Source organism: Rosa chinensis, chromosome 6, assembly GCF_002994745.2.
Source record: "Rosa chinensis cultivar Old Blush chromosome 6, RchiOBHm-V2, whole genome shotgun sequence".
Classification (NCBI taxonomy): Eukaryota; Viridiplantae; Streptophyta; class Magnoliopsida; order Rosales; family Rosaceae; genus Rosa; species Rosa chinensis.
Window position 1 is genome coordinate 46,556,773 of NC_037093.1, and position 70,529 is coordinate 46,627,301.

A 70,529-nucleotide genomic window follows, 5' to 3' on the forward strand; every position below is an offset into this window, starting at 1 on the left:
CGCGAGACTTTTGCCCCGATGGCCAAACTAACAACAGTTCGAATGTTACTCAGCCTTGCAGCTCTTCATGGTTGGCATCTTCATCAACTAGATGTCAACAATGCTTTCTTTAACGGTGACCTCTATGAAGATGTGTATATGAAGTTGCCTCCTGGTTTCGGACGAAAGGGGGAGAATAGAGTTTGCAAGTTACATAAATCATTGTTTGGCCTCAAGCAAGCATCGAGGCAGTAGTTTTTGAAACTTTCTGGTGCTCTCAAAGCTGCTGGATTCAATCAATCTTGGTCTGATTACTCACTCTTCGTTTTACACACTCAAGGTAGATTCACAGCCTTGCTAGTCTATGTTGACGATATTATACTGGCAGGAAATAACTGACAAGACATCATGGAGACAAAACACTTCCTTGCAAGTCATTTCAAGCTCAAAGATATGGGCAGTTAAGGTAATAGAGGTGGCAAGGCCCAAGAAAGGCATTGTTTTGTGCCAACGAAAGTATGCATTAGAGGTCCTTAAAGATGCAGGTTTCCTAGGTGCTAAACCATCTCGATTCCCAATTGATCAGAACTTGGTGCTAACGCAAGGTGATGGAGTTTTGTTAAAGGATGCCTCTCAGTATCGCAGATTAGTTGGAAGGCTCATATACCTCACAATCATGAGACCAGACCTCGTATATGTTGTACATATCCTAAGTCAATTTATGGATAACCCTAGACAACCTCATCTAGATGCAGCTTGCAAGGTGTTGAGATATGTTAAGCAGACACCAGGACAAGGAATACTTTTGCCTTCCACAAGAAAATTGGAGATCACGGCGTATTGTGATATAGACTGGGCACATTGCAAGGACACAAGAAGATCAACTACTAGCTACTGTATTTTCTTAGGCAACGCACCCATCTTATGGAAAACAAAGAATCAAGGAACAATATCTCGTTCCAGTGCGGAAGCAGAGTACAAATCTATGGCAACAACGTGCTGTGAGATTACGTGGCTTCAAAGTTTATTAAGAGATTTGAATGTTAAACATGCACATGCAGTTAAATTATTCTGTGATAATCAGGCTGCCATTCATATAGCATCAAATCTCGTCTTCCACGAATGCACAAAGCATATTGAGATTGATTGCCATGTTCTGCAGGAAAAAGTACAGAGGGGCTAGTCAAAACCATGCATATTCGAACAAAGGAACAACCAGCTGACTTGTTCATCAAGTCGCTAGGTTCGAAGCAATTTTCAACACTATTGAGCAAGTTGGGTGTAATTAACATACACTCCAAATTGAGGGGGAGTATTGAGGAAAGGAGTCCCATATGATTTGGAGTCTTCGTTATTGGGATCTTTTGTATCATCACAAGTTAATTAAGAGATTTGTATTAATATAGCTAGTCCTATAATTATGGATAGAATTAGCATCCTTGTTATATAAAACATTGTAAACCATTCTGAATGAATAACAGATATCACATATTATTCACACTATCAAATCTCTTTAACTATAGCTGATTAGAAGTCAATGTATTTAAAATCCTTTAAATCATATTCGGAGGTAGAAGTAGCAGTATCCTCCATTTCCCTTACGACTTCCAGGTGGATTAGTCCCATCAGTATCCTCCACAGGATCCTCATGAAATATAGCACCTTGCAGTATGTTTGCATCGGTCATCACATCGCTTCACGATATTCAATAACAAACCATCAATGAACTCATAAATATCAATGTAACCATGCTGAATGAACTTTCACAAACCAAATCTCACTTACTTGTACTGCTTAGTTCTAATGAAGGAAGCAAACAATGTATCACCTGCTTCCGCCAACAAGTAACTACAAATAGCAAAATACATAATCAACTGAACAATATGCCGCAAAACTCGAATTTTTTCAATTGAACAGAGCAAAAAAATCATCAAATATACCTGTGAGGAACGTGATCAGAAAAAGGCTGATCACGCTCCAGCGCAACAATCTGTCCTCCAAAGTCAGCCTTGAATCTGTTCACCGCGCGAACCAAGTCCGAAGCAGGTATCTATGAAACGAAGCACATTACAAGTTCAGTAAGAATCACATACAAATTGCAGACTTAGTTTGCTATTTGAATCCTCTAGCACATTAAGGGTTATTTGAAATCAATGCCAGAGCCTAGGTTAGGTTTCACCTTATAGACGCACTCTGAAAGCACCATGCAGCAGAATATGTCCTGCAAGTCGGAGATGGAGTCAGCCTTGACGGCGGCGCAGAGATCGTGGAGCTGCTTCCGGCGACGCTCGTACTCCTCGTGGATCCTCTTCCGCTGCTCCCTGTAGCCGTCGTTGAGAATCCGAGGCCACCTCATCCTCCACTGGAGTGGGCCCCCGGACACCTTCCAGAGCTTGGCTCGCTTCTCCCAACCCCTCAGCCATGACTCCACTCGGCTTTGTAGCGATTCCATTCGGGAGGGGAGGGGAGGGGACAAAGAAGATCACCAAGAGGCACGGTAATAGGGACTCTACATTTGTCTGGGCTTTTTTTTTTTTTTTTTCTGTTTTCAATTTTATTACCAAAAAAATAAAAAGGGATTGTGATACGGGATTGGGGTATATTAAGGGAATCAGGTTCGGTCTGTCGACGCATATGCCAGGAATCGGATAGACGATTTTTGGTGGCGTGACCCATGGGTTTTGTTTCCATTCCTAATTTTCGTCTAACTTTATTTTTTTGATGGAAGAAACAAATTATAAAAGCAAAAAAGTTTCGACACAACTCAATCTTTATTGGTACAAAGTGAAAGTGAAAGTTCTTGAATGATGTCGATGAAAATTTGAGTCACTTCCAAGTAGTTGTCTAATGTTTTTCCAAGAGTTACGATATTCATCGTTACGATATTCATATAGGATGAAGTAATATGATTTCATCTATAAATAAATTGATTTTCTAAGTTTTCAATTGAGAAAAACCCTCCACTAGGGTCAAAACTTTTCTCCACCTGACAAAATGATACGCAACTTTAAAAAATGATCAAAATGATACCTAAAGTTTTAAAAGTGATCAAAATGAGACCTAAATTTTTAAAAACAAATCAACTTGATACCCAACTTTCAAAAGTGATCAAAATGATACCTAAAGTTTTAAAAACAAATCAATTTGATACCTCGGTTTAATTTTTTGTAACTTTTATTAAAATTGATCACATGTGGTGCAGTATTTTATGGGGTTATAATAATATTTTACACAAAAAACTATTTTTCAATTATTTTTTATTTTACTTTGTTAATTCTCTTCTTCTTCTTCTATCTCTGCCTCTCTCTCTCTTCCAATTTTTTTTTGTTTCTTTAGAAGTTGGGAAACATCCTAACTTTATTTGTTTCTACGATTGGTAGAATTGAAATTGAATGGAAGATTTTTTTTTAATTCTGTAGAAGAAGAAGATTGGGTTATAGATGATTGATGGCCCTCTGACCACAAATCACTTCAATTTTTGAGCTTGATTTTGCATTTGATTTAACAAAGAAGTTAAAAAACAAGGCTAAATACTGACTACTACGTAGTTTGGGTCCAAAATTAATTCAGTCTCTAAACTTCTAATTTCATCAAAAATACCCCTGCACTTTCAATTTTTATCTAATATGTCTAATTTGTTAGTCTTCTGACAATTGAGTCATTTAACTTGATGACTTGGCTCATATATGACCTATGTTTTATGATGTGGTGTTGAGGTGACCTGCAAAGTCAATTTTGGAGTGAGTCCCACTATTAGAAATCCATCAAATAAATAGTTTTTCAACAAATAATCTAACTATAACTTGAACCCATAACAGAATATTAATGAATTGGACCTATTAGATCAAAATTGAAAGTACATGGGTGTTTTTGATGAAATTAGAAGTTCAGGGACTGAATTAATTTTGGACCTAAACCACAGAGTAGTAACCAGTATTTAGCTCTAAAAAAAATAAACTGAGGTATCAAATTGATTTGTTTTTAAAACTTTAGGTATCATTTTGATCACTTTTGAAAATTGGGTATCAAGTTGATTTGCTTTTAAAAATTTAGGTATCATTTTGATCACTTTTGAAAGTTGGGTATCATTTTGTCCGGTGGAGAAAAGTTTTGACCCTAGTAGTGGGTTTTACTCTTTTCAATTCGTCATTTATCTAGAAAATTTCAAATAAACTTAGCGGCTAGAAAAATGACTTTATAAAGTCTAGTATTTCAAGAATTCCAAATCATATTATGTCTTGTTTTAAATATCCTACTAAAGTTACTAAAGCTATTGGTAGAAAGAGTAAAATTTTTTTCTGGGGTAAGGATTGTCACTCCCTTTAATAAAGTCGATGATGAATTTGTTTAGGGTTATGTCTCAAATGGAAAAATATTTGTAAAGCAGACTGCTACTTGGATGCAATGCAGTGAGATAACACCTTGCACCAATGTAGATTTTATGAATACTATCTGGAAGCTTAATATTCCCCTGAAGCCAAAATCTTTGCTTGGCTTATGGTGAGGGGTTGATTGAAAACTAAAGCTAGAATGGCTCGTTTTACTAATAATTTTGATTCAACTTGCACTTTATGTAAATCTAGGGTTGAAAACTTAAATCATCTCTTTGTTTCTGCCCTTGCTCGATCCTCTAATGTTTGGAATTTGGCTAGCTAGAACATTTTCTTCAACCCCTTGTGCCTATAATTCCATCCAAGACTGGTTTCATCACATTTTTCTGGTGCGTAAGGACATTACTCTCATTGAGAACTACATTTTTATTTGTTGGAAGATTTGGGAGGCCAGAAATAACTTCATCTTCAGGCAAATCCCTCCCCTCCCAATTATGGTCGTCCACTCTACTGCTACTATTGGAACAACTAAGAAGTCTCAACTCCCATGACTCTGACAAGACTCCTCGCCAAATGTATGGTGTTATTAGGTGGTCTCCGCCACCAGAGGATGTTTTCAAGCTCAATTTCGATGGTTTAGTGAATCACTCTCAGTTAGCAGCAGCTGGGTTTATCATCAGATACCACTCTGGCACCCTCATCATTGCTAGTACCCGAAAAATTGGTCTCGCTTTAATTTCAGTTGCTGAATGCAGTGCTATGAAGGATGGTCTCCTTCAGGCTCTCAACTGCAACTGCTCTAGATTACATGTCGAGGGTGACTCTAAATTGGTCGTAGACTACATTAACAAAAAGTGTGATCCTCCACGGCGTCTACGGTCCTTAATCAGAGACATCCAAAGCATTTCAGCCAAGTTTGAAGAGATTGTTTTCAAGCACATTCCTACATAAGCCAACTTTGTTGTAAACGTGATCACAGCACTTGGTCATTCCTCCCATAATCCTATTATTTGGAGGAATAGACTTCCTCTATCGACATCTTCAGCTTTTAGTCTTAACTAATTTAGTTGTGGTATATCTAGAGGTTTTCGGTTGTAGTTTTGTAGTTTTGTATTTTTGTATTTTTCTTCTCAAAAAAAAAAAATATTGTCAGTTTTCTTTTATAATTAACCAAATGTTGGAGTGACGTAGGCTAGTGCACTAATATTATTTGATGTCCTTGAAAAATCGTAATAATCCCCTTATTGAAGGCTAAATGCTCGCACTCTAACAATGGGCATGTTTTTTTGGAATTTAGATTGCTTTCGGAGAACCTACTCACCTAAGGGACAATTTTTAAGGGACTATGAGCAATGTTCTAAAAAACGCCTAGGCACTAGTCGGGCAGTGACTCAGGGGCTAGCGCTTAGGGACCTAGGCCGGAATCTAGACAGAGACTAGGCGGTTTTTATTATTTTATTATTTTATGACATAAAATTAATTAATAATAATATTAAAGTCCTATAATTGATCATTAAAAATAATCAAAATAGGTAATAAAAAAAGAAGGTACATGAACTTATGAGACTGCTGATAGAAGAGGCACATGTTGTTGACGTGGCCAAATGAGTGTGATGAAGACTTTCCTACTATTTTAGCTATCTAAGAGGCCGAGACAAATTTCCAAGAAAAGAAAAAGGCCAAGAGCAATAAACCCATAGCTGTTGTCGTTGTCCTTCTTTCTCTAAAACACTATGTTGACACTCAAAATTCCACAAGTCCATTTTATGAGCGACACATGAAAACACGAGTCATACAATCTCGTTCGGCCTTCAAGCAAGCTCATTGCAGTCCAAAAGAAGCGCTCTAGTTAACTAGAAATAGTGCAATCCAGCCCAAATGCTCAAGCAATTAACACGCATCTTGAAGAATTCGTCACGCCGAATTACCATTCAATACATGTGGACCCAAGCCACGTCTATACACTTGGGGCTTATATAAAGGGATGTGGTGTGGAAGGTAACGGATCTCGTGAGGCCTACGTTAAGATAAAGTCCGTCAATAATTTTGGACTTGGGAACCAAAATTCATGCTTGATAGACCAAAGTCTTAATATGGGCTAGTGAGAGGAATAAAGAGTAAGCCTAGCAAAATCCAAAGCGCACTAAAGCCATTATCTCATCCAAAGTCCATCAGAATTAGCTTTGCATCCAAAGCCCAGTAGAGTCATCTCTATTCTCCCGAACGAGAAGCACCACCCTATCAAAACTACTGCTGGGATTGGTGTTCCACGTACCATTTTTGGCAAGAGCCCATAGTCCATGAAAACCCTCATAATCCAATCTCAGCTCAACATTCAATAATCTTAATAGTCTATCATCACAAGTTTCAATACCAGAAATTGAGGAACTAAAATCTTCAAAAGATCACAGCAGCGCAAATTTTGGGGATGATCACCATCATAAACCTGTGCCATGGCCCTTCAGCCTCATAGCCTAATGAAATTTCCATTACCCCTTTCACCAATTTAATTTCATAGACAAAACCAAATTTGAAAGTTTAAGAATCATCTTCCTGAAATTGAGAATGATCTCTAAAAACCCTTGGTCCTTGTCACTAACCTTCTCCTCCTATCTTCGCTATAAAAGGTTGGTTTGTTGCTGTTGGAAACCAAGCCAGAACGACCTAGAAATTTCAAGCAAGAGATCAAGCACTACTACAAAAAGGTCATCAGACGACGGTGATTTTCTGTTGTGTGATGACCAAACTAACCGTGGTCTAAACGAGTGTTGTGTGATTGAAAAATCAGACAACGGTGATTTCACCGTTGTGTGATAATACTTTGCTCAACAGAATATCTGTTTCCGTTGTGTGAATTCTGTGCAAGCATGTGCCTGGCATGGCATGCGCGGGGATGTGTCGGTACATTCAGACAACAGAAGAAAGAATATTCACTGTTGTGTGAGATTCATAACACACAACAGATATAACTCATTCTCTGTTGTCTGAGATATATAACACATAACAGATATAACTTATTCTCTGTTGTCTGAGATATATAAAGATATATAACACACAACAGATATTACTCATTCTTTGTTGTCTGAGATTAATAACACACAACTGAAGTGAAATTATCTCCCTTGTCTGTTGATTACTCAGACAACGGAAATGATTTCATTTCTGTTGTGTGTTATGAATCTCACACAACAAAACAACTGAAGTGAAATTATCTCCCTTGTCTGTTGATTACTCAGACAACGGAGATGATTTCATTTCTGTTGTGTGTTATAATCTCACACAACAGAACTTTGTTTTCTTTTGTTGTTGGTTGTTAGTTCACACAACTACTCTATTTGGTTGGCTGTGGTGTGAATGTTGTAATCAAATTGGGTAACAAACCAGTGACTGTTGTAGGAAAAGCCTTAATTTTGAACTCTTTTACAATCAGACAACACATTGATTTGCATTGTGTTGTAAGACTAAATATTGGACAGTAATTACCACATAAAAAGTACTCAAATCCATATCATTCCATTACCATTTTTCAAACATCCATACATTCAAGTGACTAGGTAATGTACCAAACAATAAAGCATTCCTAGCTAGCTACACATGAATCAAAAGCTGATATAATATCTTTTCGCTTCAACAAAACCTTCTTGTGCCATTTTATCAAGCAACCTGTGCACTATATATATTCTCATTTGCATCACCTCCAAGCTTATTGTGAAGCTTCACGAGTTAGCACATATTGCAGCAGAAGAGCATGATACAGTACCAAAGGGGTTGGTTTTCCAGAGGAATGAAGAACAAGAGCATGTAACCCAAGAACAAGAGCCGATAACAAGAGTGCGATTTCAAGAGCTTTGGCATCCTTGAACGTAACAAACGCAGTCTTTGATTGCGCAGGATCACTGCACATTGCACATTGCACATTGCACACACAACCAACCAATTCAATATCAATATCAACATCAAAATAAACCCAAGTCCAGATAAAAAGAACACAACATATATTAGTATGCAATGAGGACATTAACAACTGTATGAATGACAATCACAGCATATAGATGAATAACTAGAACCCCAAAGTCATCACGTTATGCAGTAAATCCATTGATACTAACACAAAAGAGGTGGTGAATTAGAGCAAAGGCTACATATTCTCTCCTTATTCATTTTATACATCCACAAAAGAGTCAGAATCCGAATGAAGAGTCAAAAAAAACTAAACACTGGAAACTATGTTGGGAACATCAGATGGTACTCTTTCAATTATTTTTCCAACCCCCTAATTTGTTCTACACCTATAGCAATCCCAACAATATGGGTTGTAAAAATTCCATGAAAAATGTAAGTCAGAAATCATTTCTCTCTCATTTGAACTATAATATCCAATTTCGTGAAAGTGACACATGCTCATACAATTGAAATAACAACTTGTCTCACAAGAAAATTATACCTTTCCAAAGGATTATCCATAACAAGAATAGTCATCCCTGCACAGCAAACCAAATCACATCCATAGCTCACAATACTTATAAATATGAACAAGGAAACTCAAACTGATATACTGAGCCAAAACACTTTAAAAAGTCACTAAACAAACTACCTTCCATCATAAACTAGCACAGAAATGACCTCAAACATATCTAAAACTTACCCATTATATTCAATGCACCAAGTAGAGTTACAAGAACTGCTGGAGCCTATACCTGCTTGATGAGTTCCAGAACAAAGAATGAGTAACTTCTAGATTAACTTCTCCAAGCCACTCCTAGATTAACTTCTCCACGAGCAGAAATGCACTGCGTCCAGATCTGCAAAATTGGATTCAACATTGAAACATATTACACAGATTACACATTTATCCTGATGCTCGGTCAAAACACATCTGATAGGACTGTACAGCAGTAGAATTGCAATTGCATACCTAATCAGCTTTTTTTTCTTGCTTTCATTCAGCTCCTGCTTAAGATTCTCACTAGAGTGAGAGACATATATGCTCACTTTCCTTCGGATGCTGAGGGATCCTGAACAAAAGGCGTTCATTTTGTTGCAATTCAAAATACTGATCCCTTGCACTAGTGGCCAATCAAAATTATATTTGCCTTGCGAAAAGCTTTCAAGATTGGGTAGATCTAAAAGAGACAAATAATATAGCTGAGGGAGCATGCTTTCATTCTCTGTTTCTTCACCCTCATCTGCTGCGACTATTGCTTCGATCTTCTTGCAAGATCTTATAGATAGACTGTTAATATAGAACTGTCTCCCAAAGAATTACTTGTTCGCGTACGTTGTCCGACCATTTGTTCTAACAGTTTACATGACAGTAACAACAATACATACATATATATATATATATATATATATATTTGGGAATTCCTTTTTTGGTCCTATAAAATACTAGCTGGTTGGTTTATTTTGCTATAAACAATTGAGAGGCTGGGTAGGGAATTTTGTGACCATTTATTTTAGCCTACTCTCCAGGTAATTTGTGCAAGTGTGAAACTTTAAAATAAGGTAAATTGACACTTATTCATTTTTATATCGATATTATTCTTTTTGGACTTCAATTAAGCCTTTATATATGCTTATTCAAATTCTCCTTTCATCCAAACTTAGTAAAAAAAAAAAACGATTACATAACCTTAGTAATAGATAGTTAAATTGTAATTAGTAATTTGAAAAAGTAAAAGATGAAAATTTACTTCCAAAGATGTGACAAAGTACAAAGAAAAGTATTGTGAAAAGGAAAAAAATACCTTGGGGTCAGAGAAAAGTGAATGTTCAACGGTCAAACTATTGCGATGGAGACTGCTGACTTCCAGTTGCCTTTCCATCCCCTTGCAAGTACTTTTGCTCATTCCAGTGAAGCTGGGTAGACCTTCAAGTTTCAACCGCCTCAAACTAAGGAAGTTGATCTCTTTGATGTGATGTCCCGATCCTTCCAAGGCAAAAATTGCTTCCAATGACTGGCAATTGCTTTCATCCTCTGTTTCTTCACCTTCATCTGCTGCGACTATTGCTTCGATCTTCTCGCAAGATATTATACATAGACTTTTGAGCTTGACAAGACCTCTGACAAATATAGAGGGTTTGAAACTTTGCATATAGTCCCTCATGCAAGTATGTCAACCTATAATGTTAGCGAATTTAGTACTGATAAACAACAACAAAATACAAATAATTGAAGGCCATTCGATTTAAGTCATACCCTTTCGCTGTCCCAAGTATTATATTCATGCGATTCTCCCATGTCAGAGGGCTGAGAGGCCCGACATCTCCATGAAGCCATTGTTCCAGGTTTCCGTTGTCAACATACTCATACACAAGCATCCTATAAAAAAAACTCTCCAGTATATTAGTGCAAAGACGATAAATAAGTAAGCCACAAACAGAATTCAATGAACTGAAAAAAAAAAAATTGATGAAAAGGAGACACAACATATCAGAACCGAAGACCAACATACCTGTGAGCACCTTCAGCACGGTAGCCAATCAACCTCACTAAATTCTTATGGCAAACACGACCAATTGCTTCCACTTCAACCTTGAACTCCTTCTCAGCTTGTCCCCTGCAGCAAAACCCAACTAAATCATCAAGCTTTCTCAACGTAGCAGCCATTTATAGCACACAAGGATATATACTGCCCAACAAAGCCTCAAATTTCTCAACTGGGTTCTCATAGTAAACATAATAAAGATCTCAACTTTACCTCAAATACATTACAATCTGACTAGAAAGCAATTACTTACTTGTTATTGAGCAAATTCTTGACTGCAACCATTGAGTTGTCCTCCAAAACACCTCTGTACACAATCCCATATCCACCTTCACCAATCACATTCTCATCAGCAAACCCGTTATATGATCCTTCAAAGTTTCAAACCCTCTATATGATCCTTCTCTTTTTCCAGAACAGCAGGGGAGACGAACAAAGGAAAGTAGCAATTTTTAATCTTCATTTTCTTTATTTCTGCATCGAAGAATGCCTACACATCAACATAACTGTGAGGTAAGCAGCTGTGCTGGAATTACATTACGATGGCAAATTGTCAAATGAATAGATAAATTAGCAAGCAAAAGCTATTAAAATACTCAATTAGAAGCTACTGGATAAAGTTCATAACTTTGAAACTGGGGATGGACATATCACAAGTTCGGCACCGATACTAAATTATACAAGTGCAATGTGTGGTAGTCCAAGATCAGGGGTTTACATAAGGATGCCACTAAAAAGTAGCAGTTGGTAAGACAGCTAGAAATAAAACTAGGGAAAAAGAGTCATCCGGCGACCCCCTAAACACTAGACAAACGCATATCACAATGCAGACACCAGATAGTTTTTTACTAGCTCTACAAGCGAAAGAAGAACACAATTAACAGATGAAACTGCATCACTAAACATCAAAAGTATACTTACTTGCATGGTCTCCCATATTGCCATTGTCCATGGCCTCAAAATATAACAACCAGATATGTCATAGTATTCAATCATCTCACCGAAAACAACAACCTGCACGGAACAAAAACAACACCCAAAAATCTCGCTTACACTTGTTCAAATAAATTGCCGAACACAACCTAGTTCAAAGAAACATCATACCTCCTAATACCACTCCCCAAAATTCTCATCCTTCTTCTTGGTCAAACCGAGGCCGGTTTCTTTCTTCACCTCCTTCTTCTTCCCCCCTAATAATCAGTAACAAATTCCGAGCTAAGCTCACAGCAAAACGAAATCAAAGTAAAAACCCGAAAACCGAGAAACGGAAAAGCAAGGCAAACTCACCACCACCACCACCACCTCCATGCTTGACTTTCACCTTGGCATTGGCATTAGGCTTCTTGTCACCGGTGTCAGCCATGTCCTGATTGTTCTAACCTAAAATTGGAGCATATCATACACACCACAATTAGGGCTCATTCAACAATTCTTAGCAGTTAAAATTCAGACCCAGAAGAACAAAAGCAGAGCAAGACTCAACATTCCAATAACGCCGGGTTGAAATCGGAAACCAAAAAAAAGAGATTTAACTTTGGTATTTCCAAGTTTCTGGCAATTTGAATTTTGGTTTAGTAGAAATGAAGCAAAAGAGTTTAGGGTTGAAGAAGCTTATGCATTACCTTAGTGAGCAGAGGGAAGTGAAGAACGAGGTGATTGAGCTGAGCTGCAATCAGAGGAGGAGAGCTCTCTGAAGACATGGCGTGCTTCGTTGCAGACCGAGAGAGCGGTGGTGGTTGTGGGTGGCGGGGCTTGAGTGACAGGTCGGTGAGGCGAGAGAGAGTGAAAGCCCGAGCTGCGGCCGCCATGGAATAACCACGAGAGACTTGTGGCCTCGTGTGGTGCCTCTCGAATCTTGGGGGCTCGATTCTTGAGCTTCGGCTTCCATAGTGTTCCTCTTCTTCTTCTTCTTCACTTTTTGATCGGATTCTTGAGCTTCGGCCATGGTTGCAGACTTGCAGATCGAGATTGAGAGAGCTTTCAGGAGAGATAGGGGTTTCGCACAGAGATAGAGAGAGAGGATGGTGAGAGAGATCCAAATAGACTTAGGGTTTGTTAGAGAGGATTGAGAGCGGACTGAGATTTAGGGTGTGTCTGAGAGGGGAGTTTCATTTCGTTTTGTCGAGAGAGTTTCAAGAGTGTGGGAGGTATAATTAAACTTCAAATAAATTCTAAAGTGACTCACACAACACAAACCTAACAAACTATTGTAAGAGTGCACTACAAAAATCAAAATGCCAAACACATGGAGGGAAATATACCGCGCCCATAGCATTTTGGCTTAAAATGTTGCTGCCTATATTCCAACTTCACACAACAGAAAAGTATAACTTCTGTTGTCTAATTTCTACAACTTGAACTAGGTTTACCTTGTGGAAGACATTCAAGCAAGCTTCCTCAAAATTTGGCATTCAGTTTTCAATCACACAACGGAAACCTCAAGCACCGTTGTATCAAGTAGCCCAAATTTCAGATTTCAAGAGGCAACCAAGACTCGAGAGTGGAGGGAAATCTGCCGCTCAATTTTTAAGGCTCAGACGACGGACCATGCTTAATTCCGTTGTGCAATGTAGTTCCGATAAAAAAGTTATCACTTTGTTGGCATTCACACAACAGAATATAATCAGCACCGTTGTATGATAAAACTGACTTCAACACACAACAGATGATTTGTGTTCCGTTGTGTGATTAGTGTTGTGTGATTAACTTTTTGTAGTAGTGAAGCTTCATCTTTAAAAAGAGTAGAAACTAAAAGATATGATGCCCAATTACCGAAACCGGATAGAAAATACATTGGAAGGGCTTCCAGATCAATTCGATAGTTTTGTCACTCACTCACTTGTGTTATTCGCAATATAAAATGAAGTTTCAGAGGATGGAGTAGAATTCCAACAATGGATCACCAGAGTAATGCTCAGAGATCATCACATATCAGTAACCATTAACGAAAGCCAGCCAGGAGCACAATGAACATTGTATTGCATGCGCGGCTAGGCTAGGGTTACAATCATCATGCATCTCCATACTCGGTGGTCCATTACTTACTGCTTACCCTATACTGGGTCGACATAAGTTATCAAGCTATTGTATATTTGCTTCTATATTAAGCACTAGTCTCTTATATGTACAATATTTTCGTCCAAGTTTGAATATTCTGCATGCATTTTGAAGTGGACAGCTAGCTACTAAACGAGATCACAGTGAATGAGATCTCAAAGGACGATGGAATTGAACACCTCTTTAGGTTTGGGAGTCTTTTCACATATAATATATCGATCATCATTGCATCACCATGACATGGCCCCTTATATCTGATATAAACAATTTGGGTTGACCACCTCCATAATTGCTGGTCGTCGTTCATGACGTCAGTCCAAATATATAATAGATGGTATTACGATCTAGTTTCATATGTTCTCTTACGCCACGTTTGGTTCGAGGAAATGAAGCATCATAAAAGAAAATTTGTTCATTTTTTGCGTTTGGGATGCAAAAGGAAATGAAATCGTGTCCTAAAGGAAGGGAAAATAAGTGGGAAAGTGGTTCCTTCCAAATCTCAAAAGAATCACTTTCCCCCATTCTTTCCTTGCATTTATTACTCACAACATATTATTTTATCACTTTTTTTTTTGGGTCAATTGTATTAGAAGATCCAAAGGATCAAGCAAAATACAAGAGGTACATAAGAGTGATAAGACCCCAACAAAAGAGGCACATAGGCCCAGATAAAGAGGCACATAGGCCCAGCAAACATAAAATAAAACCCACAATGGGTCAAACCCAGCTACCTGCCAAAAGCCCAAAGAAAAATTACAAACCCTAATCCTATCAAACAGCCACCGAATCTGCTGCCGCAAAGAAATACCACCGCTGCATTCATGCCGCTCCATGAACAGAAGCCACCATCGTAGAACCAAATCATGCCACCTCCTCCACCTGTTGGAACACACAAGGGCTCAAGACCAAGAGAAACAAAGTAACCATAGAGGGTGTGATTGTCGAAGCAATCTGAACAACCTCTTTAAAGTGGACAAAAATCCGCCAACGGGCGAAAGCTTGCCTAGATGTGGTGGAGAAGTCAGCAGATCTGGAAGCAACCATAGTCAATCCCGTCCAAAGAAAGCTTGAACAGATTTGGGGGTAGAACTCAGAGAGAAAAAATTGGTGACTCGAGAGGAGATTTGGTCTGTGGAGAATGAGAAAACGTGGGATGGAGAGGAGGTGAAGATGGTGGTGAATATGGAGTTTTCCATCACTGGAAATCTCAGATGAGGAAAGAGAGGAAGGTGGTAAATGATGAAGTGAGCAGATCTGGTCGAGAAAAGAGATTGGGTGAAGGTGGAGATGGAGGTGAAGGTGATGGGGGCAGTGGTGGAGGTGGTGGCGGGTGGGGTGGGAGTGGTGGTGGACTCTCAAAATAATTGCAGATCTAGAGAAGATTTCTAGAGAGAAGGAGAACCCTCTCTCTCTCTAAATTTTCTCTCACGATGGCTTTTTCCTCACATAATTAATTACATTATTTTTCCTATTTTATTACATTATTTACAAACTTTTTAACAACTTTCCTGATAATTTTCCTTAAGTTACCAAACATCGGAATGGAAAGTTGTTGGGAAGGGTAATGAAATTTCTCATCCCATGGGAAAGACAAATGAATTACTTTCCTTTCCGTGAACCAAACGAGCCCTTAATCTGGAAAATTATAGAAGGATCTCCTGAAGATGAGAGAAACAATTTTGATTTTGTTTTTAATAGTGATTTGTAAATAACAGCTCAATACATTATACACATGAGGTGAGCCGGGACAGGCGCCCTCCTCAAGCCCCAGTTTCCTTAAATTGAGGTAATTGACTGGTTGGTTTGCTTCGGACCTCAAAATCTCGAGTCTTACTCATCAGTGTTAAGTCTGAATTATGTCTCAACTGGTACTCAAATGCAGTTCAAAACTACAAATTAACTGATCAGTTTTTTCTTAAATTTAACTGGTAGTTCAATTTCAGGATGAGTGATTGTGCAGATTATAAGGTGGGTGGGTCACTGGTCCTCATCAAAGAAAGATGGCTTTATAAAAAGTATGATTGGTCTGAGCAAAGCACTTTAGGTTGCAGTTTATTTGTATACTCTAGCTTAACCAGTAGACACCGATCGAGTGACTGGGTGTCCCGCACCATATGCTTCAATTCATTAGGGAATATCCCACCTATTTCACCTTGCTTGTTATAGGTAATTAACTCACCAATCTAAAAGCACAACGCACGTGTTTTACTCCATTTTAACTCTCCTTCTGCATTTGTTTCTTGAAGCTCTCTAGGTCCTCACAATACTCTTAGAACAGTCCCACTTTAGTCAAAAATTACTAATTTCACCAACCGTTATGTCAAATTCAAGAGCAAAGAGTGTTTTAAATCACACGATTATCTTTAACCTACCAAAAAGGTACAAAAGAAGAAGACGGGTAGTTGGTTTGACTTCAGATGCTAATGAGGGCATCTGTAATTTGTAAAGTTTAGAAGAAACTGGAATCTGTAACAGTAACCAAAAAAAAAAAAAAAACGCAGTAACCCAAGAACCTTTCCCTAAACAGTTTTTTAAACTCTCTTTATGCCCTTTAATTTTAATTTCTGATAATAGTGTCTTGCTAGTGAGAACACAAGTGTCCCCTGCAAAAAGAGGCATCTGCTTCCAAGTAACAAGGGAGGAACTAAAAGCCATGGATCACATGGGGATCAATCAATCACAGAAACACAGCTATGGTACAACAGCAATCAAAAGCTAGCAGGAATAATCAAAATGATGAAAGCAGCTAGCAGTGGGGACCTAAAAGAAAGGTCAATATGATTCTCAAAGGCAATAGCTTTTGCTGTTGTAGGCAACAAATGAAATCTACCTACTCACCAAAAGACACATCTATTATCTATATTTCCCAATACCGTCAAGAAATTTCCTAGCAAGAAATTGACCAATTTGAATCATGTGTTTACTGTTGCAGTGCCCATCACAGATCAGATAAAATAGAATTATGAAGTGCTGGATTAGTCACCAAAACATATATAATGAGCTGTCGAATTGTCCGGGTCTTTATCGTGACAAAAGGCATCTAAGATGAGCTGCACTAATTCTCTTCTTACGAATGGGTTACAATTACAGTACTAATTAAGCTATTTTTACCCTGCCGATTGTATATAAAATATGTGTTTATCTTTCTCATTACACAGTATGTCAGTATTGATACGCAGTGAGAAAAAGTACGCGACCAATAGACTTGACATGACTTATTGAAATAGGATGAACAGAAATTAACGAGAAATCAATGTATTACATGATGATGTTGGAATATAACCCAGATTTCCAAATAATTCTGTAATAATTTTGATATTGGTTTCTATTTCAGAGGAAAGCTAAAAGGGTTAAAAAAAATTTTTAAAAAAATTAAGATTCTAACTGAAAATTAAATTACTCGCAGCAAAATTACACTAACCAAAGAGGCAATCGATAAGCATGTGGGAAATTGAACTTCACAATATAGGTGTATATAATAAATATGAATCCTAAATAAATAAATCTGTTATACAAGCAAGAGACGGAAGAAAATCCAAGGGATAATGAACAAAGCGAGGCCACAAGGATATTACAAGATCAGTATATCTGCAATGGGAGACCTCGATCACCCTTGTCGACTGTTGACTTTATCCATCGTATGGCTTGGTGGACTTACTTGACCTTCTGTTTAGTACAACAATCCAAGTCAATATTTCCAAGACTACGGCGATCCCACCCAACACACAGATGGCAATTATGTAAGCGGTTTTCCAATGGTTAGTAGGATTTAGAATGTCTAAGCCTTTGAAAATATTCACAATGCCAAGCACTAGAATCGCATATCCAACGCTGTGGTGGTAGATGTTCCAGTAGAGCCTGTACTTGTGATCCTTACCAGGTCTCAAGAACAATGCAAGCATCTGTAAAAAGTCCAAAGACGGCAATTCCATCATAAGAAAACAACCAAAAAACTAGGTAGCACAACAAACTAATCTGCCTCAACATGCCTAAACAAGATCACGGTACTGAACAAACAAATATAGCACCACACAACAAATATTCAGAGTTTCAAATTCTCAATGCTATCAAGTACCAAATCACTTTTATCCGTTACTATTGTGTGCACAAAATTGGGTAAGAATTTTACCTGCACAGTTGCAAAGGTGAAGAGGGTAATTCCGATGTTGCGGTGGGTGGTGTATTCACCCCTTCCAAGCTTCAGTCCGGTGGCCCAGCCGGCGACACCGATGGCATAAGCAGATATTTGGCAGGATATATGGAGATAAAACCATGCAGGATCCGCAGACGGAAAAGTCCTGATGTACCTTGCTATAATGATCCCCAGTGGAAACAAAAACCCCCAACTCACAGCATTCAGAATTCCATGAATCTGAAACACAAAACAGCCAAGGAATCCCCAACTTTAACAAATTGATCAAATTGCCAAAAAAAAAAAAAAAAACTGATTAAATTCATTCTCTCCCTTTACTCAAAGTTTCAGCTTTTAAGCAATTACAACTATTCTAAAAGTTATTAGCAGTTATGAAAAGAATTTGGAAATTAAACTCACATTCCTGTCCTTCAACTTGGGATCGGCTCCGGCCCCGGCGACACCGGCATTAGTTCCGGTCAAGGTGAGAGTCCCTTTAGCCTGAAGATTGGGTGCATCAAAAGCATGCTTCGCCGGAAACCCATCTACGACGGACGGCCCCACCTGCCAGACGTGGTTCACCTGCCCAGTCTTCACCTTCACCTTGGCAAACAACCGGAAGACCCCGCCGGAGGACTCAGCGGCCGTGTCCCAGACGTCGAAGGCGAGCTTTCCGGGTACGATGGAGCTGTAGGAGCTGATGTTGAAGGTCTTGACGGCCATGGCGCCGGAGGAGGTTTTGTAGGCGAGGAGCGTTTGGGCCCCGGCCATGCCGGTGCCGGTGGGGTTGATGGCCCAGGAGGTCCATCCGGCGGGCTTGGCCGGCGGCGCGATGAAGGCGATGGCGAGAGTGGAGTTGGCGGAGTCGTAGTACCAGTGGAGGGTAGAGCTGAGGGTTGGGAGGTCGGCGCATTGGGTGTAGAGCATTTTGTTGGCGAAGGACTGGGAGGAGCAGCTCTGGGAATACGCGGGTGAGATTAGCAGAATCACAGTCAGTGAGATTAGCATCGCCAAGTTCTGGTTAGCACAAGAAGAAGCCATTGTTGGGGATAACAAACGCTCTCTCACTAAAATTTTTGGCGGAATATATAGAGCAAGGAGAGACTGATTCCGTGTGCGCTAGTGTTCTGAGTCAATTGAGTCTCCTAATGAGAGAGTGACGCGTGTGAGATGCTTTGTTTTGGATTCCACGTGGACCGTTGGCAGCGCAAGTAATTTATGGAATGGAAATTGAATGAAGGAACCAAAAATCAGGAGGCAATAAATGGAAATTGAATGATAGCGAAGTAAGAAATAAAAAATATAGACAAATATAATTCAATAGGAGCTTTCTTTGTTTTAAGGACTAAAATCACAATCAAGCAGAGTTTGATTCGATTTATATTGGCAAAGAATCAGTTAGACTATGATTTGTATGATTTTGGAATATTTACACGTGTGGGATTTTGGGAAATTGTATCCCTTGCCCGCAGTGATTTTCTGCCTAACAAAGATATGATTGAATTGAGCTGATGCAATGTTTGTGTCAGGATTACCTCAATAATAATATTACATAATTTTTTTTGTTGGTTAAAATATCTATTTCATTAATTGTTACACAAGGAGGTTGGTGTTGGGTTAGGAGTTAGGACTATGTACGCTAGATAGAGAATCCAGTTCTCTTTCTTTCACAGAAGTCTATGCTTGAACAAAATTCTCAACAAAAACACATAAAAAAAAAAACGAAAAGAGAGAGATGCTTGAACAAGGTTGACATTTTTAAATTGCGATGGAGAAAAATATTAACATTTTTTTAGAACTTCATATACAGTTGACATTTTATGACTAATGAAATTAAATGGAAAAATCATTAGATTCCCTTGGTATCAGAAAACCGATTCATGCATGTTTAACTTTTTGTTTTTTTAGTTGGGATAATAGGTAGAGCTCATTGGTTATCCAATGTATTAATATCTAATACCAGTTTTAACAATGGCCCGAATGCTTCTGGATGGGATTTGAGTGCTATTGGAGGAGTATTGGATGCAGTTAGATTGCTTATGCAGGAGTTTGAAATGATTTCTTGGAAGCATGTGAAGAAACGCTCCAACTTGGTAGCTCACAAGCTGGCGAGATCAGCTTTATCATTGGTACAAGCTATGTTCTGCAAAGATGTAGGGCCTCCTTGGCTCCATGATTTAATTGATGCTGTTTAGTCTGTTAGCTCTGTGGGGGTTCTCGTTTGAGAACAATTGTCCCCATATTGATGCATTTAACTGAGTTAATAAAATTCTCTTTCAATCAAAATATATATATATATATATATATATCTAATATACTAATATAAATTGCTTAATAATATGCAATTCCTTCTTGTAAAAAAAAAATGCATGTTTAACTTTTAATTGCTTGGCCAAGTGCAGGATTCCAGTCATAAAAGTTGTGTGAAGAAATTACGCACACACTTAGGCTCCTCCTTTAATCAACCTATGAAGGCAAATCTCTTTAAGGGCAACTTAATCCCCTCCAATAAAGAAGATTTAGTCTAGGTTTTAGCCTGATTTGTTTTCCAAATCATGTTCATTTAGCTTTTCTTAATAACCAAGTGAATGGGTTTTCCTAATTGTTTTTGCAATGACAATCGATAGATTCCAAGATGAATAAGTAATGTCAATTTCATTACTTGGATGCAGTCAAGGAAACAAGTTGTTGGCATGATTGTCCGAATGATTCTTAATGTAAGAAGTGAAGAAATTTTTGGACTTTAAATTTTGAACTTCTTTGAAGATGAGAAAGAGTCAGACTTGTAAGAAATGCGTCTATGAAATGATAGCTCTTGATGTAAACAAAAAAGAAAACAAACTTACTTGAAATTCAATGAGAATGCATTTGCATGTGATGAACAAACAACCGTGCATGGCACTCAAAGGTCACCACCAGCCTAGGGTCTTCCTCCGACTGGGTTGCAAATATACTTGTTCGATCGCCTCCTTTAACCAGAAATGGTGGCTAAGCTAATTGTAAAGATGGAGAATGCTCTGGGCCACCGTTTCTCCCTTCGATGTCTAACAAGATGTCCAGGTTTAGAAATTATTGATATATACCGTTACAGTAAAACAGAAGAAGAAGCAATAACAAAACGGACACAGACATTATATTTCACCTCCACGTAAAATACGGATGTCTGACCGATCAGTATATAGTTGATTGCCCCTAGTTGACTTTAACCTTTGAGCTAAATATAACCTGGAATGTTCTATTTTATTCATACTTGTATGACATTTTACTATTTTACATATACGGTAAAAGAAGGAAATTAAAAAACAACAGCAAAGCACAAAACAACAAACTTTCAGACACCCTGCAGTCCTGCACCAGAAAATGAAACTTTCATACCCTAAACAACAAATTTTAACAAAGAAAAAAGAGAAAAGAAGAAGAAAAGAAAGAAAAAAACTAAAAACAACTACAACTAAAACCTAAGAATCAAACATAGTGAGTCACCAGATAAACAAAACAACAATTAGGACGAACTTCAAAAAAAAAAAAAAAAATTCTCTTCACGAGTTGTATGTATTCTCACAACTAAATAAGAGAATGTTATTCACACTTCTTACAACGACAAAATTCCATATATAGCAATTAACTAATAAAATAATGTACTTGATTGAAATTTGAAAACCCCCGAATTAAGAAGGGGCGTGAAACGGGGAATGGGATCAAATAAAAATGGTCCCAATTATTCATCGAAGAATCCAAGAAGCCAAGTAGCTGGGGGTTTGGCTTATTTGTTAATATGTTAAATTAAGTGGGGTTTTTTGCAAGGCAAGAAACCGACCAGGTACCGGGACTAGTGGACGATCGCTCACTAAAACATAATTAACTCTTTCTTAATAAACAGTTGAGCATAACTGTGTCATGCACAAGTCTCTGCAAAATTATACTATAACGTTTATATTGAATATCTGATATTCTCGTAGATCTAAGACAAAAAAAGCGTGCCCACAACGAACCGTGTGTCTGCATTTAAAATTGATTAAGGAAATATCTGGTAAGTTTTGTACTGAAGCAGGTGCACTTGGGCATGTAGGTCACTCGGGTGGTGGCTTTTTGGACCATTTCGTTTTTGGTTTCATGGAAAGGACTATTCATCTTATCTTAAGTGGTAGTTTTCCAAATAAAGATGTGCAAAGCTCCAAAAGGATAGTGGTTGCGCTGAGACGAAAGAGAGGGATCATATTGTGGTGGTAGAGACATGTGGCCGGGCTATCCAATCAGGTTCTTAGGGTTATCCAATCAAGTTCTTAGGAGAGTATTTTGGATATTTCACTTTAAAAAAAAAGAGGTAGTTTCAGAATACATGTAAAGTTTGGTGTGTTTTGATTGGGCAGCCGCACGGGTGTGTTTTGATTGAGCAGCCGCACCAAGTGACCGTGCGGCTGCCGTATAGAAAAATTTTCGTGGTGGTAATGGTGGCTGTCTATTAAAAATCATTACTATCTAACCGTTTCACATGAGAATGAATTTCGTAATTTTTTGGTGTTTGAGACGAGAGACCAATGAAACCAGACCACATTCATTTCTTCAATTCCAGGCCATAAAATGAAAATTCAAAAGACTTCTCTTTCAATTAGTGACCCTTTTCGTCTCTATGAAAAAAATAAAGCAACCCTTTTTCATCGATAGGTCAATTACCGACTAAAATAAGAATCAATTTTAAACTATTTTGTTTATAATCACACATCATAATTGTTATTGGAGAAAAAAAATTACTATTAATATTTGATCATCAACACAAGTGTTCTTTTTGTAAGTAACTGAAGCTGGACCATATGTAATTCTTTGATTTTTGGCCAAAAATCAAAACTCTTTTTTTTTGCTTTGAGTGCTTCATTTCAAAAAAGAGACCCACTTTTGTCTCAATACAAAACAAAATTGAAGTGACACTTTATGTTTATAGATCAATCGATAAATCTAACGTATTCCACCGGACTGGGAATCTTCTTTGAATAACAAATCATGAATATGAACCATATGGTAGTTCAAAAATTGTTTAATGATCCGTTCTTGCAGATCGTATCACAGTTTGATAAGCAAATAACTATTAAGAAAGCTAGGTAGAACCGTAACAATGATCTATAAATAATAACAAGCAAATGGGACTAATAACTAATATTATTCTTCCACTTAAAAATTTCTGAAAGCCCCATGTGGGAATACAAAGAAAATCTCCGACCCCAAATTCAAATTCCAAAAAAAAAAAAAAAAAAAGAGGTCCAAATCTAGAAAACAAGAAGAGTCCCAAGGCCCAAGAGCAAAATAGAGAACAAACCCACGTGTCCTCCTTCACGAATCCTCAAGGGCGCTCCACTCGTGGGACTAGCCGCGCTGCCACTAGTGGTGTTTGTGGTGTTGGTACTGGCGGTGCCTGCCAATCTCAAGAGACCGTACGCGGCGAGATTTTCCTTGCCCATTTCGTGCTTCATGATGAAGCCGTTGGACTGGTTGACTCCAGGGCCCACCTGCCAGACCTGGTTCAGCGTCTCTGCCTTCTCCGGAACCTTGACGGTGGCGAAGAGCGTTAAGGTTCCGTCGGTGAGCTCGGCGCTGGTGTCCCAGACGTCGAAGGCCAGCTTTCCGGGAATCAGTTTGTCGTAGGATTTGATGTCGAGGGTTTTGATCATGGGGGTGCCGTCTTCTTTGGTGTAGGCGACTATGGCTTGAGCGCCGGGCATTTTGGTGCTGTTGGGGTTGATGGCCCAGGCGATCCAGCCGCCGGACTTGGGAGGTGTGGCGATGAAGGCGACGGCGAGGGAGGAGTTGGAGGGGTTGTAGGTATAGTGGAGGTAGGAGCTGAGGGAGGAGAGGGCGGTGCAGTTGCTGAAGGACTTGTTGTTCTTGAACTTGGCGGAGGGGCAGTCGGCTGACTGAGAGGGTAAGATTAGCAGAGCCGAGAGGGAGATCAGGAGGAAGGGAGAGAAGGAAGCCATTGGAGAGAGAGAGCGAGTGAGAAATTAGTGTTTGCTTTGCTCAGTGACCGTAAAATTAATGTAAAGGAGCATTCAGTAGGGTTATTTATATCCATTGCTGGAGTGAGGTGGAGAGAAACGTGGTGCTTCACTGCTTCGTGATTGGTGCTCCGAGATTTTAAAGCAAATGCACGCATATTTTGATAATCGCCAATTTATCAAGGTGTCAATTAATTCATTGTTTATTTAATTGGTAATTGTCTTTTATTTGGATCAAAGGTAATTATATTACCAATAAACTATTTAAAATTAAAATATAACAAAATAGGTTGTGTACTATTTATAGAATTATGTGAAAACAAGTAGTAAAGGATTAGATTGTAACCAAAAAAAAAGTAGTAAAGGATTAGATCTTAGTTTGGAGGGTCATATTTTAGACGAAGTTAAACAATTAGTTAAGTATTTTATTGTTTGTAGTTGGTAATTTGTGAAACATGATTGCGACAAGGTTGCACATCGCCTCGCAAAGGAACTCTTCAAGTTAAGTCAACCTCTTTTGTGTTTGGAATTAGGCCTAATTGGCTCAATCAGTGCGTCAATATGGATTTCGATTGTGAATTCTAAATGGACAGACTTCTTTTGAAAGCTCTTGTTACCATTCTGATTAAAACAAAAGTAGTAAAGAGTTTTAAAAAAATTCAGTAAACAATTGTCTTAAATTCTAACAATTTGAATTAAATCGAATACGAATCATTCATTTACTTAAATATATGCATATACAACATGTAAACAACTGCAATTCATTCTAAGGTAGTGCTCACCATACGATTGAAACCTCAAGTTTCTTTACATTCTAATGAAATACCGATCAAGTGTATAAAGGCTAAAAATCCTTTGTTTCCTAGTATGGGGATTCAAATTTGCTCACCACTTTTATTTTGTGGTGATATCACCATCCTATTAAAACTTATCACGTCATATAGAATTAATTGAAATTATTTTTTAATAAAATATCATGATTAACCATAATTGTGTTTTATAACACATGACAATTTTGTGTTGAGTGGTGGTATCACTATCAAAATATTGGTGGTGAGCAAATTTGAATCCCTAACACGGTGTGTGTATTGAAAATGGGTCGCGACTCACGAGCACTAAATGAAGATATCCCCAAAAGGAGATTTAACTAGGGGAGACATGTGGGCTACTTGCATAATGCAGAGAATACCGTTAGATGAGCACTAAATTAGGGCAGTGAATTCATGGGGGTCGTCGGTGGAATGGGGATTGGTGAATTATTATGAATACATATGAGAAAATTCCATCTAATTAAGGATTTGTTTTTCTGGGTCGACCTCGTAATAGCAGGACTTGCTTTGCCTCCACTTTTATGTTGGAGACGACTTTATATTTTATCTATGAAAAAGCAAACATGTGAACAGTGCGACATGGAATTTGATTCGTCCTTTCTGAAAAACTACACCGGGCCACCCAACCTTTCTAAGTTTCTAACCAAGGAAGGTAATGGAGTATGGACGGAAAAATATTGTGCGCATGTGAAAATGGTATATGCTTCGATGTTTCGATCTTCTTTATATGAGAAAACTCAGAAAAGAATGAAATCCCTTTTTGTTTTTGTTTTTCACATTTTCCTATGTAATCACTTATCTCAATTGAGTAAGAGGTTTTAGTCGTTGGAGATTTTGCAAAAGAGGTAGCTTTTGGATACTATTACATATATTTTTGAAAGAAATTTTGTTTTGCAGAAATCTTATTATAATTACGTAAACTTGCTTATATGAGATGTTTTTTTTAATCCTAATTGAAACGTACAAGTAAAGAGAGTGTGAGTAAAAGATTGAAGAAATAGTTCGTAATAATTTTTACGTTTACATGAATCATTAAATCAATTTATAACTATTTTGTATGTAATATGATGTGTGGGTTGTTTAGTCATAGTCTATCATTCTATTGGGTTCAAATGAAAATCATATGCGGTTCAATCTTTCAATCTTCTTTATGGGATTGATGGTAAAGGAAGTGGAATCGCTTTTTGATTTTGTTTTTCACTTTTTCCTACATTGTAATTCCATGTCTCGATTGAGTAAGAGTTTTGTTTTAGTAGTTGAGATATATTCTTAAACTCTTGCAAATAAGATAACTAACGGATAATTTATATAATAATGAGAAGTTGCCCGTGAGCTATGACATGCTGGTAAATTATAATTCTAACATTATTAAAGGTCATGGGTTCGATTCTCACTGACATATGTAAGGGTGGAGTGGGTTAAGGGGTTTTATGTTTATTTTTAATTATAATGAGAAATTATTATATAGTACCGGATCACCGATCACCTTTGTGTTGTAGTCCGGATTAATGTGATCGGTTTATTTATAAACCTTTTCTTCTCTTTTTTGCTCGTGTATTCACCTCTGCTAACATGCCAAGATAGGTCTAGTTCACTACTTGGTAATGACACATGATATTTCAATACCCACAGAATAATTACTCAACTACAACATATTATTTTAGAAAATTTCTCAATTTGAAGAAAATGTTTGATTTAACTTCCATTACTATTTGGTCTAGTGACATAAGTCTCCCATTTGTAAGTGGAATGTCGTGAGTTCGACTCACAATAGGCTAGTTACTGTATATGAGTGTTGATTTGATAAAATAAAAAAATGTTTGATTTTACTGTTGATAATTTGGCTTGACTTTTTCATCCTAAGATATGTACAGGTAAGTGCATGACGAAAAGATAAAATAAGTAGTATTACTTTATTTATTTATAGTATACAGCTAGACCTGATGAAAACAAATCACAGTGCACAAAATTCAAGTAGTTCTCCAGAAGACTAAACTTTCCTTTTCCAATTGGTAATTTCGAACGCATTCCTCTCATTTGTTCTACTGTCAACCTAAAGCACAATTTCTATTTTTCGCTATACTGTCAATACCTTTGAACTTCCTCTGTGATCTCAATTTGCAAGTTTTTCTATTTATTTCAGCTCCTCTTTTCGTCTGATTCAAATAATCTTGTTAGTAGAAATTAACTATTTATAAAATAAGGTCAAGATAACACCAACAAGTTATTGACTCTCACATGCATCGAAGGCCTTTTTTCTTGACTTTTGCACGATTTGTTGGTGTGTTGACTTGCACGTTTCTTCAGCCTGTAAATTCCCCCGTCTCCGGATTTAAATAGTACGTTTGCGTGGTGATCGATCTGAAAAATAAGCAACTTTTTGAAGTCATGAACATTAGGAAAAGTGGTTTCTAATGGACAAGGTTCACTGAATTATGACTAGAATTCTTACAGAGACGGTAATGTATTGAAAAAGAGCTTTATGAGTGAAGAACATCTTTGAGATGGTTATGTATCAAAAAAGATCTTCAGTTCTTTATGAGTGAAGATCTTTGTAGCGTAGATCAGAAAATTAAGTGTTGCATGGACTCTTTTTTTTTTTTGTTAGTTTAATTTTGTTGAAACAATTAGAAGGTTAGTATGTTGTCTTTTATTGTTTTCATAATTACTTTTTTTCATATTTTAAGTTTGCATCGAGCTACACAACTCTAACAATATCTACAATCTATAATAAACGAGATTTAATATTTCTCACAAATTATCATTCTTTTGAGAGATATCATGGTTCATCCCAACTCCACTTTCAATTAATCATGATTTTTGTTTTAAATCGCTCCACTTAGCCTCCGAGTAACTCTACCTTGTATGACTTGTCCCGGTCAGACCTTTGGGTTTGATTTGTATCACCTTAAGAACTAACAGGTGTAGGGTTCATCTTGAAAATCCTTAGTATTGGAAGGAGTAAAACATATCTTAAACCAAACAGGCCGGTGCATTGTTGTACGTTGTGCCTTTTTTCCGATACGAGATTTCCATTTCACATATATCTTGAATTTACATCGAGTTAAACAGCCCCACACCCTCATTAGTCGAGAAGATTTTTTTTCTAGATTTATGACTACGTAACGAGAGATATGTGGCGAAACTGTCAACACTCAACCCGACAATGCAATATTTTGGTGAATCACTGTTGCGATCCAAGAACATTGAAGTTGAAAGAGGATCAAAGTAGATGAAGAAAATAGCAGGAGAAACGACAACATGTGAAATTGTGAATCACTGGTTGACATATTCCAGGGTTACATTTTCCTTGAATTGTTGACACTTAACAACCAATACCCCATTGAAGACTTCGGCACACCCAACAGCCACACTGATTGCAACTTATGATGTGACACACTTGATTACCGTTGCAGAATTGGACACAACTAATGAACACGATGATGATCATGACCGGCCAGGATTTGATTTGTTAGACCCCAAATTCAATCATGAGGAGATGGGGAAAGGGCCATTGAGCAGCTGTTGTTCCATAATTGTTTGAGGGAAACATGTACGAGGAGAGCTTTGTTGATGAGAATCAATGAGTATAACTGGGGGACGTAATACCAAAGTTTTATAAAATACAATGATAAACTCCGAAAGTACCTATGATTTGATAACTTTTTTTTTTTTTTTGGAGATAGGGTCAAATCGGCTGTCCTTAAGTCATGACCATTGATGAAATCATAGAATACAAGGGGGGGGGGGGGGGGATCGACATGGTGCCTAAACCCCGTATGACAATAAGCTTTGAGAGAAAATCCCGAAATAATATCAGGATTCCCTACTAATCCTGTGTATTCTAACACGCACCAATTAGCAAAGAGTGCATCATTGGCTACTCCATTTGCTTTACAATTTTTGAGACATACCGGAAAGATAACGCTCATGCAGAGCCATAATACAATAATATTAACTTTCCCACTATGTTGCCACCGAAAAATAAATTCGGTGACACTGAATTTCATCCTGCCACTAGGAGGCTGCGACCATTTGACAATGCAAGGAACTCGCCGCTGTCCTAAACCAGACATGGCACTCAAGGTGCACAGATCGGGACAAAACCTACCTCGTCCTACCCAAAATTGATAGTGACTTATTAATGGCATAAAGCCAACAACTACTAGAAAATAAAAGCAACAATGAAAAGAAAAAACCAACAAGCAAGAGCCCAAAAGTTTGGTCCAAGCCTAAACAAAAATCAAGACTGCAAGGAGAAGGCTGCGGCCCATAACCCAGACCCACAGTTGCCTCTGCACACCTACCACCACCGTCGCACTGTTCTTCCCCCCGGTAAGGCCTTCCCTGACGTGCCTCCAACATCACACCACTATCCAAGGTCAAAATCGACTACCCAACCCATCTCTCATACGAGAGCTCGGACCATCGCCGAACCAACCAACCCAACCAGCGCCGTTCCTTCTCAGACCAAAAAAATACTAGATCCGAACTCTTCCGATCTGGGATACTAACACCTGTTGCACAGTGATCTCGAGCATCCACAGAGCTCGTCTCCCTTCCACAGTCACACGACTGCATAGCCAGAGAAGAGGCTGGGGACGGCGCCGATCGATCCATCCGTAGCCCACCACTGCACGCCGCACCGATTCAGCCTTCGCGAAGATCTCAACCCAGTTGACCCCATCAAACCACCACTGCGACCCCAACTCCTCCAATTTCCTTGCCATCATCTTGATCCAAGTTAGGACTGAGGACATCACCCCAAGCCAATCAGCCATAAAGGCTTTTGAAAACAAGCCCGTCCGACGACAGTGTCACCGGGACACGCCGTCGGACGGAGGAAGAAATTTTTGTGAAGAAACCCTAGCGGGAGGATGGGAGGCAAGTTCGGAGGCAAGTTATGTGTATTTTCGATTTGATAAGTTCTTTAATCTTCGTAATGAGGTTAACTATAGTATTAATTAGGGAAAATTTCACAAACAGTACACCAAGTAAAGGCCACTAATAATTTTTATACATAATGTTCCAAACCGATCATTTTGGTATACGGACTCTCGATACCGACCCACTATGTAGACACGACGTCAATGACGCCGTTAACTCTAATGTCATTATATATGCATTTGTCAAATGGTAATTTAGTACTATCACACTCTGGCTCATTTTTTCGGTTAAAAAAAAAAAAATCTCCTGATCTCCTCTGATTCTCTCCTTCTCTCTCTCTCTCTCTCTCTCTCTCTCTCTCTCTCTCTCTCTCCCCCCCCCCCCCCCCCACATACCCAAACCCAGAAACCTCGACCCCGGCGACCACCGCATCTCCTCCACCTTCCAAATCCATACCCACAAAACTTAACCCCACTTCTAATCCCAGCCCCATCCCCACCACCGATCACCACCACAATCCCTACACCCATCTCCGGATCCACCACATCTGCCTCCGTTAGCCTAACAGTTCTCACTCCTTGCTTGGCCTTCAACCTCGCCTTCTCCGTCACCGGAAACTGATTCCACTATGGCTTCCACTCTGGTTTTACGTCACGTATGACCAACATATTCTCTCCTCTTATTCTTCGAGCAAAGCTTCGGTGCTCTCATCACAACCTCTTAGGATTTTCTAGCAAATTGAGATGTAGAGAGAGAGAGAGAGAGAGAGAGAGAGAGAGAGAGAGAGAGAGAGAGAGAGAGAGAGAATCGCTGAGATGAAGGTGAGAAGAGAGAAATTGGGTCTGAGAAGATGGGTATGCGTGTGATTGATTGGTTTTGATGATGAAGAAGAAAGATTCAATTGGAATTGGAATTGGAATTGGGGTTTTGGATGATGAGTTGCGAGATGGATTACGATCTATTCAGTCGAGGTCTTGGGCGGCTTGGTGGCGGAGCAAGTCGGGTTATGGTCAGGAAGGACCGGAAGAGGCAGGGAGAACCTGGAGTTGTTGTAGTTGTTGTTGTTGAACACCGGGATTAGGATTATGATAATGGTTGTTGATTCAGCAGAGGTGAAAAGCTGTGGTTGTTGTTTCAGCAGAGATGAAAAGCTGTGGATTGATTAGGTTGGAATTGCAGAGGTGATCAGGATTGGGAGGGAGGAAGAGAGATGGGTGCCCATAGTGAGAGAGAGAGAGAGAGAGAGAGAGAGAGAGAGAGAGAGCCGGGTGCTCAGAGTAAAAAACTGAAAAGACCATATTACCCCTCAAATTAACGGCGTCATTGACGTTGTGTACTGATAGTGGGTTGAGTTTCAAATTTCGTGTACCAAAATGATTGGTTTGGAACTTTATGTATAAAAATTATTAGTGACATTTACTTGGTATACTGTTTGTGAAATTTTCCCTATTAATTAATTTGTTGCATGACACTCCCGACTAATAAATTTTTCTCGCTAATTAGTGTTTATTTCCGGCAGTCAGCTCTGTTTATGATCATTCTGTTAGTAACTATTCGTATTCCGTATCAATCTATGTTTGATTTCTTAGCATAGCAGTTCATTTCTCGAGTAAAAGAACGCGAGCATTGGTCCAAGATCAAGCATATCATAAACTCCTAGCAAGAAGAACTGCAAGCAAAGTTAAGACAGAGATATTGTCATATTGCTTTTTGTAGCCGTTGCGCCTCTCCTAGCTTGAAATATAGCTACTACAGCGCGCCATTGACCTTGATGCTGGAAAGTGGTGACTTTTTCTGTGTGTGATCATTCAAAGGGAATAGAGCAAGGTCATGGTACGTGAGGGGGAGTACTGATAGTGGTGGAGTCGGGAATTCGAAATTGCATAGTTTTCTGTTCTCTTTTGCTCCCTTGTACCACTCAGAATGTCTGAAGACTGAAGCTGCGCAACGCAAAACTCATCATGATTGTGTTTCCATTCCTTCCACATAGGAGTGGAAGGCCAAGAAAAGTGATTGTTTCCTCAACTTGAGCTGCATTGAACTGTTATCAACTCATGCTTTGTCTAACAAACTTAGAAAATAGAAATCATAACATTAAGTTAAGATAATTAAAAAAGAAAGGAATGATGGTGCAGTGTCAAACACATATAGTAATCAAGTCCATGTTTACCATGCACTAATCACCTTTTTAAGAGCCATACGATAAGAGATGATAACGAAACTACTTAAACCAGTGATGGAATTGTATTCTTCTTCCATCAGCTCTATTTGGAATTAGTCTGGCAGCAGATACTGCAGAAGCAAGCACCTTTCATAATTTTGTTTCAGAAAACCTGGACACAAGGAAATTTTAATTTATTGAAAAGAGTTTATACAATGATCTTATGAGATAACTAGGTTTTATAATTCGATGTTCTATATATGATATATATGATGCGACATACACTCATACAGTGTTAACTTTGTTACAATAAACGTACTATGAAATGGTAATATCTAATACCTTTTTGCCCAATACATGTAGTTGAGAAAATTCAGGGAGTTGAGAATGCTAAGAAGTGTGTAAAACAGATCCAAGCGCCCATGATTCAAATTCATTCCTCCAAGCCACTCTTTCCCATATTTTCCACTAACTGAATTTACTATGGACACCAGCACTGAGCTCAAGAAGTACCCCATTGATGTTGAGCACCATGACAAAGCAATGCACATGCTTCTCATGCTATTGGGTGCCTCGGAGTAAAAGAACTCGAGCATTCCTCCAAGAGTGAGCATATCAGACACTCCTAGCAACAGGAATTGCCACCCGAGCCAAAATACCGATATCACATTGCTGTCAGCAGCCTCTGCACGCCTCTTAGCTTCGACGAGAGCAGCTACGGCCATTGAGCCTGATGCTAGTGCTAGCCCCAGTCCGATCCTCCAGGGTGGTTTGAAGATGATGTTATTTCCAGAATGTAATCGTTCGTATAAGGGAATGGAGGATAGCATGATGATAAGAGGGATTACTGTTAATGATGGAGTCGGAATTTCAAAGTTATGTAGTTTCCTATTCATTATGCTCCCTTGTACCACGGAGAATGTTTGAAGTTGAGCTAGGCAACAGTTCATCATGATTGTGCTTGCAAATATAGGTAAAAGGCCAAGAAAAGTTCTTGTTTCCTTAATTTCAGCTGCATTGACTCTGTTGTCTATTAATGCTTTGTCCAGGAACCTGAGAAATCATACTTCATGTTAGATAACAGATACATAGAATCAAGATGCAAGCTATACATGTCACCATGACAATTAAGGAAGAGAAATGCTAGCAAACCTATTCTCTTGAAAGAAACCATTCACTTTCAAGATCACCCTCTTAAGACATCGTTGCAAGAAATCAGTCAAATTAGAAATGATTCACACATAAAACGTTATGAAATATATAATGGAGGATGACAACAATAAGGGGTAAAGTTCTAGCAATCCTCCTAAGGGACAGATTGAGATGAGAGGAAAAGAAGAAGTTACTTAAACTTGTGATCTCCATCCGCTCTGTTCAGGTTGAGTGCAGCTACTGCATACCGGTTCCCCAATCTCTCGTCTGGCGAGGCTTTCCAGTTTTGAGAAGCAGAAGTAAGTACCTTTTACATTTCCAAACACAAGAATCAAAATGCAACTACAACAGTATAGTCTATCTGTACTTCATTAGTATTTTTCCAATTGCATTTTCATCAACTTCCGTTTACCTTGATGATCCTTGTTAATGAGCTCCCAGTGGGTCGTTTGTGCCTATAAAATGGACTTCCACTGATGAAGATAAGAAGCGCCAAACTCAAAACTATAACTGTTATAGGAAAGCTCCAATTCCAGCCTTTGTTCTCTTCCACCCAAACCATGACAGTTGAGCTAATGAGTCCACCAGTGCATAAGGAAAAGAAAAACCAATTGAAGAAGGCAGAGATCTGTCTCTGATTGCTGTGATCAAGCTGATCAGCACCATGTGCAGGTAAGTTGGCACTGAGTCCAGCAGCACCAGCAGCAATGGCGTAAAGGCCAGTGTACAGAATTGCTGCTTGAGACTGAGAAGGCTTTAAATTCAACGCCGGCCGTAACCTTCTGCTTTGAGATTGGATTGTCAGCAAGATTAGTCCCTATATATAATATCAGTCAAGAGGTTTGTTAAGACCATTTAGGATTAACTTGAGAAACAGATGAAAATGACATAGTTTGAAAGATAAACATGTTTACCAGCAACTCAATTATGCAGGAAAGAATGAAGGTTGTGAATCTAGTGAAGAGTGAGTCACTGATAAAGCCTCCCATGATGGTGAGCAAAAAAGAGGTTCCCATGAAATTGGTGACCATATTTGCTGATTTAGCAGTTGGATAATGCATTGACTTTGTGAAGTATGTGACAAAGTTACTGGCATTGCATAAGAAAACCATGTTGGTAAAGACCTCAACAACTGTACCACAACAAGAATTTTATTGTGACCAGATCAATATCATCCATCAATCATAATAGTCCTACACTTTCATATCAAAGTACCAAAGGTTTGCTTGATCCCAGTAAGTAATCTGTATGTTATGTACTAAAATGAAAAAAGGAATATTAGATTGTGAAACATGCTCCTGGATTAGTGGTTTAGATGGAGGTGAGATCATTAAGATCCTGAATTATAAAAAACTAAGGTTCCTCAATATTAGATGAATTAAGATCCCATATGCAGTGTCATTATACATAAAGAATGGTTAAGATCCGTGCTGGTGCAACTTACCACATGCAAAGGCAGCAGCTCTAATTCCACCATGGATTTTAGGATTTGCCTTTCTTCCTTTCCAATCAACATACTGATCATCACTTTCTTTCTGGTAGGTATCTATCTCCATACTCATCTCTAAGCCCTCAAGTGATCAAGTGCCCGAGCTTATACTACTATTATTATGAAGACTATGAAGGTTTATATAACTGGGATGGGATTTTGAAGAAATGAAGAAAAAGAAGGAAACTGGAAACAGAGATGAATTGGTGCTTAATCAGATATGGATGGAATAGTGAGGATGAAAAATTATAAGATGATAGTTAAAAAAGATGGAGACAACTTTGATGGAAAAATCATATCTCTGCATGTTGGGAAATAAGGCTATGCAGACACTTGTTTCCAAACACTGGATGAAGTTTTGTGAATGCATAGGGATAGAATTGGATTGATGAGAGAATCCAGCATTGAATGCCTACCTATTTACTTGCGTGACACCTTGAATTTCAAAGGTTTTGATTAGGAAATAGATCATTCTAGGCCATTGCATTGCATGCAGAGTTTTCTTTGAACGTTAGTAGTCAATATCATTAAATCTTATGTCCGCTTGGGTGATGCAATATCGCATGCAGCTATGCTAATTCGTCTATGATCCACCGCCACTCAATCTATCTATGCGTCACAGCTAGTGACTGGGTACAAGTATCGTACTAACGCATATTTGAGTGTGCCATTTATATGCCAATTGTGCCGCCATAGCGCTCAATGATGGGTCCTGTTGAGAATATATACATCCCACATGGGAAAAATGGGACCTTGCCTATGGGTTTATAGGGGTTTGGGCCACTCCATCCATTGCTAATTGGTTTTGGATGTGAACTCCAAATTACTTTAGCATGGTATCAGAGCGTATATATTTGGGGTTCACATCCAAAACCAATTGGCAATGGATGGAGTGGCCCAAACCCTTATAAACCCATAGACAAGGTCCCATTTTTCCCATGTGGGATGTATATATTCTCAACACGCCCCCGCACGTGTGGCGAATTTTCAAGCCATACACATGGACAACTTTGGGTGACGTGGAGCCCGTGTGGCCGTTAGGCATGCACATGTGGGTAACCCGCTCTGATACCATGATAAAGTAATTTGATGTTCACATCCAAAACCAATTAGTAATGGATGGAGTGGCCCAAACCCTTATAAACCTATAGGCAAGGTCCCATTTTTCCCATGTGGGATGTATATATTCTCAACAGGTCCTTACAGACGAATGGACAACTACGTTGGATTTGAGATTCCAACAATCGTCTGCCACTTAATGCCCTTGCTAGGCGATCTATTTACCGCATGTCTTGCGGATTGTCACTTTGATGAGACAGTCTTCCCGTCGTTAGGGGAAGATAAGAAAACGAATGTTAAGCAGGAACAACAGGAATTGTCGTGGTTTGTCCCCACTATGTCTCATCTCGATCCTCACTAAAGTGACAAGATTACACATATCTGCTGCAAACATGCCTACAAGGAAGGATGTCCCTACGAGAGGACGTAAAGCCACCCTACACGGAGGTAGGCATGGCGCCAATGCCAAAGAGAGTGACACTCTGGCGTTATAGGCCATGACTCCAGCTAGGATACGTGGGAGGCCCGTGGGTTCGAATGATACTTTGGCACATTCTAATCCTTTGATCATATAGACTTAAAATTCGTCTCATGAGAATCTTCCGGATTATGGTTATCGTTGGGGGACACCTTAACGTCAGAACCTATTCATGAGAATATAGAGCTCTATGAAAATTACACTAGTGTACATGTGACGTGCGATAGAAACTCCATCATAATGATGATGTAGTTGCGCATTTCGTTGCTCATGAGTTTGTTGAGTCAGATGATATCGAACCACGCTTCGTTGATGAATGAATGTCAACGTAAAGAAATTTGGCCTAAATAGAAAGATGCAGTCCAGGTTAAGTTGAATTTTCTAACGAAGAGGAAGGTTTTTGAGCCAGTGATGCCAACACCTCCTGACATAAAACCTATTGACTAATGGGTCTTCGTTAGAAAGCATGATAAGAAAAAGATATGGTAATCTCACCTTATGGCGCAAGGCTTCTAAAAAAACGCACTGGAATCGACTACGATGAGACATATTCTCTCGTAATGGATGTCATTGCACTCCACTACCCTGTTAGTTTGGTAGTTTCTGAATAACTGAACATGCAGCTTACAAATGTGGTCACTACATATCTATATTGGGATCTAGATATGGAATATACATGAAGGTTCATGGTGAACTTCATTTACCCAAGTCAAGTGGCTCTAGACCACAGAGCGCATTTACAATAAGGTTGAAATGCTCACTAAAAGTGACTACTTGATTGGGAAGGGATATGCCCGCGCATTTCCATAACAAGTTTCGGATTCTATCGTGGTTTATATTGGACATGATCTTCATTGGAAGTCCTTAAAAAGTTAAGAGAAACAGCTGAACACTTGAAATCTGAGTTTGAGATGAAGGATTTTAGGAGAACACGATTATGTCTCGGTTTGGAACTTGAGCATCGTGTTGATAGATGCTTAGGCATTTTGACAAGGTCAAACCATCAAGCACCCCCATGATCGTCTGTAGTCTTGATCCTAAAAAGGATCCTCTTCGTCCGAAGAATGATGGCGAAGATGTGCTAGGGGCAGAAATGCCCTACATAAGTACAATAGGCGCATTATTGTACTTAACTCAATGCACAAGACCAGACATCTCATATGCTGTGAACTTGTTAGCTAGATATAGCTTTTGCCAACGCGACACCATTAGATTGGTGTAAAAGATATGTTTCGGTACTTGAGATATACGATTGATGTGGGCTTGTTCTATCCGTACAGAGAGACGATGGATTCGAACCCATCACACACCAGGAACGCCGCCAACATTAGCCTGCGTCCTCTATCCCCATCCCAAAACAACATGTGTTTTGGAAGGTTTTGCTGATATTGGGTATCTCTCTTACCCACACAAAGGTCATTCCCAAACTGGTTAAGTTTTCACCATGGGTAAAGACAGTGATATCTTGGAGGTCTACAGAATAGATCCTAGTCGCTATATCTTCGAACAATGCAGAGATTATTGCTCTTCACGAAGTGGTTCGTGAATGTATATGGATTGGATCCATAGTTACGCATGTTCGAACAATTGTGGTTTGAAGTCTACCACAGATGAGCCTACAAGCATTTAGGATAATGCTGCTTGTTTTGAACTAATGAAGCAAGGTTACATAGCGACAATACCAAGCATAAACAGCAACAACAGACTCTCCTCAAGATCAAAGTGAACTAGGTTCGATCTAAGGACAGTGTGGCAGACTTGCTCACTAAATCATTGACTAAATTCCACTTTCTAGAAACATGTTGATAGCATCGTTTGCAGAAGTTATCCGAACTCCCATGACCTTGGTCATCAGGGGGAGATGCAGACATCAGGGGGAGGTGTCTACATGTATGGCCTCGAAACATGAAGGGTGTGTTGTGCTCTTTTTCCCTTTCGACCGAGGTTATTTTTGTCCCACTGGGTTTTTGTAACTCGGCAAGGTTTTTAATGAGGCAACGAGAGGAGCACCACGTTTGGGTGACACAAGGGGGAGTATTCATGTCACGCCTCTGATTTTACACACATGAAAATCGATATATATAATCTCATAATTACATATGCGTGAACGTTCAGCCATCAATACAAAATACCTAGAAACTTTTTCCCTTTTAACCCAAGTACATATTGATGCCCTGAACCCACTATGTCAATATTGACCCGCTCCACAGAGTCATATATTACAATGCTTACGAATTAAATTGTCAACAACAAAATAAAACGTAAATGCAGCTCAGAGTAACTATACAACGGAAGTCCTTATCAACGGTAAAGTCACAAAGATAGCTTCCTACCGTAAAGCTGCAAAGGCGCCACCTCAGCTTCAGCCACGATTTCCCTGACCTGCAGGATTAACCCCTACACCATTCCATTGAATAGTGCACCGGGTTGCCACACAACAAACCCGGTAAGCTTATGAAGCTCGAATGAGTAAACTCAAAACCACAAAACAAAACGCATTTCTTAAGTCACCACAACCTAAACAACGATAAGCACACATCTCACACCTACAACCATCCATTCCACATCCTTCCATATTGTGCTTACATAAGTCAACTGGTGACTAAAGCCTCATGCTAAGAACCTAAATCCTAGCATCCAATTACACAAATTTCGGTCAAACAAGACTTCCTCAAGCAAAGTTTGACGCCATCCTAACGCACTACGGCGAATTCCAAATCACACTCATTCCCTCCCCCCTAGGAGCTGTTTGTCATCAACATGACATCAAGGTGAAAAACAATAAATCACCTTCCTATCCTCACCACAGAGTACAATTCATCACCACTATGGCTCTTAATATAAATCAAACCATCAATCAATACAATCAAGGAGAAACAAGGCAATTACATATCAAACAAGTAAAACAATTCATAGTAACCCCAGCATATAATTTAGTTCAGGAGGTCACATTAAGTCAAGCAATTCAAGTCAAAGTAGTCATCGGAGTCCCACACTCTGACGTCTGTAGGTAGCCTCAACCATCACAACAATCCTCTCGATCTTTGTTAACTTAATAATAATTCAGCTCTATTACTGAGCAGTCATCACACTGATCATCGCACAGATTTCACCAATCATCACGCAGATATTCATCATCCTACTGATCATCACATAGATTTCGAGGATCATCACATAGATAGCAATTGTCCAGCTGATCATCACATAGATTTTGCCGGTCATCACGCAGATAGCAACCATCCTACTAATCATCACACAGATATCGCTGGTCATCACATAGATAGCGATCATCACATAGATTCACACAGATATCACTAGTCATCACGCTGATAGCAGTCATCACATAGATTCATGGCTAGTCATCACACAGATATCAATCATCCTACTAATATTCCTACACAATTAAGCTACACAGATATTTCTACACAAGCTTTACATGACAATCATCACAAAGATTCATCATACTGACGTCATCGATTCATTACACAAATATTCCTACACAAGCTTTACATGACAATCATCACAAAGATTCATCATACTGATGTCATCGATTCATTACACAAATATTCCTACACAAGCTACACAGATATTTCTACGCAAGCTTTACATGACAATCATCACAAAGATTCATCATACTGATGTCATTGATTCATTACACAAATATTCCTACACAAGCTTCACATGGCAATCATCACGAAGATTCATCAATATATATATATATATATATATATATCACGTAAATATACATATACGTAGTCATTCACTTAGGAATACCACAAATACCAACTATAGTCGTAGTTAACCTAATAACTCCAAGACAATAGGGTAATCTCGCTCATAACAAATATCGATCATGCTCATAACTAATATCGATCATGCTCATAAAAAATATCGATCCTGCTCATAACAAATATCGTGAGATTTACTCACCAAACGATAAAGGTAATCCGTTCATTAATGAACCTTGTGAGATTACTCACCTTTGAATCTCGCTGCGTCTTCACACGAGAACCAAAACAAGCACAATCGCCGCAATCCGTTCAACAAGTCCAACAATCACCTGAACACATAGGGTTTTGATTCAGTGCACAAATCACGAAGTGATTAAAGTTCGAAACCCCCGTTTTGAACTAAATCCCCATGAGTAATGCCAATCGAGGCAAAACCTCATCTGAGACCTCCCTAAGTCTCCAGAGTACTTCCACGATCGATGTGTCCAAACCACAAGTCAATCGGAAGCTCGAATCCTCACGGATCAAATAAATCAATCGGTATGAAACCGTAAAAATCATAACAAATCCATTCGAACTCCAAAATTTGCATATTATATATCGAAACGCTTGTATCAACAAGTAGAACATATATAATATCAAAAACAGTTCCCTACATGGCCGGAAAACCACCAGAACGCCGCCACAGGAGGTGGCGCACCGCCGCCAGCCAAAACTCAATATTTCGTAAAACTTCCAACATCAAAAAGCTTCATCTAAGCATGCTTGTGAATTCTCATAACTAGCTCGAAGTCAGAAAACAAGCATAAAGGGTCGAAAACTACCTCACAAGCTTTGGATTTTTGCTCAAACTGAGTTGAACCGATTTCCATGTAAATCGATCCAAACAAACACCATAGATCGACTCAGACGACCCCCACAAAGCCAAGGAAGGAAACTTGAAGCCGTGCAGTCCCCGGAGTTGCGTTTTCCGGTCGGGTCCGAAATCACCCAACTGCACCGCCTTGCTTCGCCGCACACGGTGGGTATCTCCGCTAGAGAACACTATAGGGACGACCAGACGGAGGAGGCGAACCAGCTGACCAAGTTTCATGGCCAGAAACCGCCGTAGTTCGCTGGAAAAACCGGGTCGGGTTGCCGGGTTCGGGTCGGGTCAGACGGAAAACTCAGACACTGAAGGTATTGACCGAGAGAGAAAAGAGAGAGAAAAAAAGGTTTCCGGAAATGGAAACTTGAAATTATGAAAGAATTTCTGATTTTTCTCTATTTATACTAAAATGGAAACTTCTTCCAATAGCCATAACTTTCTCATACGAACTTCAATTCCCGCGTTCCACATGTCCACGAACTCGTATCGATGCGCTCTACAAATTTCGTGAAGGAAGTTTTCTGAGAATCCCAACGAATAAAAATTCAACCTTTGCAACCCCCCTAAAACCATATTCTTCAAATAATTATTCTCCCGAAATACTTCCGCTCCATCCACGAGCCACGAAATCGTCCAATAATCAGAAGTTAGATTCCGGAAAATCCTCGGAAAATAAATACGAATTTCCGGGGCATCACAATTCAAGTAAATCCATAATATGTGTCTGGCCTAAACTCTAGGTTATTTGACCTAGTTGTAATAGAGTTTTGAATTAGAGATATTCTCGGAGATATTCATAGATTGTACGATTATCTTTCCTTGTAAAACTCTGATTCTATGTCTTGTAATCCTCTATATAAAGAGACCTCTATTATCAATGAAAGTACGACTCAATTATCTCCCAATTTAGTTTTCCTTAAAACAATAATGAGTTTTTAATAAAATTAGAAGCACTCATTTGTGTTTTGAGTTTTTCTTAAAAAAAAAAAAAAAAAAATTTGTTGAAGAGTATTGTCCTTTAATAGATTTTCAATTCTTTTGAATTTAACTTCTTGTTGAAGGGAATTAATTTGGTTGCCTTTTGCATTAGTTAAATGAGAGTTTCTATTGGGACCTCCAAATCTGCTCACTTGACCTCACTCTATTATGAATTATTAAATGACATATATAACCTACTATAAAATGACTATTAAGAACAATAATTATACCAAAAAATATTATATTTATTTTATGTAGACTTTCCAATTCAATAATAGTAGATTGTATTTCTTATTATTTTCCTCATCTATTTTCATTTTCCAATTTCACTACATACTCATTAAAGTATTCATATATATTTAATAAGAATTAAAAATATGATTAGGATCATTTGACATAAAAATGTATGATATATATATTGAACGCATATTGGTGAGGGAAAACAAAATAAATCATCTTATGATTTATGACCTAAATCTAAGTCAATCCATTATATTTGTAAAAAAAAGAAGGAAAAAAAATAAAAATATTTAAATAATTAATCATGTGGTACAAACAATACAGAAAAAAAAATCAAAAAACAAATGTTTTTTTTTTTAGAATAAAAACAAATGATTTCTTCATTTTTTTTTTTTGCACAGCTAAAATAGAAAAAAAAAAATAGTTAATGCATTTTCTTATTGATTAGACATTAATTTTTGAAACTCAAGTTTGGATAAGAAATGTATATTTAGTTAAGATTTATAGAGTGATTAAATCATTGAAATGACTAAATTTTTTATTTTAAAGATAATAATTTGTTTGCAAATTATATGAGTGAGGTTATTTGAGGAGTTTAGTGAGGTTTAGTGAGTAAATTTAGTATTTGAAAATTTGATACGAAGTGTAAAAAGTATAGAGGTCAAGTGAGTAAATTTGGAGGTTCTAATAGAAAAACTCTAGTTAAATTGATGTCTTTGGATTTAGAATTTTCTTATATATGTGGGCGTGGGGCTCATCATACTTTTTCTCCATCCACCTTTAAATTAGAGCTAATGTTAGGTGACCAAGCGAACAACACTCCTCGTACCTATTTACAAGTTTCAAAAAAAGTGTTAAGTGTCTAATGAAGCCTATGACTAGGAGCCTAATTATAGGCAAACACTTAATTGGCAGCCTAAAAAAAATAAAGTACATTACTCCATAAATTTCGATGACTTGATGGTCAAGGTAATGTATCTTGCGTGTATGTAAACGATCAACATTCTTAAACCCAATAAAATTCGAAAGTCTCAATTGAGATCAGTATAAACTGTATTATTGTCTGATACATAAATTGTAGGGACAATGATAAAAGAGGTCATTTTAAAGTGCCTTATGATAATTTAGACACCACAAATATCCCTATGATAATTAAGGTTACCTATTAACAATATGCCATTTAAAAATAACAAAAATTACAACTCATGCCATTCATATATATTATTGCAACTCAGGTACTATATCCAAAGCCATTCCGGGAGCTTTTGCTTTCAAGGCCAAGAAATGGCCCGACTCGCCTCACCAGATTCCCAGGCTCTGTGTTAGCGCCGGTAACATCGAAGCTTGCTACACTCCGTCGTACACAATTTTTATGGAGCGTTTGCTTCAACCGCTGATGATCAAAAGCTGTCCGATGATCCTTCCTCTCTATCTCTCGTCCCCCAACGACGCTCGCCACCACCAATGAGCCTTCAACGGTCGACGTCACCAGAGATCGGAGCCAAACGTACACATGAGACTCCAAAATGATCTCCTTACCAACCGGTTTGACTCTCTTCTCAATTCTCCCTAGTTTTTTTCAACTCTGGTATTTGTAATTGTAGTGAATTGAAGGTTCTGGAACTCGGATTGGAAATCAGGTACTACACCTCTTCAAGGCTGCCGCCGAGATCACCAACTCTGATCCGCAAAATGACGGAGGATGTGACTCCACAGCGCTCCGTCTCTTATGTTTCTCGGTCTTCGATGCTGCGGTGGGAAAGCGACTGCGAGGATCACATTTGATTTAAGAAGAAGAAGGGAGTAGAGAGATCTAAAGGTGTGGTGAGGAGCAGAAGAAAAAGAGTGGGAGAAGATTTGGTGTTTGCTTGAAGAAGAGGAAGACTGTAGCTTCCAAATGTGGATCGTCTTCTGATTCCAAAGGTTGATCTCTAAATTGTGCTTCTGATCGATTTCTGTTTGGTTGCTGCGAAAATTATGAGGAATTATACTCAGTGTGTTTCTTTTATGGTGTTTATTGCTTTTCAATTTGATATTACTTTTGTGTTTGGTCATTACTGTTTGAAACTCTTGATTAGGATGTGTCAACTTTGTGAAACTTGGATCTGATTAGGCATTCACTTGAAATTCTTGCTGTTAAAGGCTTATTTTTCATGATAATTAGGAAGAAGAACCAGAGCAGCAGCTGCAGCATAAAAAGCAGCTTCAGCAAGGTACCCTTACCTTGTTTATATATCCTAGAGCCTTATCAAGTTTCATGAACTGAATTGGAGTTAGATTACCTGCTTTCTTGGTAATGAATAATGCAATGATTGACGGGAAGAATGGTTGGAAAAAATTTCAGGGTGCCGAGTTGATAAATATTGTGTTCATTTTGGGAGCCTTCAATTTATATGTAACCAAGCAATTTTATTGAGAATTGGAGCTTTGCATTCTTATGGGGCCTAGAAGTCAATTAAGAATGGTTTAGATATGCTTACTGCTACAGATTATGAAGGAGACTCTACCATGCGCTCTATTCAAATTGCCAAAAAAAATTTGTTGAAGGAGACTCCAAGCTGGTCATCGACTAAATCAACAAAGTTTGCACTCCACCTTGGAGGATCATAATTCTCATCAAAGATATATATTCAAGTTCTTGCAGGCAACATTGAAAGCATTAGTTTCAAGTATGTGCCACGTGAGACCAACTTTGTGGTTGATGCTATTACAAGCCTTGGTCATGATGATGTGGATCGTCCCAGGATATGGTCCAAGAAGCTTCCCTTAGCAGCTTTGTTGGCTTTTAATTTTGACCAGTTTCGTTTAGGTTGTTCTAGGGGTTTGTGTTGTAATTTTCTTTTCCTTCTAAAAAAAATCAGACAATAATACAATTCCAGTACATACCATAGTTTTCCTCCCTAAATAAATGCACTGACCAATTAGAGCGCAAAGTAACTGATCTTTAATTGGAATTAGTTTTAATTGTATCTCTCCATAGTAGTAAAAGTAGCAATACACACATATTTTAAACCTACTGACTTTCATACTGATAAAAAATCTGTGGGATTTGATCTTTAGCTATAGATATCAGTGTGAGATGATCAACTGGACCCTACAATGCACATGTTGCCAATATTACCCACTGAAATCTGTGTGACATAAAGTTTCTCAACGATATCCGTGTGTCCCAAATATTAAACAGATACCAACATCTGTGGGAAAAGTTCTAGACACGGATATATATGTGTAATAACAAAAATATAATTTATTAAATACTTTTAGGATTAAATTTTGTTTAGTCCCTATACTCTGCCTCCAACATCGTTTCAGTCCCTGACATTTTAATTTCATCCAAAAAGTCCTTGAGGTCACAATTTCCGTCTAATTGGTATACTCCGTCCAATTGCTCAGTTTATAGGCTGACGTGGCATTAAAGTCAACGCCAACTCAGCCTTTTCAATTGCGAAATGTCCATACTATCCATGCCCTTTATTATTATTATTATTTTGTCTGTTTATCTCTTCTTCCCCATCTCTCTTCTCCTTCTGTTTATCTCCCTCCTCTCTCTTTCTGTTCGTCTCTCTTCCCTTCCCCATTCTCTCTCAAATGTCATCATCCACCTCTCACCACCTCCTCTTATATTCACCTCCTCCTCGCTTCACCCTCTTCTTCACCACCTCCTCCTCCTCCCTCCCCCCCCCTCTTCTCTCAAATGATCAACCCCAAATACTCCGCCTCCACCTCGCCTCCTCGTTTTTCTTCGTTTTTCTGAAGGAGGCGATCGTGGTCTACACGGGCCTATCTCCGGTGACCTTCTTCACTCTCGTAGCTCTGCTCTTCGCCGCTTAACATGTCCTTTTTGGGTTTTTGGGCCGTCCGAGACCCACAACCTCCCCAGGAGCTTGGAGGAGATGCAGCCTCTTCCGCCGCCTGTCCAGCTCGGCGAGATCACCGCCAAGGAGCTCAAGCAGTATGACTGCTCCGATCCCAAGAAGCCTCTGCTCATGGCCGTCAAGTCTCAGATCTATGACGTGTCTCAGAGCAGGTGTTGAATCAAAAATTTCAATTTAGGGTTTAAGTTCTGGGATTGTGATTGTTGTGCTTATCTGATTTCTGAAGTAGTCAACTGGGTTTCTATTTTGATGTTACTTTGTTAGCTGGTAATTTTAAAGTTGGAGACTTGATCATCTGATAGTTTCTGGGTTCTGTTAATTGTTGAATTTGGAAGATGATAAAGACTTGGGTAGAAACTAGAGCTGCAAATTGTTTCAATTTGGAGATTGCGAATTTGCGATTTTTCGATGTGGGTTAGTGATTACTATCTGTGTGTTTTAACTATTAACCAGTGGATGTTGTTTGTTGAATCTCACCATTGTGATTAACGAGGTGGCTGCTTTTCATTTCACCGCTTGATGAGAAAGTGTTTCTATCTAGCTTGGTTTATGTTAGAGGTTCGATACAAAATAGAAGTGTTTGGAATTGTTTGTTATGCAACTTTTGTTTATGTATTTGCTAGTTCATCCATGGTGTTCGGTTCAAATTGGTTTCTGTGTACTTAAATTTGTAGTTGGTGGAATTTGGTTTTTGATGAACTTAGGAAATACCTAGATGTTGGATATGTTAGTTTGATTGATTGTGCAGGTCTGGTTCTTGGAATTTGCTGATATATGACAGCAATGGAATTGGTGGTTGAGCTCGAGAGAGAGCTCGGTGGCGGTGGTTGTGGTGATTTGGGTATGAAGAAGAAGTAGGAAGAAAAGAAAAAGAAATGGAATAAAATGAATAAAAAATAAAAAAGGAAGGTAGAAAGATTATAGGGTTATATTGGACATTTCACCATTATCGAGCTGACTTGGCGTGGCTTGGATTGCCACGTCAGCAACTTAACGGCGCAATTTGACAGAATCTTAACGGTGAGGACCTATTGGACGGAAATTGTGACCTTAGGGATTTTTTGGATGAAATTAAAATGTCAGAGACTGAAATGATGTTGGAGGCAGTGTACAGGGACTAAACATAATTTAATCCATACTTTTATATACATACTTACATAGACATCTGTAGCAAAGGTTTTACACACAGATATCTGTCTAATAATAAAAAATAATTTATTAAATTATTATATATTCATAGACATCTGTAACAAATGTTATACACACAGATATCTGTGTCTAATAATAAAAATATGATTTATTAAATTATTATATATTCATAGACATCTGTAACAAATGTTAAACACACAGATATCTGTGTCTAATAATAAAAATATGATTTATTAAATTATTGTATACTCATAGACATATGTAACAAAGGTTATACACACAAATATTTGTGTCTAATAACAAAAATATGATTTATCAAACAAATTTATACTTATAGATATCTATAACAAATGTTTTACTCAATGTCATCTATGTCTAATAACAAAATATCATTTATTAACCAATTTTATAATCATAGACAATTATAATTTTTTAATTCTTTCCCTAAAATTTAAAAAAGGGTTTTTGTCCATTTACCCCATTTCTAGGGATTTTTTTTCCCACTTACCCCATTAAGTTTTTTTAATTCTCTCTTACCCAAAACACTCTAAGGAAGTCTTCCTTAATACCCCATTAAGTTTTTCAAATTACATATAAGTTATTGACAAAAGATAACTTAACAAATACATCATTTAAAGATTGAATTAAACGTATAAGGACTAAATCTTACAAATAAGGACAATGTGCTCTCCATTTGCCACATGTCATGAGTTAATTTATATTTTTACCCTTAACTACTTCTTTTGACTTCTAATCCCTTTATAAGGATTAAATCTTACAAATAAGGACAATCTGCTCTCCACTTGCCACATGTCATGAGTTAATTTACTTTTTTACTATTAACTACTACTTTTGGCTTCTAATTCCTTTTTGTTACTTTTTTTTATAGAATAATCCCTTTATGTCATTTTTTTTCTGAGAATAATCTGTTTATGTTACTTTTTTTTTTTAGAATAATATTTTTATGTTACTTTTTTTCATAACTTAGCTTTATCGATATTTTAAACTCTCCAAAATATCTTCAAAACTAGTTTTAGATACGAATATTTACCCCATATATCAAAACTTCCATCTAATTTTCTAAATTTTAATTTGCACAAAATATCCATTGAAATTTCCACAATTTTTAAGTACCAAATTTTTTTAAACTTCATCTCACTAGTACGTTTCCCAACACAAATCCCCTCTTCCGGTAATGCACTCGTCATCGATTAATCCTGCCACTGCACTTGTCAAATCCTGCTACTGTACTCGCTGCACTCATACTCGTCCAGTTCTGCTACTGCACTTGTACTCGTGTTCTGCTCCTGCACTCGTCATCGCCTAATTCTGCTACTGCACTCGTCTCATCCTGCTACTGCACTCGTTGCACTCATACTCGTCCAGTTATGCTACTGCCCTCATACTCGTGTTCTGCTTCTGCACTCGTCATCGCTTAATCCTGCTACTGCACTCGCTGTAGTCATGTTGGTCCAGTTTTGCTACTGCACTCATAATTGCCGAATCCTGCTATTGCACTCATCCAATCCTGCTACTGCACTTGTCATCGCATAATCCTAATACTGCACTCGCTGCACTCATACTCGTCCAGTTATGCTACTGCCCTCGTACTCGTGTTCTGCTACTGCAATCGTCATCGCCTAATCCTGCTAATGAACTCGTCCAATCCTGCTACTGCACTCACTGAACTCATACTCGTCCAGTTCTGCTACTGCCCTCGTACTCGTGTTTTGCTACTGCACTTGTTACACTCATACTTGCAGAATTAATGAACAAGAAATCTTTTTTTTTTTAGAAGAACAAGAAATCTTAAGACTTGATAACTATGTACATATACATCATACGCAGAATTAACCTTCCAAAACCTATTAAAGATTTCATTTTCATAACACTAAATAACCGCCTTGAAGTTGAAATGCTCAATTAATAGCATCCAGTAAGCAATCCCTCCACTCAAAATTGATAATTATCCAGATCGATCAATCAATCAATGCATTATACTACTTTTTTTTTTTTAACAATAGTTACTGAATCATCATTGCAACATTATACTACTTGTATCAATCCTCACAAACAAACAAATTCCAGAAAAAAAAAAAAAAAAAAAAGCAATTGCATTTGAGGTAAAATTGAAAAACAAACCCTCATGAATTGATACTGCGGAAACCACGAATCTGAGAAAGCCAAACCGCAAAGCAAAATATCCAACACAAAAAAAAAAAAAAAAAAAAAGGATAGAGAACAAACCCATCACAAAAACAACCACACACCCCAAAATCAAACCATAAAGGCATCATCTTTACGATACTCATCAGCTAAAACATAGAAGTACAGAACCCAGTTGCAATTCTCTAAATTAAGAGCTGCAAAGGCAAACCTGGTGCAAAGTAAATATGCCTTAATGGGGATTTTTTTCTATTTCATCGTCTTCATTGGGTTGTTCGTGAGCACAATAGGCAGGCCCGAATTTGAAATCAGTCGAGTCAATTGAGACCCGAGATGGGATTGCAGAGAAAGGCCTAGACTTGAGGAAGAAGTAGAATTGGGAAGTGGGGATTGAAGAAGAAGAAGAAGAGTGTGAGAGACTGAGAGGCTTGAAAAGAAGAGAAGAAGATTTGGCTGGTATGGTTATGGCAATGTTCTTAAGGAGAGCCCTAGCGGGTCCGGGACTGGAGGCAGCCCGTGCACGGCTTTGGATTTTCGTTTTAGGGCGCTGGTATTGGGTCAGTGGCATACGGGTAAATATTTCATTGAACTGAGTATTTTGGTCATTTTGCATTAAAATTGGGGGTCAGGCCTGCATCATTTGACTTTTGGGCCTGGGCTCATGTCCTTATTTGTATAAATCTTTTGGCAAGTGGGTTTTCTGTGTTTATATCTTTGGTCATGTGCTGCTATGTAATTTTTTTTATTTTTTTTGGGATAAAATCTGCTTAGTCCTTGTGCTTTGCCTCTCTCATCGTTTCAGTCCGTGACATTCTAATTTAATCTAAAAACTCTCTGATCTCACAATTTCCCTCTAATAGGTCCCTTCCGCGTCAAATTAAGAGTTGGCCTTGGGTGAAATGTCCAATATACCCCTCTGTTATTTCTTTTTCCTTTTTAATTTCTTTTTTCCTATTTAATTTCTTTTTTTTCTTTTTCCATTTTAATTTCTTTTCTTTTTTTTCTTTTTCCTTTTTTATTTTTCTTTTTCCTTTTTTTTCTGTTTTCCTTTTTTTTTTCTTTTTTCCTTTTTAATTTCTTTTTTTTTCTTTTTTTCTTTTTTTCCTTTTTTCTTTTTTCTTTTTCCTTTTTAATGACCATCATATCCTGCTGCATCAATAACGTCACGTCGGCGAACCAATCCAGATCGACCTGAAACCCCAATTATTGTTCTTCACGCCGGCGGCCATTTTTCTTTTCCATCACTACTCTTCTTCTTCACTTCTGGTTTTGGTCAACTTGGCCATAAAAAACCACCATTTTAACCACACCCAAAATCCAAATCACCATTTTGAGTAAGACCCAAAAACCTTAGAGTCTGAAAAAATGGTTCAGTGAAAAGTTTCCAAATTGAGGCCTGATGTAGAGAGAGAAAGTGGGATTTGAGTGGGAGAGAGAGAAGTAGGCTGTGAAAACAAGAGGGGAGTGGTTGAGCGGCGAATTTCTTAGCTGATTGGGATCTGCTTATGTTTGAGAGATGGCGTCGGCGACGATGGAGACGAGGGCGGATCCGCTAAGAGACAACGGAGGGAGATGGCTTCAAAGAAGGTGAACAAGTGATCGATCAGCTCCTAGCCTCTTGCTTTTGCTCGATGTCCATCTATACACTGCCAAGCTAGGTCTTTGCAGGGTTTGGCTTCAATTTGGGGAGAGAAACAGATGGGTTGTAGAGTTTGATCGGAATGGGATTGGTGGGTTGAGGAAGGAGAAAGTAGGCAGAACGAAAAGAAAAAAAAAAGGAAAAAACAAATTAAAAAGGAACAATAAAAAAAGAAGAAAAAGAAAAAAAGAAATTAAAAAGGAAAAAGAAAAAAGAAAAAAGAAAAAAAAGAAATTAGAAAGGAAAAAAAGAAATTAAAAAGGAAAAAAAATGAAAAAGAAATAACAGAGGGGTATATTGGACATTTCATCTAAGGCCAACTCCTAATTTGACGCGGAAGGGACCTATTGGAGGAAAATTGTGAGGTCAAGGAGTTTTTAGATTAAATTAGAATGTTAGGGACTGAAACGATGAGAGAGGCAAACTATAGGGACTAAACAGATTTTCTCCCTTTTTTTTTTTTTTTTTTTTAATACAATTCTACCTTCACCCATTTGTTACTTAAAGAGAGAGGGAGAAAATGGAAGAGAGAGAAACCATAGGAGACGTCGCCGGAGCCCGATCACCAGTCACCAGCGCCGCTCACCGGACTTTTTGAAAACCTTGCCGGAGGTCCCAAAAGAGGTCGTCGGAGATCTCATAAGTCACCGGAAAAGTTTATTGTCCCTAAACAGACGTCTATTGCCCCCTAATAGAGGAGCAATATACGTATGCCCCCCAATAGACGTATATTGGAGGGCAATAGAGATTTATGAAACCTCGCCGGAAGTCTCCAAAGAGGTTGTTATAGATCTCATATAGGGCCGGAGAGGTTTATTGCCCCTTGAATAAACCTGTATTGGCCCCCAATAGACGTTTATTGCCCCCCAATAGAACTTTCGGTCGCTGGAATGAGAACTAATCTCCCTAAAATTAGACAAATAAAACTTTGATTAAGGAAAAAAAAAACGAGAAGACTACATCAATTCAAAACATCTATTGCCCCCTAATAGACGTCTATTGTTCCCCAATATAACTTTTTTTTCTTTTTTCTTTCCTGGGCTTTGGCCCCATTGTAGATCGACAAAGTTATATAGTTGGAGCGAGCAATAAATCATACAATTCCAAAACTTTATAAGAACAGTGCTTGCAACATGAAAATGTCCCAATTGACAACAAGTGGAGTTGCAACAGAGCTCTTCATAATAATTTCCCAGAAAACATAAAAATGATAGAGAAAGATAGTGATTTACCCACAAACCATTTTTCCTAGAAACCATTTACCCACAAACCATCTCCCTTATCCAAAAGCAATCTCCCAATTTCAAAAAAAAAAAAAAAAAAAAAAGTCATCTCCCTTATCCAAAAGCATCTACGTCGAAGCTCTCTCTTCAGCTTCTTCACTTTCACTTTCATAGCTCACTGTATATACTACAAGTCCACAATCTTGTAAAGCAAAGACCCCAAATCAAAAAGAAAAAAAGAATGAAAGAATCGAGCTCAGAAATCGTCTCTGATTCGACTCATCTTAGTCACCTAGCCTCTCTATCATCATCATCCTCCCTTTTACCCCTCCTCGAGTTCTAGACTCACCAAACTCGTCAGAGACGCTATCTCTCCTACTCCGCTTCGCAATGTACGACTCTCTATCGCCGCCTCTCTCTTACAGCCGTACGAGAATTTGGAGCCCGACCCTGAAATTTTCAAATAATCAACGAAACCTAATCTGGGAAATTAGATGCGGCGGTAGCAGTGTTTGCGTTGTCGCCGGCAAAGGTCTGGGGGGGGGAGGGTTGCTTTGTCGCCTGACGGAGGTCGAAGTCGGAAGGAATGAGAGAGAGAATATGAGAGTGGCAGTGTCTGTAATTTTATAATTAAATTGTATCTAAAAGTGACTTTTTGCACTTAAATGGGGTAAGTGGGAACAAAATTCTCTTGGTGATATAAGTGGGCTAATTTTAGTCTATTTTGGTGACCAAGGACCCTTAAAAAAAAAGTTAATATATTTTGAATTTCAAAACTGAATAACAATTACTCACAATAATAAGAGTACGTAAAAATTACTCACAGAAATCAGTGTGAGTAAACAATTCTCACCAAAATTAATGTGAATTTAAACGAATTTGAATTAACTAAGTACACAAATGTCGATGAAAACTCTAACGGCCACTGTTTTCTGTCTGTAATAAATTTGCATCTCTCTCTCTCTCTCTCTATTCCCATTTCCCAGTATGTTATGAGTTCTAATGTTCTATCTTTAATAGTATTCTTTAACAGTTTACACATATCCGAGTCGAGCGCTTATATCTCTCTTTTCCCATAGCCTATCTTGCCCTTCCCAGTCTCAGTCTCATCTTCGATCTTCCCAGCCTCACGCGCATAGAGAAAAGTCTGATGCAGGCCCCAAACATTAAAGGTAGATCATGTTGCTGGATCAGAAAGGATATTGCGTTGGTGCTCCAATTGAGGTGGTTGTCTGGTTGATGATATCATCAGAGGGTGCAAATGTTTCGGGTTGATTCTCCTTTCTGATTGTCGATACCATCGATCAATGTTTTGTTTCATATCCCACCTGTGTTAGGCTAGACTTGGTCCGATCTGTTGAACGACTAGGATAGTGATGCTTGGATCGGTATGTTTGGCTGCGTTTTGAAGTCGAATATCGGCTGCATCTCTCTTTTGTTTCTGTTTATGCTTTTTGTGCTTTGTTCTTTAGTTTCCTTGTTGCTGTCAACAAGTCCTTAGTACTCCGGTAAGGTTACAAATCTAGAAATCTAGTCAGATTCTTTAGGGTAGAGGACTTGGTCTGAGGTAAGTCTTGCTGCTACTTGTTGGCCATGATTTAAGACCATATTTGTTTTTCCTGAGGAGAGGAATTAGTTTTCATCCCCTTCTCCTCCTTATATTATTTTTTTAATAAAAATTTCGAATTAATGCTAGATATAAAGATTTATAATTAGAAGTGAATATACTGTTTGAAAGAAATGATAAACTGAAGAATCCAATTCTTGTCATTCACAATAGAAAGTTACATCTTTATACAAGTTACACCCTTGTACGATCCACAATTCTAGCCTAGAAGCAAGTACCAACAGATATAATACAGCAACACAATTACAACATATGAATAGCTATCAAATCCCTAACTCTACGTTATCTTTCCTTAGCTGGTACCACAGAATCTTGTTCCTCAATACTCCCCCTCAAGTTAGAGTGTATATTGATTACACCCAACTTGCCTAGCAACATATTGAACTGTGCAGCACTTACTGGTTTAATAAATAAGTCGGCCGGCTGATCTTTGGTTAGAATGTGAGCCGTCTTAATCACGCCTCGTTACACCTTTTTGCGCACTACATGGCAGTCAATTTCTATGTGCTTTGTGTGCTGATGAAACACAGGGTTTGAAGCTATGTGAATTGCAGCAAGATTATCACAGTACAATTTAACTGGTTCTTTATGATGTATATTCAAATCACGCAATATATTGCGTAACCAAGTTACCACACAACAAGCCGTGGCCATTGATCGATACTCGGCTTCCGCACTTGAGCATGCTACAGTGCTCGATCTGCTTTTTTGTTTTCCATGAGACAACTGCATTACCGAAAAGCACACAATAACCTGACACCGATCTCCTTGTGTCTCTGCATAGTGCCCAGTCTGCGTCACAGAATGCTGTTAACTCCAATGAGCCTGTTGAAGGAAAGAGAAGCCCTTGCCCTGTAGCTTGTTTAATGTATCCTAAGACCTTATGTGCTGCCTCGAGATGTGGTTGCCGTAGCTTATCCATAAATTGGCTTAATATGTGAATAGCATAAACTATATCCGGTCTCGTAATGGTTAGATATATGAGCCTCCCCACTAACCTGCGATATTGAGAAGGATCAACTAATAAGCTGCCATCAGATTGGGTGAGTGATAAACCTTGTTCTACAGGAAACCGAGAAGACTTTGCACCTAAGAAGCCTGTATCTTCCAAATCTCCAGAGCATATTTCCTCTGGCACAACACAATTCCTTTATGTGATCTTGCTACTTCTATACCCAAAAAATACTTGAGCTTTCCCATATCCTTCAATTTGAAACAGTTAGAAAGAAATTGTTTGGTCTGCAAAAGATCCTCCAAGCTATTCCCAGCTAGAATCACATCATCCACGTATATCAGTAATGCCGTGAATTTTCCTTGACAGTTTCGGATGAATAACGAATAGGCGAACCAAGACTGTTGAAATTCAGCTGACTTGAGAGCACTTGAAAGCTTGATAAACCACTGTCGTGAGGCTTGTTTCAGGCCGTAAATAGACTTATGCAACCTGCAAACTCGTGTCTCCCCCTTTCGTCCGAAACCAGGAGGTAGATGCATATACACCTCTTCATAAAGGTCACCATTCAAAAATGCATTGCTGACATCCAATTGATGTAAATGCCATCCCTTTATAGCTGCAAGACTGAGAAGAACTCAGATTGTGGTTAACTTGGCAACGGGAGCAAAAGTCTCTCGGTAATCCACTCCTTCAACCTGACTATAACCTTTGGCGACCAATCGTGCTTTATACCTTTCAATTGAACCATCAGGATTGAGCTTAATCTTGTAAACCCATTTTCATCCAATGGGTCGTTTGTGTGAAGGAAGTGGGACCAAGGTCCAGGTCCAATTAGCCTCTAACGCTTTGATCTTTGTTTGCATTGCCTCTCTCCATTTGGGGTGTTGCACTGCCTGTGAAAAGGAAGTGGGTTCTTTTTCGATAGTGAGCTGAGTGACAAAAGCACGATGAGAGGGAGAAAGCCTATCATAAGATAAAACATGGGAGAGAGAATGAGGAGTACATTGGTGACGGACCTCGGCCGGTGAAGACGATGGTGCAGGTCGAGAGGGAAGAGATGCCTCTATGTGGAAATCTTGCAGAAAGAATGGTTGTGTAGTTGCCCTGGTAGAGCGTCGTGGTTGAGGAAGAGATGGAATGGGATTTGGATTGGAGGCCGGATTTAGTGGTGATGATGAATGACTCTGTTCTGGTGATGAAGGGAGAACGATATCAGAGGAAGAATGAGCTGGAATGCGTTGGTCAAGTGGAGGATTCTCAGGAGGGGTATTTTGGGTAATGTCATGTGTGGTTGGTGGCTCTTCATTGTCCAAGTACGATGTATTGGTTTGTGGCATGGAAATAGGATCATGATGTGAATGGTTTGAATTATTAGAATGCACAGCAGACTGATATGGGAAACAATCCTAAAAAAAAAAACAACATCACGTGAAACCATGATTTTACCTTTTGCAATATCATAAACTTTGTAGCCTTTTTGACCGTGTGGATAGCCCAGGAAAATACACCTTGAAGACCGTGCATCGAATTTGGAAGGTTTAAGAGGGTGGGTAGATGCAAAACACAAGCAACTGAAAACCCGAAGATGTGAGTAAGTGGGAACTTTATGAAACAATTTTTCAAAAGGTGTCTTACCCTCGAGAATTGGTGTTGGTGTTCGATTAATCAAGCATGCAAAAGTGAGAATGGCATCCCCCAGAATGACTTAGGTAAATGGGCTTGGAAAAGAAGAGCTCGAGTGACATTAAGCAAGTGTCTATGCTTGCGCTCTGCTACACCGTTTTGTTGCGGTGTATTGACACAGCTGGTTAGATGAATTATCCCTTTTGACAAATAGAAAGTTGTGAGTATAAACTCAGGACCATTGTCACTACACACAATTTTGACTCTTTTATCAAACTGATTTTCAACTAGCTGAATGAAGCTAACTAGGAGGTTGCGTGCTTCGGATTTGTGTTTCATTAAATACACCCAAGTGCAAATACACCCAAGTGCACCTAGTATAATCATCAACTATAGTGAGGAAATATTGTGCACCAGTGAGTGAAGGGACATGATATCCACCCCAAATGTCAACATGAATTAAGTCAAAAGGACACTCACTAGAATTAACATGTAAAGGAAAAGATTTTCTGGTTTGTTTAGCCAGAGGACATACAGAACAATCGCTTGTGTTACAAGCTTTATTTGCTGGAAATGGAAATAATAAATACACTTTGCTCGAAGGATGACCGAGCCTCTAATGCCAAAAGTTTTGAATGCGACCATGAGCAACATTGCATGTTCCTTTCTTAATCAGGTCGAGACAGTACAGTCTTTCCCTCTCAGTTCTTGTCTCAATCATCTTCCCCGATCGTAGGTCCTGTATAAAACAAATTTGGCTGAGAAATATTGTTATATAAAAGGAATCGAAAGCTAATTTGCTAATGGAGATCAGGTTCAAATAAAAGAACGGAACAGAAAGGACATTATGAAGAATGAAATGAGGTGAGAAGACAACTTTGCCAATATGTGTGACTTGAGCCGTGGTGCCATCCGGCAATTTAACAAGGCGATTGACTATAGGCTTTAAGGAAGTGAGAAGATTTGAATGGCAAACTATGTGATCACTAGCTCCACTATCTAGAATCCATATGATTTCTTTACCATTTTGACTCATGCGATAAGTTTTACCTGAAAGTTCTTCATAGTTGGGGATGTTACCAACTTGATTGATAGTGGTAGTAGTGGCCTTATCTTTGATGAGCCCTAAGAATTTCTGGCAGTCCTCTTGAGAGAAAGGAAAGTTGATGGCATTGTTTTTGTTGTCCTGCAATGAGACCACATTATTTCCTTTGGAGCTTCCTTGACCTTCCGCCATGAGAGCCTTTCTTTTCCGACAATATTCAAAGGTATGGTACCTCAAATTGCAGAAAGTGCATTTGAGATGAGCACGGCAATTTTTAGTGGAATGATTGGTCTTGTTGCATTTTTCACATTTGGCTCCTCCTTCGACAGCTTCAAAATCACGATTGCTCCGTTTCACCGCAAATGCTGCTGCTTTTGGTTGTACTAAAGCCTTCCCACTAGACAGCTCTGCTTGTTTCTCATGGCGGAGTGCCATTGAATATGCTTGGTTGACAGTGAGAAAGGGCTCCATGTTCACCACACTGCTGCAAATTGTTGCAAAATTGTCATTAAGCCCCATTAAAAATTTCATTGTCTTCTATGTATCCATATAATCCTTGATTTCCTTGGATGCTTCACAAGTGCATGGAGGAATCTCGCAAAGGGCATCTTTCTCATCCCATAAGCCTTTGAGTTTGGTAAAGAAGGTAGTCACAGAGCCAGCACCCTGTTCACAATCATGTATTGCATTCTCAATATGGAATAATTGTACCGTATTAGTGTGGGAAAACCTTTCTTTCAGCTCCTTCCACATGCCTTTTGCAGTCTTACAGTGAATGACACTACTAGATATCTCTTTGGACATAGACCCGAGCAACCAGGTTTTAACCAAAGTATTACACCGTTCCCATTGCATCTGTTCTTCAACTCTCTGGGTTGATCGTTGGTTTGTGTCATCAATAAATCCCTTTTTGTTTTTGATTGTGAGGGCCATGTTCATAGACTGAGCCCAGGTGGTATAATTGTCTTCCACCAAAGGCTATGGAACAAGGACCGCTCTAGGCTGATCAGAATGATGGATGAACAAAGGATGATTGGGATTTTCCCAAGGTTCTGACATCTTCAGCGTAGTCGAAGAGTTGTCGTGTTGAACGACCTTTCTTTCTTCGTCCCCTAGCATGAAGGCTTATAATGTAATTCTAAGAATTTGGTTGTGGTGGGATTGTTTCACTCTTGGGTTCCAGATCGTTGCTCTGGTACCATGAAAGAAATGATAAACTGAAGAATCCAATTCTTGTCATTCACAATAGAAAGTTACATCTTTGTACAAGTTACACCCCTGTACGATCCACGATTCTAGCCTAGAAGCAAGCACCAACAGATATAATACAGCAACACAATTACAACATATGAATAGCTATCAAATCCTTAACTCTACGTTATCTTTCCTTAGCTGGTACCACAGAATCTTGTTCCTCAATACTGTTGTTATTATTTTTTTATGGGTTTTTGTCCATTTACCCCATTTTTAGAGATTTTTTTCCCACTTACCCCATAAAGTTTTTTTAATTCCCTCTTACCCAAAACACTCTAAGGAGGTCTTTCCTAATACCCCATTAAGATTTTTTTTTTATTTTTTATTTTTTTTAATACCATTTTACCCCCATCTTTGTTACTTAGTGAGAGAGAGAAACTATAGGGGACTTCGCCGGAGCCCGGTCACCGGGCATGGGATTCCGGTCACCGATAGCCGCCCAACAAACTTTTCTGAAAACCTCACCAGAAATGTTTATTGCCCCCACTAGATATCTATTGCCCCCCAATAGACGTCTATCAGCCATGTATTGCCCCCTAATAGACGTGCTCCCCAAGAGGACTTTCAGTCACCAGAATAGGAACTAATCTCTGTAAATTTAAACAAATAAAACTTTGATTACAGAAAGAAAATAAGGAGATTACATCAATTCAAAACGTCTATTGCCCCCAATAGACGTCTATTGACCTCCAATAGACATTCAATTTTTTTTTCCTTTCCTTCTATCCCATTACGCCGGCGACACCGAATCTCAGACTCCAACCTCTTATGTGGCAGGGCCACGACCTTCACGATCGGCCTCGCTTGAGACGGCTTCCAATATGACAACGGCAGAGAAGCTGATCGTAGAGGTCGGAGCTTGAATTTTTCTCGCCGGGTTAGGAATCCGGCAGGGGGGGAGAGAGAGAGAGAGAGAGAGAGAGAGAGAGAGAGAGAGAGAGAGCTGTGAATTGTGATTGGAGAGAGGGGAGACAGAACTGCATGACAGTGTTGTAGTTTATTAATTAAGCTGAGGGTATACTTGTCATTTCTCTTTAAATTGTGTTAATGGGAATAAAAAAATTTGCTGGGGTAAGTGGGATAATTTTCCCTCATTTTGGTGCTTTGGGTCAAAGACCCTTTTTTTATATCAAGGAATACTATTATTTTCAAAATTTAATAAATCCATCAAATTGTATTAGTTCACACGGATTGCACATATTCATTTCACACTGATTACCATCACACACAGATTTCAATGGGTAATGAGATTAATACATACGGATTAAAATAAGTATGTAATAGCCTTTTTATTAGTAGTGCTCCTTTTTGGTAAGTATTCAATCCTTTGAGAAATATTTAGCTCTTTAAATATTTTATTTCGCCCATAAGAACACATTATAATTGCATAGGTACAAGTAAATTCATGAAAATCTCCGAAACTTGAAGTAACTTATTCATAAAAATGCTGGTGGTAAACAACAAAGGGAGAACTACTTAACAATTATCACTTTTGATCGTTGAACCAAAAAATGGTGTTTTGGGGGATAAAGAACAAAGAAATAAAAAAGCCCAACAAGCTATATATCTCAAAAACCAAAAACAATTTCCAACCGACATCCACTAGCTAGCTTGCCGGTCAAGTATGTGTTTATTTTATTTTATTTTATTTTTTTGGGTGAAAGTATATGTAATAATTTGTATACTAAGACTACGCCCCGTACCCAAACCTCGAAACTTACTGAGATCAATCGACAGTATCATGAACCCTAGCAAAGCTTACAAGGTATTGGGTTTGAGTGGCAATGCGAGCAAGCAAGAAATAAAGCAAGCTTACAGGAGATTGGCATTGAAGTACCACCCTGACAAGCACACTAACTCCTCCAAAACCATCAAAGACGATGCCACCCAGAGATTTAAACAGGCCACAGAGGCCTATGAAAGCCTCACGAACCCTAGCAACCACCAGCACTTCCAGCAAGCCTATCATTATTACTATCAGGACATCTTTTATTATTATCATCAGGATGTCTATTTTTATGATAAATATGGTTTATTGCATAAAACTTCATAGTATGATCCCTCCCTTCCCTTCTCTATTTCAATTTAAAGCAATCGATATTAATTAATTATATATATGTTAATGTAGATTATATTTCATGATATGCAGTCCCGCTATAGCTTTGATGATTGGTCTTCTGACTTCGCCTACATCAGTATCATGTTTTCACTTTGAGGTATGTGTTTCTATATATATTTCTTGCATGATCGTGTAGATTTTTCATCCCCATATACTTTGATATTCGTAGTTCTTACTAGCTAGCTAGCTGACCGTTATTTACTATGTTTTAACTTATAAATTAATCCCCAACAACTTTATCAATATTTTAAGTATAATTATGATTTAAGTACAGTACTGAAGAGTGAAGACTCCAACATGAACAGTGATCTGATTAAAGTCTATACCTGCCAACAGTGGAGTGTAAATGATAGTATTTTACGGCAACAAGGTATATACACGCCGTAAGCGCGTCGTAAAAGACAGATTTTCTGGTAGTGATGCATAATTAAGTAGATTTATTTTGGTAGTGAAACGTCACAAGATTTTATGGTTGCATTGAGTGGGTTTAGCTCTTGAATTTTGACACTATATGTTTTATGGTTGATGCATGGATTAAGGTATGTGAAAGAAAACTTACAAAATATATATATATATATATATATATATATATATATATATATATATATGAAAGGGTTGTATAAGATTAGAGTTTATGATATGCATGTGTATATGATATGTATAAAGCATGTACTTTCACTTATTACTGCAGGCAATGAACGCAACGAAAAAGAAATATTATGCCGATTTTCGGGAGGCTGAGCTTATCGGAGTTATATCTGCTGCTATTGTGAAAATAGCTAGTGCTCCAATTGACCGTGTCAAAATACTAATACAGAATCAGAATGAGATGATCATGAATGGTCGGCTTTCAGAACCATACAAGGGGATAAAAGATTGCTTTGGCCGGATTATCAAGGATGAGGGTGTCAGCACTCTGTGGAGAGGAAACACTGCTAACGTTATCAGATACCTTCCTAGCCAAGTGTTAACCATTGGCTTCAACCATTTTTACAAGGTTCTTTTCAGCTGTGATAATCATCTTGTGGGGAACCTAGTATCAGGTGCTGCTGCTGGTTCTTCGTCTCTTTTTTCGTTGTATTCTCTCGACTATGTAAGAACACGTTTGGCAAGTGACATCAAGGCCACAAAGGGCGGTCAGAGACAGTTTCAGGGTTTGATTGATGTCTACAGAACAGCCGGTTTTCAAGGCACGTACCGGGGATTCAATATCTCTTTTGCTGGGGCTGCTGTATACCGCAGCCTCTACTTTGGACTATACGATTCTTTGAGACCTCACCTTGCTGATAGGACTAATTTCTTTTCTTGTTTCTTGCTGGGATGGGGAGTTGTCACGAGTGCTGGATTCGCATCGTACCCCATTGACACAGTGCGAAGAAGGATGATGATGACCTCGGCAATTTCAGAGAATGCCGCTTTTGCTACATTTAGGAGAATCATAAGAGATGAAGGTGTTAAGTCTCTGTACAAGGGTGCCGGGGCAAACGTATTACGCGGTGTTGCAGGTGCTGTTATGCTTGCTGTGTATGACAAGCTAAATGTGACCCTTTGTTCTTGCAACAAATCTATTGCTGCGGCTTAATTAATTAATGCTTCACATCAAAGAGATGTGGTAAAATCTTGCTTAATTAATAGGGATCTGTGGGTAAATAATTAAGATCCCTCCCAATTATAATCTAACAGGAAAGAACATACCAGATGATCGAGTATAGAATGTGAGAAAATCTCATGGATGAAAATGTACATACTGGAAATTTATATGCAGTGGAATGAAATGTTTTTTTATATTATATTTTTAGTTTTATTATTTATATTTTTACCCCTGAATTATTTAAATAATTAAAAGTTAACATAGTGTAAGAATTCATACGTAATTTCATATCCACTTTGGCCGATAAAACAAAGGGTAAAATCCTCAAATGGTACACGAATTATCACGAAATGCACTTTTTGGTAACTATAAATTTTTAGAGAGTCTAGTGGTACCTGTACTATTCCTCCGTTAGCCCTTATAGTACTTCCGTCCATTATTCCGTTAAAAAAACCTATGTGGCTGCCATGTGAGACTCCATGTGAGTAAAATAATAAGGGTAAAATGGTATTTTCATTCATATATAGAATTATGGTATATGGTGTATTGAAGGACTATAATTAAAAAGTAATTTAACACATAAAAAAATAAAAATAATACCCAATCTAGTGAAGACTTCACTATTCTCGGGTTACTTGGGGTAATTAATTTAAGTATTTTGTTTGTGTTTAGTTATTTTTTATAAAAATTTAATATATATTCATTTGGTGAACTAATGAGATAATTTTTTCTCAAACAATTAATAGGATTAACCAATGGAAGTAGTAAGTAAATGTAGATATTCACTAATTAGATTCAATTCTAGCTTCTTCTTTTTTTTTTTTAACCAAGTTTAATTTAGTTTTATAAAAGATTTGTAAAAAAATACAAAAAATAGGGGTTTTACGATTTTATCCCTACTTTAACGGAATAATTGACGGAAGTACTAAAAAGGCTAACGGAGAGATACTACAAGTACCACTAGACTCCCTGAAAATTTGTAGGTACCAAAAAGTGCATTTCGTGATAGTTCGGGTACCATTTGAGGATTTTACCCTACTTGAAAGATGTATTCTTGCATCCAGTTGTAATAATTATGCTAATTTGTTTCTAAGTATGCTAATTTCTCTGAGAGATGTGAGATCAAGTTATGCCTTACAAAACTTAATGATAGATGACTTCGTCAGATTTTAGAATTATACTCATACTTGCAATCTTGGAGACAAATTATGGTATTATGATGTTTATCATACACTCATTTTACATATATTTGAACAAAAATTATAATTATTTGAATTAAAATTACAATATTGAGAACAAAGTTACCATATTCATTTACACTATTTACATATAATTACACAAAGATTACAACATTGACAACAAATTGTTCAAAAACTTGTAACAAGGTCGTAGGTGGTGTAATTATCATTATTAGAACTAAGATTACACAAAATATGACTCAACATTACTAATTTGACAACAAATTTGTTGTCACATTTATAAATGTGTGTATGAGATACGGGTATGTATCATAAAATTTTCCGAAATCTTAAAATAAGAGGTTCTACTACTGATATGTTGCTTTAGGCATGCATATGGTCAAAACGCTCTTCTAGAACAATCCAAAAATATTGTGGATATTCTTCAGCTAGATGCTCGGTTTGGAAGCAGTCTTCTGCTTAAGATCGATCATATATGGTAATAGCCTTTTGAGAATCTTGAGCAATATTATCAGATTCAATTGTTGATGACCTCACTTCTTGGAACTCAAATGAAGCTTCACATCTTGTACTCATTTCTTGCCGGAAACTAATTCTTCTTCTTGTGCTATCTTCAATAGTAGTGATGAAATCATGAAAACATCCTTCACCTCTTTAAGGATTGTGAGAGATCTCAAGCTACTTGGAGATCAATTTCTAAACCTGTGTTTGCATTGAAACTTCGTGCTTAACTGGAATGAGGATTGTTGCACAACTTTATTGTTCTATCCTTGTTCATGGAAATATTAAATGGTGCAGCTTGTTTGTCTTCATTTTTTGGCATCATCGATCTTTGAACAAAACTTCCATCTACCTGCTAATCCTACTAGCATCATCCATAAGGTTGCTGATGAATGGTGTGGTGCCCAAGTAAAGCTCTCTAGTGGCAGAATTTATAATATCTCTACGTTAAATGTTCAAAGTACTGAATATTGATGGCACTAATTGTAGTAAATTAAAGCAAGTGGTGTAACAAGGAACCACCATATATGGTGAGTGGGTTGTTGACTTGTTGGTTTCCAAATCAATTTGGGTATTGGTGACATATTAGATGCTAAAACTTGGAGTCTATATTATCAGTATTATGGACTAAAACTTGTTCACTAGTGCAGCATTATGAAATTGGAGATTGAAACTGATTTAGCTATTTTGGTCAATCTGATTAAGAGAAGTACTTGTCTCACTCTCCACCCTATTGGCTCTTTGCTTTCCTCTTGCGAGTCTCTAATGAATTCTCTTAATGATGTGAGTTTGATTCACATTTATCGGGAATGCAGTATGACTACAGATTATGCCAAAGAGGCAAAGAATAGCTAGTATTGAGAATGAGTTTGGTCTTATTACTTTTGATTCTCCCCTGTTTCATGCGATCGCGACATTGATGAAATTGCTAGACCTAGAAGAACCACCAGGAATGCCAAAAACAACTATTTTTGAAATTGTGCTTACTCTTGGTAACCAAAAAATAATAATATCAGTGGGCTCGGGGCTTCCTATGTTTGGGCTGGAGCTTGGGCTTTCTAAAACAAATTAAATCTTACGGTGTGGTGCCGAGACAGCCAACCTCTCCTCTTTCGTATATATTCCCTTGCTTCGACTAAAACCCTAGCCTGCTCTCTGCCTCTTCCTCCTCTCCGCTCTCTGTGTGACTCGCCTTTTCATCAGGTTCGAAACCCTAATCTCTTTCTCTCTCTCTCGTTAGTGTTCGTCTTCTCCATAATTTTGTGACCGGTGCTTCCGAATCGCCCAATTTCCTGGATCAGAGTTTCGAAAACCATATATTTTTTCTGCCTAATCTCTCCAAAAATGACTTTATTTTTGTTCATGAGTGATTTTTTTCTTGGTTATTACTAGCGTCTGGGTTATTGATGATTTCGTTGTTGTTGTTTGAATGACAGGAACAATGGCCGTGCCTTTGCTGAAGAAGCAGATTGTGAAGAAGCGCCTCAAGCAGTTCAAGAGGCCCCAGAGTGACAGGAAGATATGTGTCAAGGTATGGATCTCTCGGTCATATAGTCTTTCGTTTATATGTGTTTCGATTTTTGAACGCGTATGAATTAGCTAAGACTATAATGGAAGTGTGTGTATGTCTGCCTCGAATAGTTATTCGGCTTGGATGTATTGGTGAGGATTGTGTGACCTCCGGACCGTTGTTTTGGTTTTTGTCCTGAGGAATTAAGTTCTAGCAAAATAGCTTTGTGGTATAGAAATGATGGTAATCTTACTTTGTTTTGTTGTCCATGAAGTTTGTAATTAGATATCAATCTGGATTCTGGAATCTGACTGGTTGTGTTATTTATCGAATATTCTTTACTGTCGAAGTAGTGTTCGGTTGAACCGATTAATTGTTTAGTTTTCTGGTTGCAATTGTTTTCTTGCTCTGGCTAGAATCGGTTGGAAAACAAATATAATCAATTGTTTTCCAGTGAGGTACAGATTCTTATTAATGGCTGGCATCATTCCTTACTTGGGTTTACTAATTGTTAGTCTAGTGTTTTACTAATTGAGGGTTTCAGTGTCATTAATAGTTGGAGTTGTTCCCCCTTTTTGCATGATAATCAACGCTTTCAATTTGAGATCTTGCTTGTTTGTTTGGGAATTGGGACTGAAGTCTTTCTGAATACAAATTTGTTAGTTCACCCTGCTTTCTTGAGCTCAAATGGTATACTTTTTACTTGCTTGCTTGTTTGTGATACAAATTTGTTAGTTCACCCTGCTTTCTGGAGCCCTAATGGTATAATTTTTTGTTTCGATGTATGGCAGACAAACTGGAGAAGGCCCAAGGGTATTGATTCACGTGTCAGGCGTAAGTTTAAGGGAGTCACTCTGATGCCTAACATTGGTTATGGCTCTGATAAGAAGACTCGCCACTACCTCCCCAACAAATTTAAGAAATTTGTTGTCCACAACGTCAATGAGTTGGAAGTTCTTATGATGCACAACAGGTCAGGAACATTTCCTTTGAACTACTTGTGGAATTTTTCATGGTTTATGATTTAGAATGTTTCTTACCCTTACTGTCCAATATAACTGTAGGACTTACTGTGCTGAGATTGCTCACAACATTTCCACCCGGAAGAGAAAGGAGATTGTTGAACGTGCAGCTCAGTTGGATGTTGTTGTCACCAACAAACTCGCCAGGTTGCGCAGCCAGGAAGACGAGTGAGCTTTGGAGCTTTTGTTGGACTTTCCTTCGTGTGTTTCCTAGTTTCAGCATTTTGGAAGAGATCTTATTCAGAATCTTATTTTTGTTTTCATTTCAGTATTGTTGAATCTAGACTCTAGTCTCTAGTTTACTAATCTGAGACATGTTAAATGATATGAAGTTATGCCTACTCGTATTTTCTCTTGATTGCCATGTTTTTCACTGCACGAGTATTTTTGATTTCTGCACTTTGTTTTTCTTGGTTCAACAACTCATGAGTTGGAAAGAAGCATATTTGTGCAAATGCAAACTTTTATATATAGATGGGAGAGTTGTGTGCTATGTGTATGACTGCTGGGTGTTTAACCGACTTGTTTTTCAGTATTTAATTGTGGAAATTGTGTTAACCAAATGACTGGTTCCTACTTTTAATACCCATTACTCTTTGTACCTTCTTAGTCTGATCAGATTGTCATTCAAGACAGTTTTGCACAGGTACAGTTTGCCTTTCTGGGCAAGTTTGAAACAGTATGTTGCATCTTGTAGTTTCCACTTTCAGAGTTTGCCTTTCTGGACACATTGTCGACATTCCATAGTCATTCCTCATCTCTAGTTGTTGCCGAGTTACTCTGAAAAGTCTTTTGTATGATGAAATTGCATTAGCTCACTTTAATTTCCATCTATACCATGAAGAATGCTGATTATGCCTGTCACCAGCATAAGTCGGAATTTTCATCTTTGTTAATGGTAGTCGTGTCACCAGCATAAGTCGGAATTTTCATCTTTGTTAATGGTAGTCATGTCACCAGCATAAGTCAAGGTGAATGTGAATCAAAACTGAGATAGAAACAGTATGAGAGACTCTATTCTCTCGACCCTTAACTGACAAGGCTACCACCTTTTTTCTACCCATCTGGCCATCTCTGCCTCCTTCCTCTTTCCCTCCCCCCCCCCCCCCCCCCCGTATATTCGCATAACCCGGTCTGTCGCTTTCACCATGGCTGTGGTGGAAGAGTTCACATCTCAACTAGTTGCGGCTTGCTTGCGCTCTAAGGTGAGCGTGAGTCGGCAGCTTCGGTGGAGGATGATGTCCCAGAACGTCTTTTTGTCTTCCTCGTGGTGTGCCTTGAGTTGACGGATTTGGCGGTAATTATGTAGAATCAATTCATGCTCCTACCCATCCTTCTGTTGCTACACCGGCATCAGTTAAGCAATCGGGCTCAACCCATTGTCTCTCTCCCTAGGATAAAGAAGGATCAGGGAAGATGCGTAACGTTCTCGGGGGCAGAATTAGGATTGAAATGTGAAGCGCAAACTTGTCCATGTGCAATATTATTTGAAGGGTTAATGCTCATACACCCTGATCTAAGCAAAATACTTCCCAAAAACCCCAACAAAATATTTTTGTTCCTCTTCACCCAGACTTCTGTCTCTTTCTTTCCCCCTCATCCAACTTATCCTTTTTCTCTTCCATCAGTACCCTCCTGTTAACTTTTTGTATTATATGTTTTATTAAATTTTTGATGAAACGTGGTGGGCTCATTTTATTTGTTTAAATAGAAGCATGATAAATATTCATCCTCTATCTCAAAGGTAAACAGTATGTTTTTATTCATAATTTCGATCGTAGACAGACTTGAATTAGTTGCTATCTGTAAAAATACTGAAAAAGAATTACAAAAAGAGAGAGAAAAGCTGAGAAAGTTGAAAGCCTATAGAGATAGTCTTAATAGGGAATCACCCAACTATTGGGATATTATTTATAGACTTCAAACTAGAATCTATAAAATAAAAGAAGAGATAGATAATCTCTTATATGTTCTGGAAGAGGAGCAAAAACCTCTTGATTATTTGAGCATTGGTTAGATCCGCAATTCACTGGTATCAAAGCTTGTAAAATAGCTCAAAGGAGAACCCCTCCTTAATGGGGACAATGTCCGAATTGTTATTAGAGAAAATAAATTCTCTACTGAAATCTTCTGATGAGAAATATCAGAAGCTGTTACTAGAAATATCTAGATGTCAGTCGACTCTAGAAAAATTACCTGCTATAATCCACCAATTGGAAATATTGGAAAACAAACTGGATTATATCAAGGATCTTCCAAAAACGGAAGAAGAAAAACTAACAAGTGTTAGTAGAAAAATCAAATAACAGCAAAAAACGTTGGATTCTATACTGAAGGACAAGAAAGTACCTACAGTAAAAAAGAAGACTAATTGGTTCAAACCATTAGAGAAACCAGACTCAAATCGTGTTCCAAACATGATTTTTCTGGAACCATCTACTAGTCAGACTAGTATCCGGTATGAAAACCCGGAAGAAAGAGAAATGAAGATGTTAAGCATCTTTGGAAAAAAGAAAGGAGTATAACTCCTGAATTCTGAAGAATTTGAATACAATGAAATCGAGCATGAGGTAAAAAACGCCTCAATTCCAAAACTAGATTTCAAACAGATCTACAGAAGGGGAACATTTGACCTGATGGACAGCCATCACTTCAAAGTACTTGAATTCACAACCCCCTCAACATCTGGAGAGACAGATCTCTTGATGATCACTCCAGCTGAAGTTGCTAGAGCACAAGCAAAGAAGTATCAATTTATGCACATTGGAGCAGTCCAAGTCGGCATAAAGCTTTTGGCAAGAGAAGGCACCAACTGTTCAGTCCTGTGTGTTCTGCAAGACAACAGACTGACAGACTTCCAAGCTAGTCTGTTGGGAACTCTAGAAGCATCACTGTGCAACCAAGTAGCATATTTCAACTGCTTCCCCAACTTCTCAACCAGCCTAAAGGATGCAGCCCACTGTCTCAGACTGAGAGTCAAGACAGACGGAATTTCTATGAAAGAAGAAATGCAAGAATTGGCGATAGTATACAGAATATACTATAAACTGATGAGCACTACAGTAGAGCCAAAGACACGGATTTCCAACATCCCTGGTCTCACTACTGGATTCCTCACCAGCCAGAAGAACCATTCACAGCAGATTCACAAAGTTGCTTGGAATGAAGTAACTTTTCCTATTGAATGGAAATTATCCGGTCCAAAGCTACCAGCAGAAAGTGCAAAAGCAAAGATCTACGAGAGTAGAAGAACTGGAGAAATCAGCCTCAACTTCGACAACCACAGAAAAAGTGATGTTGGTCCTGAGAAGCTCAGGATAAACAACAACCTTCTGAGAAGAAGCTATAGCACCAGAGAAGCCGGTGTCAGTGGTACAAAACCCACTATAGAAGAGCCAATATCAGAAGAGGATCTAGAAGCTGATCTAAATAGACCAGTCCACATGTTCAGAGCTGAGAGGGTCTATGATTTTTACAAAGAAGCTGAGAATTGTGAAAGCCCTGAACGATTAGAAAAACTAATCGAAGAAATGAAAGAATTCAAAATCAGAAAGACGAGAAAAGTCTTTCCTTATCAAGATCTTGAAATGGAAGATGGAGAGAGCTCCAGAACTTTCATAAACAGAGAAAAAAGGGAAACAAAGCTCCCATTCCAGAAAGCCCCCACGGGTAAAAAAGGGGAAAGAAATTCTCAAAGATTCGTCCCCGAGGATAATCTGCCAAGAGTGCCGATCACGAACTACGACATCTGGTTAAATCTAGACAAGAGTCTAGACAAAAGAAAAACCATTAACCAATGGGTAGATAGCCTGATGATGGCCTCTGCACTTACCCTTGGTAAATTTGAAGCACCAGATTTGCAGGTGTACTATGAAACTACTCTTACTGGAGTGGCAAAAAAGTACTACCTATCCTTCAAAGAGACCGCCAGAGGAAGAGACTGGCTTGAAGAAATCAAGAATTCAAAGTCTCCGTATGATTTTGCAGTACCTCTGTACGATCAATTCTGTGGAGATCTCTCAAATCTGAGTGAGAAAGCCAAAGAAACGGCAAAGTCAAATATCTATGCGCTCAAGATCTGCGACATGAGATATTTCGAAGAGTACCTGAATGAATTTCAGGAATATTACTGTACAATTGGTGAACTAGAGAATACTGATCTAGTTAATCTGTTGCACAGAAAG

The 70,529-nt window shown here is 38.4% G+C and overlaps 6 protein-coding genes, 2 long non-coding RNA genes and 1 other non-coding gene across 11 annotated transcripts; 2 read left to right on the forward strand and 7 right to left on the reverse strand.

Annotated features, from left to right (window-relative positions):
• Window positions 1–1,457: 1,457 nt before the first annotated feature.
• LOC112169026 lies at window positions 1,458–2,516 on the reverse strand. 2 transcript variants are annotated; one of them, XM_024305960.2, is made up of 4 exons: window positions 2,159–2,516; window positions 1,920–2,029; window positions 1,765–1,827; window positions 1,458–1,673 (listed from the first exon to the last, which is right to left on the reverse strand). In XM_024305960.2, exons 1-4 carry the CDS (start codon window positions 2,429–2,431, stop codon window positions 1,538–1,540), a joined length of 582 nt encoding a protein of 193 aa, XP_024161728.1. In that variant the 5' UTR covers window positions 2,432–2,516; the 3' UTR covers window positions 1,458–1,537. The 2 variants fall into 2 exon arrangements, with proteins under 2 accessions (XP_024161728.1, XP_024161729.1); XM_024305961.2 differs by lacking the exon at window positions 1,765–1,827 and having other exon boundaries at window positions 1,460–1,673.
• A 7,887-nt stretch (window positions 2,517–10,403) lies between these two features.
• Window positions 10,404–10,798, reverse strand: LOC112171432. The gene is made up of 3 exons (XR_005802443.1): window positions 10,766–10,798; window positions 10,510–10,632; window positions 10,404–10,431 (listed from the first exon to the last, which is right to left on the reverse strand). It is a non-coding gene; the product is annotated as an uncharacterized LOC112171432 (transcript).
• Window positions 10,799–10,818: 20 nt separating this feature from the next.
• On the reverse strand, window positions 10,819–12,440 carry LOC112174683. Its single transcript, XR_005802444.1, has 5 exons — window positions 12,421–12,440; window positions 12,086–12,178; window positions 11,720–11,988; window positions 11,128–11,288; window positions 10,819–10,870 (listed from the first exon to the last, which is right to left on the reverse strand). It is a non-coding gene; the product is annotated as an uncharacterized LOC112174683 (long non-coding RNA).
• A 1,965-nt stretch (window positions 12,441–14,405) lies between these two features.
• On the reverse strand, window positions 14,406–15,275 carry LOC112168786. Its single transcript, XR_002924417.2, has 2 exons — window positions 14,816–15,275; window positions 14,406–14,734 (listed from the first exon to the last, which is right to left on the reverse strand). It is a non-coding gene; the product is annotated as an uncharacterized LOC112168786 (long non-coding RNA).
• A 1,991-nt stretch (window positions 15,276–17,266) lies between these two features.
• Window positions 17,267–19,140, reverse strand: LOC112172432 (cytochrome b561 and DOMON domain-containing protein At3g25290). Its single transcript, XM_024309775.2, has 3 exons — window positions 18,408–19,140; window positions 17,985–18,227; window positions 17,267–17,757 (listed from the first exon to the last, which is right to left on the reverse strand). Exons 1-3 carry the CDS (start codon window positions 19,026–19,028, stop codon window positions 17,485–17,487), a joined length of 1,137 nt encoding a protein of 378 aa, XP_024165543.1. The 5' UTR covers window positions 19,029–19,140; the 3' UTR covers window positions 17,267–17,484.
• Window positions 19,141–23,105: 3,965 nt separating this feature from the next.
• LOC112172433 (auxin-induced in root cultures protein 12) lies at window positions 23,106–24,028 on the reverse strand. The gene has a single exon (XM_024309776.2). It carries the CDS (start codon window positions 23,954–23,956, stop codon window positions 23,249–23,251), a length of 708 nt encoding a protein of 235 aa, XP_024165544.1. The 5' UTR covers window positions 23,957–24,028; the 3' UTR covers window positions 23,106–23,248.
• Window positions 24,029–32,169: 8,141 nt separating this feature from the next.
• On the reverse strand, window positions 32,170–34,934 carry LOC112171433 (protein NRT1/ PTR FAMILY 4.2). 2 transcript variants are annotated; one of them, XM_040509764.1, is made up of 5 exons: window positions 34,449–34,934; window positions 33,919–34,093; window positions 33,417–33,821; window positions 33,199–33,311; window positions 32,170–32,905 (listed from the first exon to the last, which is right to left on the reverse strand). In XM_040509764.1, exons 1-5 carry the CDS (start codon window positions 34,451–34,453, stop codon window positions 32,188–32,190), a joined length of 1,416 nt encoding a protein of 471 aa, XP_040365698.1. In that variant the 5' UTR covers window positions 34,454–34,934; the 3' UTR covers window positions 32,170–32,187. The 2 variants fall into 2 exon arrangements, with proteins under 2 accessions (XP_040365698.1, XP_040365697.1); XM_040509763.1 differs by having other exon boundaries at window positions 33,919–34,136.
• Window positions 34,935–60,144: 25,210 nt separating this feature from the next.
• On the forward strand, window positions 60,145–62,104 carry LOC112171434 (ADP,ATP carrier protein). Its single transcript, XM_024308618.1, has 3 exons — window positions 60,145–60,411; window positions 60,532–60,588; window positions 61,265–62,104. Exons 1-3 carry the CDS (start codon window positions 60,145–60,147, stop codon window positions 62,102–62,104), a joined length of 1,164 nt encoding a protein of 387 aa, XP_024164386.1.
• A 2,779-nt stretch (window positions 62,105–64,883) lies between these two features.
• LOC112168842 (60S ribosomal protein L32-1) lies at window positions 64,884–66,718 on the forward strand. The gene is made up of 4 exons (XM_024305768.2): window positions 64,884–65,016; window positions 65,250–65,344; window positions 66,115–66,296; window positions 66,388–66,718. Exons 2-4 carry the CDS (start codon window positions 65,255–65,257, stop codon window positions 66,515–66,517), a joined length of 402 nt encoding a protein of 133 aa, XP_024161536.1. The 5' UTR covers window positions 64,884–65,016; window positions 65,250–65,254; the 3' UTR covers window positions 66,518–66,718.
• The last annotated feature ends 3,811 nt before the right edge of the window (window positions 66,719–70,529 follow it).

Coding starts and splice junctions, on each gene's coding strand:
- LOC112172432 (XM_024309775.2), bottom strand. CDS start 19,028: ATGGCTTCTTCTTGTGCTAACCAGAACTTGGCGATGCTAATCTCACTG. Junction 18,228..18,407: donor CCAAGTTGAAGGACAGGAAT/GTGAGTTTAATT, acceptor TTTGTGTTTCAG/ATTCATGGAATTCTGAATGC. Junction 17,758..17,984: donor TCACCTTTGCAACTGTGCAG/GTAAAATTCTTA, acceptor GACTTTTTACAG/ATGCTTGCATTGTTCTTGAG.
- LOC112172433 (XM_024309776.2), bottom strand. CDS start 23,956: ATGGCTTCCTTCTCTCCCTTCCTCCTGATCTCCCTCTCGGCTCTGCTA.
- LOC112171434 (XM_024308618.1), top strand. CDS start 60,145: ATGAACCCTAGCAAAGCTTACAAGGTATTGGGTTTGAGTGGCAATGCG. Junction 60,412..60,531: donor TTTATTATTATCATCAGGAT/GTCTATTTTTAT, acceptor ATGTTAATGTAG/ATTATATTTCATGATATGCA. Junction 60,589..61,264: donor ATGATTGGTCTTCTGACTTC/GCCTACATCAGT, acceptor CGGGAGGCTGAG/CTTATCGGAGTTATATCTGC.
- LOC112171433 (XM_040509763.1), bottom strand. CDS start 34,566: ATGAGTATGGAGATAGATACCTACCAGAAAGAAAGTGATGATCAGTAT. Junction 33,822..33,918: donor CCTGCATAATTGAGTTGCTG/GTAAACATGTTT, acceptor TATTATATATAG/GGACTAATCTTGCTGACAAT. Junction 32,906..33,198: donor GATGGAGATCACAAGTTTAA/GTAACTTCTTCT, acceptor ATGATTTCTCAG/GTTCCTGGACAAAGCATTAA.
- LOC112168842 (XM_024305768.2), top strand. CDS start 65,255: ATGGCCGTGCCTTTGCTGAAGAAGCAGATTGTGAAGAAGCGCCTCAAG. Junction 65,345..66,114: donor ACAGGAAGATATGTGTCAAG/GTATGGATCTCT, acceptor GATGTATGGCAG/ACAAACTGGAGAAGGCCCAA. Junction 66,297..66,387: donor GTTCTTATGATGCACAACAG/GTCAGGAACATT, acceptor ATATAACTGTAG/GACTTACTGTGCTGAGATTG.
- LOC112169026 (XM_024305960.2), bottom strand. CDS start 2,431: ATGGAATCGCTACAAAGCCGAGTGGAGTCATGGCTGAGGGGTTGGGAG. Junction 1,828..1,919: donor TCTGATCACGTTCCTCACAG/GTATATTTGATG, acceptor TGCTATTTGTAG/TTACTTGTTGGCGGAAGCAG. Junction 1,674..1,764: donor ATTAGAACTAAGCAGTACAA/GTAAGTGAGATT, acceptor AATATCGTGAAG/CGATGTGATGACCGATGCAA.